General features: G+C 41.8%; 1 protein-coding gene and 3 non-coding genes across 5 annotated transcripts; 1 reads left to right on the forward strand and 3 right to left on the reverse strand.

The window, feature by feature from the left end:
- Positions 1–22,443: 22,443 nt before the first annotated feature.
- Positions 22,444–22,515, reverse strand: Trnag-ucc. The gene has a single exon. It is a non-coding gene; the product is annotated as a tRNA-Gly (tRNA).
- A 2,376-nt stretch (positions 22,516–24,891) lies between these two features.
- Positions 24,892–24,963, reverse strand: Trnag-ucc. Its single transcript has one exon. It is a non-coding gene; the product is annotated as a tRNA-Gly (tRNA).
- A 9,333-nt stretch (positions 24,964–34,296) lies between these two features.
- On the reverse strand, positions 34,297–44,294 carry LOC124154664 (mRNA decay activator protein ZFP36L2-B). 2 transcript variants are annotated; one of them, XM_046528526.1, is made up of 2 exons: positions 43,751–44,294; positions 34,297–37,107 (listed from the first exon to the last, which is right to left on the reverse strand). In XM_046528526.1, the coding sequence occupies exons 1-2, from the start codon at positions 43,808–43,810 to the stop codon at positions 35,752–35,754; spliced, it is 1,416 nt and encodes a 471-aa protein (XP_046384482.1). In that variant the 5' UTR covers positions 43,811–44,294; the 3' UTR covers positions 34,297–35,751. The 2 variants fall into 2 exon arrangements, with proteins under 2 accessions (XP_046384482.1, XP_046384481.1); XM_046528525.1 differs by lacking the exon at positions 43,751–44,294 and adding an exon at positions 40,216–40,317.
- Positions 44,295–56,571: 12,277 nt separating this feature from the next.
- Positions 56,572–56,643, forward strand: Trnap-ugg. Its single transcript has one exon. It is a non-coding gene; the product is annotated as a tRNA-Pro (tRNA).
- Positions 56,644–72,089: the final 15,446 nt, after the last annotated feature.

Raw genomic sequence — 72,089 nt, forward strand, 5'->3', positions numbered from 1 at the left:
TGCACTAAGTACTGTAACTCTGTGACATTTCACCCGAGGAAAAGATGTATAGAACCTTTGCTTTGCGTATCCCTCCTACAGCCTTGCAAGTGATCCGGCGAATCACATCGCCAAATAAGCATCAGTCCCTCCACTTTGTTTATCGAATGATTTTCGAGAATATCGCTCCAAATTGATCCCAATCGTGATATTGGCCGTCGGAAGCGCGGTCCCCCTCGTCCGTGCGGTCAAAGGAGACTGCACGAATGCAAATCCGGGGGATCACGAGGTCATTGGACAACAACACGCCTGTCCCTTCAACCCCCGCAGATTGACGATTTCGCCTGCCCATCATTGACTCTGCGCTCTTTCGGGCGATGACGCATGTTCAATATTGGCGGGGCAATTCCACGCCGATTGCCCCCCCCCCCCCCGGGTGGGGGGGGGGAAGGGGGTACCGGGGACGAGCCGTCACTCATATATCCCCGCGGCGGCAGTCACCTTGAACCCGCGCACAATGAATCTGGCCAATTGGGCCCCAATTCAAACCGTCGTCTATTCTAGTGCACATCTCGTCGTCTCCTTTCGTCAACTGCCGGCCGCGTGTGTTATCCCGTGCGAACTCGGGTGGACATTGTGACCGCGCGCGTCAAATCCTGCGACGGCCGATTTATTGTGCTGTCGTCGTCCGTCTCCTCGATGAGCAAGTGAGCGATCGATGAAGGGTAAACAATAAAGGCTCGTCTTCACCTCCCGGAAGAACCCCTCCTCAATTTCCTTCAATAACAAATAATCGCTGTCTTTTCCACTCCTAACATCCATCCCTCGGGATGTTATATTCGGCATGCCGACGCCTGGCCTCCTCGCCTCGTGTGCCAACTGATTTTCTCGGCTCGATTCTCTTCGCATTACCTCGATTTTTTCGGTTGGGTGACCCAAATGGATGAACCGAATTAGTAATGAGGAAGTCCTAAGAAGAGTAGGAGAGAAGATATGGCTTATGAAAATCTTGACAAGGAGACGGAACAACATTACAGGCCGTATCATGAGATATCTTGAGACATGATGAAGGGACAAGTAAGTGGTAATAATCGTCAAGGGACAAGTAGGTGGCAAGTACGGAAAAAGAATACCTCGAACAAAACGTATGGAATAGTTAAGAAGGATGTGAAAGAGAAGAAATGCGTGGATGAGAAAAGGTTAGCCGATATAATAATAATATTAATAATAAAAATACACATCATACCAATCATTATCTCTGCCACAGGAGTAGTGCCTCATTCAATCCATCAAGGTCTTCAAACTATTGGACTGCCGAAAAACTTGTTTATTACAATTGAAAAAGCAGCAATTCAAATACTTGTCGAATTGTCAGGAAATTTTTCAACACAGAGTAAAAAGACGAGAGTGCTTGTTGATACCCGTACCTCGCCTAAAACCAGCAAAAATGCTGTGAAAATATTTTTAATAATAATAATAAAATGCCTTTATTCGGGCGAGGTTGAGACTAAGAAGTCCCCTCTTCCACCTAACCCATCGATAGCGTCAACTCAAACATATTAAAAAATGGTAGACAAACGTTTACTACACAAAGGATACACAATATACTCTATTTGTGAAATGTAAAAAATATAAACAACTATATGTGAAAATTTTGTGTAAAAAAATTTCTGTTTGTGGGAAAAAAACATGAGGATAAGGGTGTAAGGTCCTTCAGCGAAAAAATCCACTTCAGGAAAACACCCACACAAAAAGGGGTGCGTGAAAAACATGCGAAAACCTACTGATTGTGAGTGAAAGCCAAAGTCGTGTTATTTGTAAAATACAACATAGTTAATGAGTAGAGTATGCACAAGATAAGTATACACAAATATTACACATGCAATTAGATATAAAATATAACATATAAGTATACATAAGCATTCAGCGATACATGAGGATTGAGTGGAGAGCTGCGTCGAACCAATCCTAGGATTGTTGACCGGTGATGATGATGATCCCAAGCACGGGAAGAAGCAGATTTAGAACATACATACCTCTCCATAGACTGGCCTTTTTTGGTGACTGATTACTCGCTTATATACTCCTCTCCGATAAAACTTAAGCTATCATCTTGATATTTGCCGGGTATAGAGAGCAGAACTTTTTCAACATTTATGTGCTCATACGCGGTGTGTTTAGATAATAATGGTAATTCTAGTTTTTTTTATACGTCAGCATAAAGATGTCCCTTACAAAATAGACCTTCCATTAGATATCATTCACTTGTGCTAACGCTTATTCTAATCCCCCAAACACTTCTCAAACTCGAAATTTGGGATCGGGCCGAAGAGGTAGTGACTATTCCAATAATGAGAGCTATATTATTGATTCTTGGATGGATATGCGGTGGATGATTGGGATACATGGCGCAGGGAGGGGGGTTTTGGGGGATAAACCCCCCACCCCCCCCCCCCCAGGGCTCAGAAACGTTTTTAAGTTTAATCCGTTTTACTTAATTAGATTAATATTACTTACAGGATAGTGTAAATAATAATAAAATATCCCTCCGAAAGCCGTAAAACTCACCATTATGAACTATTTATCTTGAAATGTTTCTTAAGGAGTGCCCCCGCACCTCCCCGCTTCCCCTGGCGGGTATTCCACACCCCCAGACACCCCAGTATTACTTGTGCCTAAAACCCCCCTAGCCTTAATTCCTAGCAGCGCCCCTGATTGGGATAATCGTATCCTACGACCCATCAATGTCTGCTCGGCAATTGGGAGATCGGGGTTCGGATCCCAGATGAGCTAAATATTTTTTTCATGGCGAATAACATCCTTGGTGTATATAACTTTGCACCCTCGAGCAGGCGCATTATTACTTTATTCATGCAATATTTCCTCTTTTCGGTTTTTCTGGACGTTCCGAATCCAATATTTAATTGGCCATCTAGTGTCTGGTGTCTTCTCGTCAAATATAAAAATATTCTGATCTGAGATACCATTGAGGATAAAATAAAGTATCGAGCGGAATCCTCTTAGGGCCTTTGTTGCCATGCATGCATGATGAACAAATGCCAGGGTAGCAAATAACATATGAAATACATAAATATGGAATTTTTGTTCGATATACGTAGAAGAGTTTAGTATAGAGTTGCGCCAAACTAATTTTTAGATTGTGGACAATTGATGAAGACGATGTGGCACTAATTTTAATGATCTTGAGAATATCCATGAGAAGGAATCCATTAGCTGCGTATTTCGAAGTATGGTCAACGAAGGTCTTAAACGGAGCTACATTGGCCGATATTATAACTTCCTCTAAGCAAAAAATAGTACATGCATCGCTCAAAAGTGATTGTCGTTCATTTCTCAATGCTTCTATATTTCGATGAAACATTGCCACAAGTAATACAAGAACAAATTCCGCAATTAGAACGCAGAAATGTTTTGCTTATATTCTCAATTTCTATATGTGCTTTTAATATTATGTATCCCTGTTTTCAGAAGTTTCCTTTACTTGAAAAATTCCTTAATTTGAAAAAAGGAATGACATTTCTGCATTGATAGGTTCGTCAGTCCCAGCTAAGGGAAGTATGTTCGCTATGATTATTCCTGGTATTTTCTTTATTTACAGATTTATCGTCATCGTCTCATCGGTGGTGAATTTCTTGGCGGTCGAAGAGGACTGCTAACTTTCTGGAGAGAAGCGCCATCGTGAGTAGAAGAAACATTCGAGTCCACTCTTCTGCCGTTTATGTGAGTACTATACAATTTTTTGCAGTAATATATTATTTAGGCATGTAACTTGATCATCGTTCATGACGGCTCAACGGCCACCAAGACCAACAAACGAAATTTTCCATCAGTTGCCTTTTGGACAGTGTACCAATCATCGATTATATGACTGCCTTCCTTACTTCTGGCTACTTTATGAAAACCTTACTTTTCTCAACTAATTACGATTCTAAGTCATGTCACACCGCTTTAAGCTGTTGTGAAATCGCTAGCCCTCTTTCTAAATTTTCAACTCTATAGTTACTCCAAGTGGAGCCAAGTTGTTGTGAACAAGGCCTCTCACACTTATTAACACTCTTAAACACTTGAGTTGAAGGCGGTAAGACTTGCCTAATCCACAGAAGTTATTTACCCTCACTTCTTAGCATTATCACACGACCAGCTCTTATTATCGTTATCACCAAGGTGACTTGCCTCGTATTTTTTTTACCACTATCAACATGACAGCGTTCAACGTATCCGTGAAAAGCAAAATCGAGCTTTGCCGTCATTTTTCCCAGGGAGAGCTTCGTAAGGATAGCCAATACTCAAGAACAAACATGGCTTGATAATGAAGTTCCCTCAGATAGTTGAAGTAGGAAACGAGTAGCTATATATGTTTAAGCAACTGTATGAAATTCAACATTTAATGCAAAAATATTTTACGGAGGACGAAGTTTTGGGAAATAAATACAAATTAGCCAATTATGTGTCATTGAATCATCACTTTACACTCAAGCAATATTAAATTATATGGAAATAAATATCAGTCATGAATTCATAACATGAAATTTATGGGTACTTGCAAGCGACCTTTGTCAGGGAAAAGTCTCAAAACCTCATGTTCACTGATTTCAGTAACTGGGACATTAGAGAATTAAATTCTTGATCCGTGACATTAAAAGTCCATAAACGACGCAATTTATTAGCAGCCAGCAGTTAACCTTTCCGCAACTATCCGTAAGAGCACACGGAGAGAAAAAAACGCCGAAGAAAATTCTTTGTCCTGATCCGAACCCAACCAGAAACACCCACATTTGTGCGGAGTGCTTAGGATAAAATATTCATTTATTTTATATTTTGATTAATTTTATGTTGAGCATGATTTATAAGAGCTAAAACGACTACCAGGTATATCTTTTCATATTTTTTGCGTTTCTTGATACAATTTTTTTTGAAAAATCGCCGCTTTCTATCTTCTGTTACATGAATCAAGGAATGAGGTTGACAAAGAGGAATACATTTCTGCATAAGTAGGAACTGACGTTCGAGAGCAATAGATTTCTGCCACTCTTCACGCCTTGCAGCAGATTTTTACTGCTTACAAAACTTGATAACTCACATAAAATTGACAAATGCTATTTATCTTTTAAATTAACTCATGCCTTCCAGAAGTTTTAACTCAAAATCCAAAACCAAAGTCTAATTTTTAACACAAAATTACTATTCAATAAAAGAAGGTGGAATTGAAAGGTAACATAAGATTAAAAAATAACTTCTTAATACTCACTAAAGTGAAAGGCATGAAATAGTAGCTCATTCATTATAAGTCCAGAAACAACGCGAATTATTGATAGACGGCGGTGAACGTTTCGTAGCTATCTGTAAGGACACGCTAAATGTAAAAAAAAACGCATAGGAAAACATTTACTTCGCACAAAACTTGCCAAGTATTTACAGGTGACTGTAGCACGTTATGCGGCTCACCACAAGGGCAATGCCATTGCACAAAACAACTGAACGAAATTTAATTATTTACACATTGTGCGTGTGCGGTACAATCTCTTTTCTTTTTAAATTATCACAAGTCACGTTCTGCTATACCCAAAGTTTTCGCAATGGTTTTAAGGATACTGCCGCTTCACCTTCCCTCAGGTTATCGCCTAAAATGGCCCGCTTACCAAATACATTCTGACAAGCACTTTTCGCCAAGGGGAACGATTTGTTTTCTGTCTAGGAGAGGAATTCGTTTTTCTCCCGCTCATCTGCGAGAGGTTGCTTAGGCAGTTAACCTGCCATTTTCATAAAGGCCAGACTTCGGCTAGGACATAAGCAAATGCGTCACAATAGATTAGCTGATGTATCAGGTGGAGATGTTAGCTTGCACATGAACGTTTATTACGACTTATTACTTTAGAATCGTATCATAGGGTGCTGTACGTGAAGGATAGTTAAAAAAAAACAAACACCGTAGTAAATCACCGCTAATACCAATGAAAACTTAATTTACCCAACCTTAAGAGACTAGAATGTACCTATTTTACCTATCCACCAAAAAGTCAAAACGAATGCCATTTCGGGAATACTCTCTAAATAATCCTCCAGTATTGTATTCAATTGGCTGTAGTTAACAAAAGCTTGCTTTCGATGTTATATTTAATGGAAGGCGTATTTGGATAAATTTGTATCGATTCTTATGACTATGCTTGTCATTGCGTATAAAAAATGTAAATAAAAAACAGATTTTCATTTTTTCCAAAATTTTGATAAATTAGAAGGGCGCATGTATGTTTTGTAAAAAAATAAAGAAACAGGAATCTTGCCATTCTCATTACTGGTTCATTAGCAAATTTATGCAAAAATTGGCGTGAAATTACATTGGTTGAGTGTGCAGTGAGCTATTGTGGACTTCGATTACAAAAAATAGTATTAATAATGATTGTTTGAGGCGTAACTTGGTGAAAGCGATTCATAATTAACATTAAAAAGAAAAACTTTGTGCTTTCACCTGATGATGACGTCTAACGTTGAAACCATAATCGTGAATAAATATTAATGTGAAAGCACAAAGTTCTTCTTTTTAATGTTAAGTATTAATAATGAAAAACATAGCAATTTGTATTCCAACTTTCATGATGTAATACATTTATAACGCATTAAATGTCATAAAAGAGGGCAGAACTCAATTTCACCTAAAACCACGATAAGTTTTAGCCAGTAAGTATTTGTTTTTAATCGCTCGGTCGCCGCACGGTGGATCCTGCTTGAGTTATGGAAACGCGGTCGGCAGTACCGGATTCAAGCTTTTGACTGCAGCCGAGGAAAACAAGGACTAACAAGTTGAGAACCAGCGCCTGCATTTCACGTTTCACGGCGGAGCGAGTCGGGGAAAACTGTTATGAGCGGAGACGACAGCGACTCGAAAACAGGTGAGAAGAAAAATCCGCACAGGCTCGTTTGAAAATTCCTCTCCTAAATTTGGAAACCGTTTTTGAAGGGCCGAATACGAATGGCGCAAGTCCCGATGAAAAATAGACTCCGCGTCGGAGTATACCGGATCCGCTGGCGGGACGACCCTTTGCACGACAGGTGGCTCGGGCGTTGATATCTCCTCGCAGTTTGTGCTGCGCTCTCTTGGGCCGCGATCCTGGTGTCGCTGGTGTGGCAACGGTCGCCATGGACTTTTAGCTTTCACTTTGGCCCCGAGCGACCTCGCCTTACCCCACTCCAACCTCCGTCAAACACCATTATAGCACCCTCTGCGAGACACCTATGGGGAATATTTCACTGCGTTTTCACTGTTTTTCGCGTCTCCCCAAGTCCCCCAAGTTCCAAAAACAATCACTCAGCAATGCACGCTCACCAAGAGGTCGGTTGGGATAGGTGAGGGTCGAGCTCGCACCTGACATTTGCTACATCACCAATAGGGTAGTTTCCTACATCAAAGAAAATGAAAGGCATTCATTGCGAGTCGTTACCCACCAGAATTGTATTCATAATATACACATTATTTGGTTTTAGAAATCCCAGTTCAGACGAATGGCAAAGGTCAATTTTATCCTCATTTGAAAAAGGCCAGATTGGTGCCCATGCGATGCTATTCCACGTGACGTCACGGGGATTTAGTTTCTATACGAGTAGATAAGAGTTTTACATTGTCTGAGATAACCAATGCATATATGAGGAACAGAGCTCAGGGAAACACGTCTTAATAATCACCTATTAAAACTGCCTAACGTCGGAAAGTTTTCTTCGTTTGATAGGGTATTAATAATCCTTATTTAAGCCAAGCGCTACCTGCTAGCAGGGTATTCTGCTACCTGCTAGCAGCCTGCATCGTATCAGCGCTCAAAGTCTCGCCCCAAAGTCACCTCACACGCCGACAGCGGGAACCAGAATGACGTCACACGGCGTTTTCCCAGCATTCATACTTAGCCATCGCGTTTTCGCGCGCTTGAAAATTTTCACTTTTCATTTAATCGCTAAAAATAGATATCGTCATTCGAAAATCTAAAAGCGTGAAATACGTACTCCAGGAGTAATAATCTTTCGATTTAGGCAATAAAAAAAGAATAGGAAACCACCCTATTACTCACAAGCCCGCAAATCGCCGCAATAGGTGTGTGGCGGGGGATGTGAGGACACCAGCTGTGTACAGATAAAAAGGAAATGAATTATTGCGGAGGCTTCCGCGGTTAGTTATTTGGTGATGGTTTTCGTGTTTTTATCAACGCGGTGTAAACCCGGAAAACCATCACCTAAAAAGGAAATGCTCTAACAAAGTTCCGCCTAGCATTGATTAAAGTCGTTCATTGCTCAAGGGACTAAACGAATTCCCATGCCTATCTTTTCATCAAAATATTTCTCTTTATTTATCGTTTCTGTTGGAGCCGGAAAGAAAATGGGGTCTGATATGATGTCCTCCGTGTCGCTCTAAAAGACATCTATTCTGAATTGCTGATGAAATTTAAGCCTAGCGCGCAGCCTCCATACCTCTTGCAGCTCCTAGCCTAACATTCGTTTAACATCTGCATAACTCTTTCTTTTCACCCTAAATCTTATCGAATATGATAATATACGCTAACTCACAATATCCCTGTCCAGTTAATAATTACTTAAATATTAACGGTTCATCATTTTTTACACATTAAAATAGTCACTCGATTTTTACTACCACAGGTATATATGTTTCACTTTTTTATTTGTGCTAAAATAGATAATCATATCGAGACGTAGTCGCCGCCATTGTCCATTTTCCCCTTAAGACATGCCAATTATTGGCAACTAAATCGAAAGTTGGAAAATTTCTTTATGTTATAGCGAATTTCCTTCACGAAAATTAAAACAAATAGTATTTTCACTCCTTAAGGGAGTCGACCCGAAGGTTGGTTTGGGTAGGTAAGGCTAGAGCTCACCCCAAACTAACAATTAGCTATAGGCATGGTGTCAAATCAATAACTTTTCGATGTCATCCTTAACGAGTGAAAATACTTTGTTTCAAATGTTTACAATAATAGTATCGCTAAGCACTCCATATCGGGCTTCGCATGTTTTTGAAAACCAATTAAAATGCGCCTGAAGTGGAAAAAAAAAACTTCAACCTCCAAAATGCCATAATTTTAGATTATATAAGAAATTAAACTAATGTATTTATTAAAGATATAATATACATTTCTAAAAACAAAAACATTTGTGATTAAAGATCAGGCGTCGACAACTTAAGTTATTTTTATTCGATTAGTCAAAATTCTTACGTAACTATGAACTGTATTAACTTAGTTTCATTCAATAAACAATGTCAATTCATTGAAAAAAAGGTATGTCAACATTCTCGTCTCTTCTTTTTAATTAATTTGCAACTGAATTCTTTTCTTTTTTATTTTATAATTGTAAAAAACATTGTAATAACCTTTCATGCCTTTATGTATCAAATTTATGTACTAATATATTCATTCATAGTCCTGATGAAGGCAAATAAATATACCGAAACGTTGGCAAAAATTTGCATTTCAATTATTCAAGACTTATACTCCAAGACACAAATCAACGTTAAACATAGAGGTCGAGAGAAAGAAAGAAAAAACGCAATTAAGAGCCAACAAAATCAAATTTCAATGGGACGGGCTGTTTCCTCCATGTAGAGCAGTGGAGTTTTTAGTGTCCCGCCGTAGTAGGACCTCGTGGTTGCCCAATGTTCTCGCCGAATATGCGCGACCTCGGGGAAATCTAAGCGCAGAGACCTCGACGTGCCGTGGCGAGCAAGCACGTTCAGTGTCCTTCCTTCGAAGCAAGGTGTACTTTCTTGTGGCGCCCCGTATGAAACACGTCCGTCTTCACTTTGTACAGGATGTGATTCCCTGGGAGGCATGGGGAATGCATTAGAGGACGACACAGTCCTTCCCGTGGGAGCTTGATACTTGTTTCTTCCGTGGACGCATTTTAATAGGTTTTCTTCAACATCACAGCGAATAGTGCTGCAAAATCCTATTATTATCAATGTCTACAATAGATGAAATTCGCCATGAAAATACCTTTTGCCTTAACTGGGAATCGATCCCGGTCTCTCCCGAAGGCCTGTCAGGTATACCACCAATTACACCACAAAGCCATCTTATTCCAAAGCGATTATCTGGGTTTACCGAACAAGGTGTTGGCGTCTCAACTCCACACTGTGGCACTTTGGACGGCGGTCGTGCTACGAAGCCTCTGTCGGAGAAATTACTCCACTTTGCCGTTATTCTGCTTAAATATATCTATTCTCAATTGCTCAAGCAATCTAAGCCAAGCATAAAGCCTTCAAATATCTGGTGGTTCACAGCCTCGTGCTCGTAAAACCCGAGTTACGCTTTCTGTATATATCCGTAGCATTTTTGACGATTCGCGCAGCTTTCATTTATATTTTAATGATTTAACGTATAAATCTCTCTGTGCCGGATAACATCCATGTTGCTTGGTAGTTTTTTTATTGGTAATCTATTTTCACATATCCCAATCTCAAAAATTAACCACTGTCAAGTACGAACACCAATACCCTGAATAGAGGTTGACTTCCGCAGGCGAAACTCGAACCCGCGACTTATATTAACAACGAGGACTTGCCCCGGCGGCTCCGAGGCCGGCAAAATTTTTCGAAATACACAAATACCCACGCCTAGAGTAGCTCTAAAACCACTCATGTGGGACTCGAACCCGCGGCATTGGAATGGAAGGCGAGGTTTCTACGGCTGCATAATACTCGGCGAGCCACCTCTAGGGTGTTTGGCGGCGGGTGATCAATCACCAGCATGCAGCACTCTGGAGAATTTCCACATGCACACCACACGGTCCAAAAAAATCTTACTTATACTAGCAAATTACACTTTCACATTGATGCAAAGGCAAAAATTGCCAACTGACTATGAAGGCAATCTGCCTATGAAGCTAGAACATGCAAAACATGCTGTCAGAAATACTAGGATAAATCAGAAACATACATTAAGGAATACATTAGTTAGTAGGCTACACTAAAAGCCAACTAACATATTAGTATGTCCTCTTTGTTTATTTTTATGGCCTCATCTGCCGTGGTAAGTTGGCGTTTGTATGATATGGCTGACTTCTTCGGAAAATAAACTCTGCTTGTGAATTCATGTACTTAGTGGGTTTTGTCTAGTTTTTAATCTACTATTTGACAAAGATTCCCATCCGAGTTTTTCAAAGAGGTCAGTAATGCAAACAAGACAACACTAACAACTAATAAAAGAATTGGTAACTATTGTGAAGTTACTAAATATGAAAGCAAAGCAATAGAATATGTATATGGTTTACGTTTTTCCCGGTGAATAAAGTTTAGGATTCCTTCTCGGGCCGTGCACCGGGCTTATTTATTGACTTCATTTCCCCGACTTTTCGTAGAATGACTTTCATCACATTTTAACCGCGAGTTTATCTCACCGCGTCAGATTTCTTGAATGACATGAATCTAAAACCTTGGTGCAGAGCCTAAAGGAAGTACAATATGGAATATGTGGTATCACAGTCATTAAATGTAGTTTTAACAAAAAGCAGACCTCATACTGTTCATTCCATCCATAAACTCTGATCTCTTGCAACCTCGTCCTTGCTTACGCAACAATCATCCCCTATCGCAATTGTCAGCTCTCTTCATCTCCTTCGAACAGGAGACTTTATGAACAGAAATACCTCAGCCTTTGAGCGATTACGGAATAGGGTAGTTTCCTTCATCATAGAAAGCGAAAGGCATTGGTTGCGATTCGTTACCCACCATTAGTGTATTTATAATATACAAATTATTTTGTTTTAGAAACCCCAGTTTAGACGAATGCCAATGGTCAATTTTATCCTCATTATTTAAGCCAAGCGCTACCTGCTAGTAGGGTACTCTGCTACCAGCTAGCAGCCTGCGTCGTATCAGCGTTCAAGCCTCGCCTCAAGGTCATCTCACAGGGCGGCAGCGGGAACCAGAAATACGTCACACGGACTTTTCCCATCATTCCTACTTAACCGTCGCTTTTTCGCGCGCTTGAAAATTTTCACTTTGCGTTTAATCGCGAAAAGTAGATATCGTCATTCGAAAATCTAAGAGCGTGAAATGCGTACTCCAGGAGTAATAATCTTTCGGTTTAGGCAATAAAAAAATAATAGGAAACCACCCTATTGGGCTGCAGCGTTTCCCATCCGAGCTGCTCCAAGATGTTCATGTCCCAGCAGCCACCGAAACCGGCAAATACTATTTGCACCCAAAAAAAAGTGTGGAAAAAGGGACCACGTGCGTAAAGCCTTATTAACGAGCTCCTTCCTGTACCTTTCCGTGATATACATAAATAGGTATCACGCGAGCAATCTCTCCTCCTCCTCGGCCGGACCCTTCTAGTCGGGAGCGCCACGCCCCCTTCACCGCCAACCGTGAATCGCGTGAACGGGTGCCCGAGAGTCTGGGCGCCTCGGGGCGCAATAAAAACAAGGTTTATCCCCCATCCCTCCTCCCATGCATCTTTGTAGTGATGGGTCCGTCGTGAGCGATCGAAATCTCTCGAATGATCGATACGCAGGTGAACGGAATCACTCCGACGAACGGCACAATCTTTTTGGTTCGTTCGCGACCGAAATCTTTCGACGATCAAACACGATTGAAGTCAGTATTGGTCGTTCATGACCGAGAAAATGTCTCCAGTCATTCACGACCGAATATGGTCGATCGTGAATTCAATTCTCCATCAAATGCCACGCCTCGGGCAATTTCTATTTTTAAATAAAAAAACTTGAAGTGCAATTACGTATTTCATTCATTTCAAATTTCATCTCAGTGCCTGTGGACTAGGCTTAAATTGCTTGAGAATCGAAGATTAAGCAAAGAAATCTTCCAAAGTAATACTGAGAAACCGCCATTTTCATCGTATTAGAACCCCATTTTATTTTCAGGTCCGATGGAGACGAAAAATTAAGAAATATATTTTGCCGAACTAGTAGGTATGGGAATACGTTTTACCCAGTGACGTAACTATTGGGTGATGAGGGGATAGATCCCCCCCCCCCAAAGCCTCAGAGAAGTAAAAAAAATATTAAAACTATTGTCTACTTTTGATATATAATTACTGCACCTGCTTCAAGGTGAAAATATCATTTATTAATATCATAGCAGTGAGTCATTTGAGACACTGAGATGAAGGTGATTTTTTGAGGCGTTATTTTATGGAATTTATTCATATTGAATGAAAATTAAACTATGTTTTTCCACATAAAATATTTAATAGATCACTACCATTGTTTCAACGCACTGCGTCATCTCAGGCCTGAGTTTAAATGGTAGTGGTCTAATAAATATTTTATGTGGAAAAACAGTTTTATTTTCATTCAGCACTGAGATGAGTGATATTCCAAAATATTTCCCGACCCCCCGTTGCCTCGGGGCATGGGGGTCGCCCCCCAGGCCCCTCCATCCCCCCCAAAGCAGTTCAACATAGTTACTCCACTGGTTTTACCCCCGAACAACAAGTAACAACAACAAAATAGATGTAGTAACACACGCCAATGGAGGGGTCTAAAGGGCATTATGTAGATGTGGCTGAATTATTATTAAATCAAATTCGAATAAAACGTATCACGTGTTGAAGATGAGAGAGGGGGCCGAGAGGGTCCGAGATCTCTTCACAACCCCCTCCTAAATTCATTTATTTATTTTAAACGTCCCAAAAACGGTACGGAGGCTTTTTAACTTGGGTGAAGTGGCTATCGGAATAATATGTTTTATTACAATATTCTACCGATTAAGGTAGGTTTCCATGGAGTATTCAAGAAGTGATCTGGGAGCCTCCCTTTCCTTTCAGCGCTAACTTCTTCGATTCAATGCAAGGCCTACTCCCTTTCAATCTATCTAAAAATCCTAGGAGGGTGGAGGGTGCAGTCCATAAAAACTATAGGAACGACTCGGGTAGGCGGCGGGCCCCTTTCGCCACCCTACGGTATACAGACTATATCGGTGAGTTAGATCGAGCGTTTTGGTCATTCGCGAGCGACTCATCACCAGCGCCAGCTCACGAGCGATGGTTTGGGGATGGGCGTGTGGGGAGAGAGGGGTTACCGCGGTAGTAGGGGAGGGGTTATCACGCGATCCCCCCTCCCCTTTCGCAGGGAGGCTGCAAGGAGGAGCCGTCGTCGTCTTCTTCTTTCCGAGTGAGCCCCGCACCTAACTTTCTCCGATATCCTCACTCGCTCGCCCACGGATTCTCTCCACGACAGCTTTCTACGCCGGCGAGCTCCCTCCCGCTTACGCTGCTCGAAAGTTTTGCGGCCGCGTGAGCGAGTAAGTAAGCGCTAAAGGCCGATTTAAGGAGGAAAAAGAAGCAATTAATTATCCCTTGGCAGCACTTAGCGTTAGATTCCAGTGCGCTTCCACTTCAACGGCTTCGATCATGGTACAAATACCGTGGAACCTGTCGAAATAACCAGGAGAAGTAGCGTGAAACTTCGAAGTGTGAAATGTCGTAGTCGTATTTTTCATGGTGTTTTTGCCCGTGTTTTGTTATCTATATGGTATATGAGAGGATAATGGAAGAAGTCATCCCGGGGTGAAAAAAGAGGATATTATATCGAATTGAGAGGTATAATACTCCGAAGAAAACATCGATGCGGTTAAGAAAAAACTCAACTCATTTTCAATACTTAGTAACATTACACCCTTTAAGAACGAGTTCGCGCAAAGCAAGTTTCTCTAGGAGAGGAAACATTTCAGAGGAGAAAGATAGAAGAGATGGGGTCTGTGTCTAACGAACGCTCAGCGGGAAGGGGATGCTAAAAACCGGGGTGGGAGGAAGAATTTTAAATTTTAAGCGCGAAAGTGGGAGGAAGATAATATAATTTAGATGTAGCGTGAACGGTAATAGGCCTAATTGTGAATTATGAGAGGAAACTAATGTTGGGAGGGGACAAGCTTGCTTAAGAAGATAATGTTGGTGCTGTTAGTGCTGCAGGCGGGGTGCGAAGTGAGGCGATTAGCAATTAGTTGGCGAGAGGAGTGGGGAAAGGGTTATTTCCCCGCCCCACACTCCTCCGTTGCCATGGAGAGCGGAGCAGTTTCCCGCCATCTTGCTCTGCGATCACGGCCTGCTGTGGCGCCAAGGGAGGAGGGAAGGGGCGGAGGAATCAACTTTTCCAGAAGCGCCATGCATTATCGGGATGTGGAGGGAATGGGAAAGTGGAGGGTGGGGTGAAAAGGGAAGGGAGGATGGGTGGGTTAGGTGTGGAGATGAAACAAGGAGAGAGAGAGAGAATACCCCCCTTTCCTCCCAATCCACATGAATCTGGTGGTTCGGATCGAATGGGGCGGAAATTCGACTCGCTCCATTTGACCCTCCGAGCGCATTAGAAACTCACCGTCCCCTTAGCAGCGCGCGTGTCGATTCTTCTTTTTTTCGTGTTTCGATGGCCTTGGATTATTAGACCCTCCATTGCCGGTTGTTTACGTGTGTTTCCCATTCATCGTCGCAAGTTGTTCAAATACATTCGACCTGCGGCGCAGTTCTTTTTTTATCTCAAAAACAAATTCTGTCGGCAGTAGGGCGGAAGCCATTCGACAAGAATCGACACGTTGGAAAAGTTGAGTTGTCGTGGGCATGTAAGGCTTTGGACTAAAACGCTGAGCTCGAGAACGAGAGGGTTGATCTCACTTCATCTACGTAGCACCCTGCGATCTGCCTCTGAGGTGTTTGGCAGCGAGTGACCAACAACAACATACAGCAGGATCTCCACATGCACACCGCGCGCTTATTAAAATAAATTAAAGATATATTTTGCCACTTTCGTAGCGTATCCATCGGTTTTCAAATATGTCCGCAGCAAGGCGACAACTGCAGCGCTATCCATTTATTCTCAACATCTGCAACACAGCATTTTCACACTTGAGGAAAATAAATAGAAAGTTATTATTTTAATTGATTATGTCATAACAAATAAATAATTAGGTCAGCAGTCCTAATCATGGCTTACTTTCCCGTGATATTGGGGTCTCTTTGCCGTCAGGGAGGCGATTGGCAAGTTTTTAAATTCCATTTAAAAACGCGATTAGTGACTGTCAACTTATTTTTAGGCGACTGCAATATCCTCTCTTGTAATCGTGGACTTCATGTAATGACTGAATGGCTCGAATGGAAAGCTTCTGTTTTTTTCTGTGAGTTTGCATCTCACATCAGATGGATTCCCTGCTCTAATTACACAATTAAGAATTAAAAAAACATTTCTCGTGAGAAAAAAGCGTGCTATATCTCAATTATTTTCAATAGTATTCTGGTTTTTCGAGTTACAATACTACTTATACCCTTCACTTTGCAGCAAGGGCTGTAGTGTTTGAACTATATCTCGCTACTTATTGTTGTCATTGACAGGCTATATGCAGTGTTGTCGCTTTCCGCTTATCCTAGCCAAAGTCAATAATTTTCGTCCTGTGCGAACACCTGTTTTAAAATAAAAGAGAGATGGTGAATACAATATTCTTATTTATCTGGGGAAAAGTAATCTACATTTAGCTTAATCTATCTTGTGAAATTTCTAAATAATTCATGCATCAAATTTGGAATTTTGATCGGAGTAAAAGGCTCTCGTATTCGAATATTTACTTGTATTTTCAGCAAATAAATCCACATAGAAAAGACTAACTTTTTGAAAAGGGGGAATGTTTAGTAAGGGTGACTGGTAGGAATGAGGAGATGAAGGATGGGAATGTGTGGTCGAATGAGAATGTTGGCTTGCCTGGCAGGTGGTGGCAGATGGAGGCCGTTTTCATGGGAACACCGATCCTTCTTTTGAGTTTAGTGCGGTGCGTAAGTGAAATTGAGCACTCAAGAGTGGTCAGAGTTCGGCTTTCGGATTGGAGTAGTGCTGAGGGGGAGCCAGGGACACCCTCCCCGAGGTGAGGAAAATTATGGAATGATCAATTACCATAGTAGGAGTAGGTTTAATGAATCATGAGTGAGGACATAGTCTCGGCATGCGGTGATGCTGATGCAATGTGCTTTTCTTGTTTAAAATGAGATTATTCTTTCCCATCCTCCCCACTGCAATCGATCTATCATCTCATTTTATCGCTAAGGACGAGATAAAAAATTTCAGCATTTGCCTAAATGAACTCATGCGTGCACCTAACAGTCATGCATTGGGTTGTAAACATTGGACTCCATAGTTACGTATATATATAGAGGAAAAAAATTGATGTTGCGTCGGCCGGAAATCGATCCCGGATCAACTGCTTGGAAGGCAACTATGCTGACCATTACACCATCGACGCCTTGTTGAGATCGTGGTAGACCAAATAATTTTAAGATTTCGTGCCATATTTAAATAACATGGTAAATTAATAGAACGGGAACAGATGATAACCTGTAAAATGATCACCCTAAGGAATTCATTTACTCCGTCATTCAACACGGATTTTCTTTTGTATATATGAGTCATGAGCTCTCCCCAACTTATTCATAGGAATGTGAATATCACAGATTCATGGTTTATTAAAAGTATTCTACCGATTAATGTGAGTTCACATAGGGTATTTAAAAAGTATTCTGGCATTTTCCCCTCCCTTCATGTACTTCCCTATTAAATAAGGCCCACTCCCTTTCATCCCATCTATAAATCCTATTCTTTTTCTCCCTCTCCTTCGTTTACCTAACATTCTTCCCTCTCACACTGTTTCCAGCATCCCATCACCGTACATTACTTCCCCAATTCAAACCCTCCGTCTCCGTATCTTATGCAGAAGCTGCCTCTCCTCACCCACCATCTCCAGCACTTCGTCGTTCCTCCCCCCTCCGTCCTCTTCTCCTTCTCCATCTCTTCTCCACACCCACATCTGGAATGCCTCCAGTCTTCTCTCGTCCTTCTTCCTAGATGTCCACATTTCCGCACCGCAAAGCACTATGCACCAGATCAGATTCTTCACTAGCATTTTCTTTAGAATCTTTCAAAACGATCCTCTCATATGCTCCTTGATGTTCAGCGTTCACGGTAGGGGGACAATTCCTTTACCACTCTGAGGATTTTCCTCAAGTGTGATCGCAATCTTCACAAATGAAAAATTTGGTCGGTGATGGATATCTACAGATTATGCAGAAGACTAATGATGTTGATCTTGGAAACAATCTTCAATCGATTGCAAACTGAATGCTGAAATTCACTTGCTTCTCTTTTAACAGAGACTAATTATAGTTTGTGTAACCTCGAACGCATCATCGACTCGCAAAGAGCGAAGCACGAACCAATTGATATGGAGGGCATTGAACACCAGCAATTCCTATTAAGCTAACTGTATGAGTTCTTAAACCTTACACAAATAGGACTCGCACAGCAAAAGCGTAAAATTGAAGAAAGATTGAATGAAAAGTAAACTATAGTTTTCCACGTAAAATAATAGGGTAGTTTCCTTCATCAAAGAAAACGAAAGGCATTGATTCCGATTCGTTACCCATCATTAGTGCATTCATCAAATTATATGGTTTTAGAAATTCCAGTTCAGACGAATGGCAATGGTCAATTTTAACCGCATTTGTTAAAGGCCAGATTGGCGCTCATGCGATGCCACTCCACGTGACGTCATAGGGACCTAGTTTTTATACGAGTAGATAGGAGTTTTACATCGTCTAAGATTATCAATGCATGCATGAGGCACAGAGCTCAGGGAAACATGTCTTAATAATCACCTATTAAAACTGCCTGTAGTCGAAAAGTTTCCTTCGTTTGATAGGGTATTAATAATCCTTATTTGAGCCAAGCCCTACATGCTAGCAGGGTACTCTGCTACTAGCTAGCATCCTGCATCGTATCAGCGCTCAAAGCCTCGCCCCAAGGTCACCTCACACGCCGACAGCGGGAACCAGAATGACGTCACACGGTGTTTTCCCAGCATTCATACTTAGCCGTCGCGTTTTCGCGCGCTTGAAAATTTTCACTTTTCATTTAATCGATAAAAATAGATATCGTCATTTAAAAATCTAAAAGCTTGAAAAACGTACTCCAGGAGTAATAATCTTTCGATTTAGGCAATAAAAAAATAATAGGAAACCACCCTATTATTATATCACTTCCATGGTTTATACGCTCTGTGTCATCCTCAGGCCGAGCTTCAAAACCATGGTAGTGATCTAATGATTATTTTATGTGGAATGATATAGTTTAATTTTCATTCAATATGAATAAATTCCATTGAGTAACGCCTCAAACCATCAACGAAGAAAGATTTCGTGCTTTCTCGCGAATAGACTGAGTGAAGAGTTTTCGGGATTGCCACCGGGTCAGGAACTGCGTGGAGTTTCTTTTTTCGTCCTTAAAATACGAGATTTAAAGGAAAAGGTTTATTTTCTACCTCCCAATAAAATGTTCCTCGATATTTATTTCTGTTGCATTAACTAACTACTTAGAATTAATTAGCCTTTTTCTTTGATCATGATTGTACATAATTTTCGATAGGTTTATCAACCATTTCAGGCATGATATAGTGGAAGTTTGAAACTTCACAATAAAATGTAATAGGGTGGTTTCCTATTATTTTTTTATTGCCTAAATCGAAAGATTATTACTCCTGGAGTACGTATTTCACGCTTTTAGATTTTTAAATGACGATATCTATTTTTCGCGATTAAATGAAAAGTGAAAATTTTCAAGCGCGCGAAAACGGGACGCGTAACTATGAATGTCGGGAAATCTCTCCGTGCGACGTATTTCTGGTTCCCCCTCCGCCCGGTGAGGTGACCTTGAGGCGAGGCTTAGCGCTAATACGTCGCAGGCTGCCAGCGGGTAGCCTAGTACCCTGCTGGCTGGTAGCGCTTGGCTTAAATAAGGATTATTAATACCTTATCAAACGAGGAAAACTTTCCGACCTTAGCCAGTTTTAATAAGTGATTATTAAGACATGTTTCCCTGAGCTCTGCGCCTCATGCATGCATTAGTAATCTCAGACGATGTATAACTCCTATCTTCTCGTATAGAGACTAGGTCCCTGTGACGTCACGTGGAGTGGCATCGCATGGGCGCCAATCTGGCCCTTTTCAAATGAGGATAAAAATGGACCATTGCCATTCGTCTAAACCGGCATTTATAAAACGAAATAATTTTTATATTATGAATACACTAATGGTGGGTAACGAATCGCAATTATTGCCTTTTGTTTTCTTTGATGAAGGAAACTACCCTATTGCACTTTTCCACAGTTATTTTAATGCCCACTACACGCGTCAGAGCACCATTGTCTGGTACAATGCCCAAGACCCACCAACTTGTACCAGATGAAGGATTTGTGAACCTAAAAGGACGCAAGAAGGTAATAGTGGAAATGTAGAATTATATTTTATTCGATTGACAGTTATGTTCAGTTACAGTAAAGTTCATACGATATGAATAATCTTTTTTCGTGAGAACGTTTACGTACCAAGCTATTTCTTTACTTAATATTATCTAATTCTACGCCCATTATTAATAAATTGTTGATCCGCACGCTGTTAGTATTCATGTGTGCCCGAAGTTAACGGTGCGTGCTCGCAGCAGGCGCGAAGTACTGTCGTGGGTAGAAGAATGAAAGGTTCAAGCTTGGCGAGAGCTGACCCCTGCCACGTACTTGCATGTGAATTTGAAGTGACACCAACATATGACTGTGAATAACAGGTGAGAAAAAATACTTCCTACAGGCAGGAGTAGTCGTAAATCTGCCATGTTACTTAATCCAGTGAAAGAATTTTATTGATGGATTAATAGGCTCCAAAGATTTAATTTCTGACAGAGAAAAAAATTCCATTTAAAATATGACCAGCTCGTACTAACCCTTAAAGGATGGTGAGTTGTTGAATAAATTATAAATATTCTTTCATTTCTAAATGAATTTACACTCCCTCTTGCTAAATCTATCTCTCCGTCATTTTAAAGGATCAAAAATATATCACAATTGGAATTTAAATCGAAGTAACAGAATTGGAATACTTACTTAAGTTTTTAGCATATGAATTCACATAGACTATCCCGAACTATGTTTTTAGAAGAGGGAACCACCAGTACTGGACTGGTAAAAATAACGATATGAAATCCACACGACCCTTTATGCGCTGCAATGGTGTAATAAATTCCTGCGACAAATTTTCTTTTTTCTTAGCAGCCGTGATTGTAGACAAAATATTGGTCAAATTTATCTCCCATTTTATCCTTCTCTATCGGCTAGTGTTACGGTCAATTGTGCGTTTAATATTGAATGGTTATTTATAAGATTACGTGTTAATCCGTGAAACGCCATTACGTGATCACGTAAGAGAAAAAATAAATGGTTCAACTTTATCTGATTCAGCGGTCTTAGAATGCTGAGCTTAGGATCTTGATCTCGCATACCCTTGACTTGATTTAAATGGATGCCATTCTAGTTTGGGAACCACGACACGCCTTTTAGGTGACGGGAGAACTGATATCCTAAATTAATTGATACAACGGTCCTCCTCTCGGTGATTCCTCAATGTTCGGAGGTACACTTGACCCGATGCATTAGCTCGTAAACTGTTAAGTCATAGTTACAATCTTTCCGTCCATCCAACTCCACAAGCATTCCCTCATTCCCACTCACATATCCACCTTTACATTCCTTCTCATTCGATGGACTCGACCTTCCGCTTCCCGCATGCTCTAAAATTCCATTGTGTTCCTAGGGGTGAACTCCATCCATTCCATTCCCCTATTCTAATCCGTGCAACAGGGGTCCGCATACTCTCCTCGCAACTATCGATCCTTTTCATCTCGAACAGTATCTCATCCGGGGATCGACGTCACCCATTCATCTTCGACCTCGTAATCGAATCAAAAAACCCTCGGCTCCCTTTGCCCCCCGTGTCACGGCGATCGTCATTATCAATCGATCGAGGTTCTAAATTAATGCTGGGAAAAGAGTACTTTGATCCCAAGCGAAGCTCTCATTTTTAAAAAGAAAACGGTGAGTCTGGCGTAAAAAAAGGGATAAATTCCAAAGAAGCATTCTGCGGTTTTAATACTTGAACTACACCTATATCAACGGGATACCGTGTAAGCCAACACCAGTGTGTGTGGCACGGGGCGATTCCCACCAGATCATGGGCGTACCCACCCCTAGAAGCAACTGCCACCCACCAAGAAGCGAAAATAAATTTAGTTCAAAACGAAAGGTATCAAGAAATTTTCCTTTTGTATGAACATAACATTAGTGTAAGACATGGAACTAAAATAAAAATGATTATTTTTTTCAAGCGAATAATAATAAAAACTAATAAATTACTCTCATAATTTCCTTAAAATTCTGGTTCCATTAGCCTTTTCCGTTTAAAAAAGTTACAACATGAACGACCACGGCTATTTCCCCCCGCATCCCCCCCTCCCTAGTTTTGATACTGGGTGCGACTCATCTTTATTGACTCTTTAAAAATTTCTTTCATTTAGAAGATAACTCCAGGAACTTTAAGTAACCATTCGTTAGAATATTTAACTTGCAAAAAAATGTGCGTCGGCCGGGAATCGAACCCGGATCAACTGCTTGGAAGGCAACTATGCTGACCATTACACCACCGACGCCTTGGTAATGATTCATTAGGAATGATGTGTGTTTTTTCCCAACTTACGTGTAAGAGCTTTTTGTTTGCTGAGGTTGCTTATGTTCCGTTGGGATGGCGACGCATGTGCTTTGGAGCGGTAAAACCCAATGTTTGGTTCACACTACTACAATCAATGGAATGAAAGTTACGAAGTGCGTATAATGAATCTTCCTTGACCAATATATCTATTAGTAATGATAGTAGATGCCTCTTTAGGTTTAGCCCAGATGAGAGATTATAGTTTATCAGCCAACGTTTCGCTTAAATTTCCTGTCTTCAATAGGGCTACAATTTGAAGCAATCTATTTTATCTGATTCGTTAATGGTTTAAATGGTGTATGCCTTCACATAGATTATGCAATACATACTTTAAGAGAATATTTTTTCCAAACCACGTACTTGTGTATTGCTGGGTAAATTGAGAATACCCGCAGGGCTAACATTAAAAATTCATTAATTAAATCCAAAATAAGAGCGGTATACCTAAAGCCTGGTTCATAAATTTGGACTTTACTTTTACACACTAACATACGACAGTACCTACTTCATTTTTCTTCCCTTTAGAAAGCTTTATTCGTAAGTACCTCTTTTGTAGCCAAGCAATATCATGCAAAGTATATATATTAAACCTCAAAGTGCTAATGCGTTTTTGCCCGTCCCTGCATTTCATATTTTTACTTTTATAAAGTTTTTATCGATTCAAAAAACTATTGAAATTTCATTCACTACTATTGAGTGACCTATGAATGTGAAACAAACAAACTGACGATTTTCGCAAACAATATCCACCTCCAAATAGCATTCCAAAGGATTTTGACTCCGAAAAACCGAGAATATAAAAAAATAATAAGCCAAACATAAAATGCACTTAATTAGGCACTCTTAAAGGTTAGACCCCAGTTAACCCCGTTTTTATTCCGAAATATTTAGTCGCAATCGGCCCAGGTGCTTTACTTAAAACATCCATATAAGTCATTATAATTCCGTTGGCTTTCTGTCGCCGTGTATCACGATTTAGGATCCACGTGGAAAAAAGGATTTCTTGCATTCTGTGGAGATATTCTGGTGGACTTAGGTTCTCAGTGAAGGCAGTCGAACAAAAGGAAAACTGTGAGCGAGAGCGACGGGTGGCTAGGAAAACCAAAATGAAGAAGGCTATAGGTTATATCAAAGGCAGGAGGCTATTTAAGACGTTGCATACCTTGATATATTGAACCTGATGATGCTGTAAATACGAAACCGGTAGTACCAATAAATTTAAAATTGTGGAAATTGGTTCTGCTTCTTCATTATGTTCCGTTTCCACTCCATCTCGCCTGAAACCTCAGATTGTATTAGGAAAACCAAATTTAATGCAAACGTGACCTTACGCATGGACATACTTAAGTAAATTTTAAAGCCCAAGGAGGAAAAGGAAGATTCAGGAAGCAATGCTTTTTACAACTATTAGACTGTTTGGATTAAATATGGCTGGATTGAAGATGGAAAACATTTATCCGCCATACCATTCGTAAATAGATTTATTTTTGGATTAATAGCATATATCATATATAGCAATCATAAAAACGTACCCAAACGATGACTAGCAACAAAGGGAGGAGTTGCTAAATATTTGAACTTTCTTGCGCGGTCGGAAGTAATCAATGAAGTAGTGAATTGGATGGATGAGGCAGATACTTTGTGGAGATCCATTATGAGATATGAAGTGAAACAATTTGCACTTTCCACATAAAAATTTATTAAACTACAGTCGACATGTTTCGCTGCACTGCAGCATTACTAAGACTAAACCAAGAAATTAACCATACCAATACGTATACAAAAATGCACACTCGCAAACATTTGAGAACCACCTTCCACCCCCAATTTCTCAAATGTTTGCGAGTGTGCATTTTTGTATACGTATTGGTATGGTTAATTTCTTGGTTTAGTCCTAATAATGCTGCAGTGCAGCGAAACATGTCGACTGTAGTTTAATAAATTTTTATGTGGAAAGTGCAAAGTGTTTCACTTCATATCTCACAGTGAAGAAGGTTGCATTTTTCTATACGTTTTCGTGGCTAAAAATTAACATTAGAGCATTAATGTAATATTATACAATTTATTTCAATTAGCGTACTTGAAAGACTCATAAAATTAATGTTGAAATATTTCCGTTGTGAATTATATTATTTGCAGACCTTTGGTGAAGAGCAGATATAAATTGATATAAAGATATTTATTGAATGGTTTTGATTTATATTCATTGGAGAGATTTGCCTAGAGGAAAGTAATCTATATTTCGCATATCCTATGTTTCCAATCTTATGAGGGATTAATGTATCACTGGAATATTAAAATGCCTTAGAAAAAAATCTGCGTCGGCCGGGAATCGAACCCGGATCAACTGCTTGGAAGGCAACTATGCTGACCATTACACCACCGACGCCTTGAATGTGGTGATATAGAAATGAAATTTTATTTTCTTTCTGCTGCTTACTTGCTTCACTTACGCTTTTTGCTAGCTGAGGTTGCTCATATTCAGTTCGAACGGCGACCTTGATGATCGTGTTTCGGAGCGGCACATCCTGATGTTTGGTGCGCATTCCTACAATCAGTTGAGTGCGCAGTCGTCGTGCAAACAATGAATGTTAATTGACCAATACATCTATTAGTAATGATAATACAGAGCTGTTTTTGAGTTTTAGTGGAAATTAGAATTACGGTTTAATCGGCAACGTATCGCGCAACTTTATTGGCTTTATCAGGGATGTAATACATCTACATAATACCCTGAGAGCCACCTCTAGGGTGCTTGGCAGGGGGTGATCAATCACTCAATTGGACTCCCACATGCACACCACACGGTCCAAAAAACGTCCCGTATAATAACAAACTATACTTCTATATGCTGTTAGAAATAATACTAAAATTAAGAAACACGCATTAAGTCTTGCATAGGTTAGTAGGCTACACTACAAGTCATCTAATCTATATTGAGTTCTATCGCTGCCGAAAAGATCATGTAGATCTACATAGTCTACGTGAAAAGAAGCAAGGCAGCCTAGGTGGAAGAGCTATTACGTCTAAACGAAGCAACGAAATTCAATGCAACAAAAATCATAAGAGAAACCGTTCCTTTCCAAACAAATCCTCTGCCCAGCATTTTTGTGTGCTCGATATTTTCCCAAAAATATACGTTTTTGCGCGTAAATTTACGTTGCCCAATTCCGAACGCGAGTTAATTCCTCAGTTTTATTTCAAATGAATGATGATATTATCTATCATTCATATATAGTTACGAGGTTTGGGGAAAAAACTACCAGGGTGTGTGGCAAGGGGTGATTCGACACCAGCCATGCACAGTGGCGCCGACTCCATGGGGCCTGAGGGGGCCCGAGCCCCCTCAAAGATTCGTTTGGGGGGTCGGAGCCCCCTCAATAATTCAAGAAAATAATTAAGTTCTATTATGCTTTGTGAAATCACATAAATATATTTGTTATTTTTATTTCCCATGTTTGACGATAGTTACCTTTTAAAATAAATTCAACAATGCGTGTTGAAACAAATAAGAATCAAGTGGTGTGAATCATTGAAAAGTAGCTAATTTCTCTCACTCTGTCGTCGCACTTTCCTAATATTCTTTTAAGAAAACCCATTTCACCATTAACTTGACCGATTAATTCTCGAATATGTTTATTCCACGATAGATCATTATTTAGTCTAACTCCTAGATATTTCACGGATTCAACAGTCCCTAAATGGGTACCCCGAATTATATAGCTACGTTGTAGGGAGTTATTCTTCTTCCAGAAATTCATTACGACGCATTTTTTCAAATTTAATTCTAACTGGCAAGCATCGCACCACGCTTGGATAGCAGCAAGGTCATTCGTTAGTTCAACTATATCTTTGCTTACGCACTCAGGACAACCCCTAGGGTATCAGACATGAGGTTAGACCAGAAATTAAGGACACGAAGATGCTGGTGCGAAATGAACTGGCCGTCGACGCACTACTACTAGACCAACATGCTACCATGCGAATAAAACTACAAGCTAGTGATAGGAAAAGGGAAAGTTAGCGTATTATATAATTCATTTATGAGTTATTACATGCCAAAACTTAATGCAAAAGTTTTCTATTCCACAGCTTAACTATCTCAAGTACTAAGGTCCCTTATTTTGCGCGGAAAAAATTATTATTGTTAAAAAAATTGTTACAAGTCGACCATGTGGTCGAATGATAACATACAGTACAAAAATATATCCAGTCCAAAATACAAAAAAGCCCACAGTTGAATCTTTTCCAGCCTGGTCATATAAATGCGAATAATAATTGGGAAGGGCTCCTATGCTTAATCGGGGAAACCATTTCATTCTTCTATGCACTCGAAAGAAGAAAGGAAGATTTGAGCGTATTTGACGGTTGCAGCGGAGGCTTATTTTGAATTTATGATCCTTATTCGCCAAATAACAAATATTGGGGGAAATTTTAGATGTGGGTGCGCCAAACAACAGGGGCGCAGCAAGGAATTAAGGCTGGGGGGGTTTAGGTGCAACTAATACCGGGGTGTGTGGGGGTATGGAATACCCACTAGGATAAGCGGTAGGAGCGAGATTAATAAATCGCGGGCTTTAAAGATAAATGGTTCAAAATGGTGAGTTTTACGGCTTTCTGAGGGATATCCTATTAATCCTTACACTATTCCATTATTAATATCAAGCCAATCAAGTAAAATGGTAAGGCAAAAATACAAGGTAAAATTTAAAAAATTCTCTGAGCTCTGGGGGGGTCTTATCCCCCAAAACCCCCCCTCGCTGCGCCACTGCCAAACAACCTACAGGTAGCGCGCTGGGTTATCATCTACATCGACATAATGCCCTTCACCTGGACACCTGTACAGTGATTGCCAGGAGGTGATCAATCACCTGCATTCAATAGGACATGCACACCACACGGCCATAAAAATGTTGCTCGTACCAACAAACTATTCTTCCAAATTCATACAAAGGCAAAACTTTTCAACTTTTTAAAAGGGACCGCGTGGTGCGCATGTGGGAATCCAATTGCATGCTGGTGAAATTTGTAATTCTATTATTTCAACGAATAGTAGTGAGAAAAGTCACCAGTATAACTTGTTTGGGCTAATTTAAGGCTTTAAATCAGTGAATAAATAGTTGGTTGCATCATAACGAGCAATGTTATTGTAAGTTGTACCAGAGAGGAGAACGTTGTACGTAATGAATATAAGAATGGTAGTGACTTCCAGTTTTTGATAATTGTATTTGCCTATTTCCCACCATATTTTATGGTCTATGCTAGTATATTGTTTATGGATTTACCAATATTATTGAAATAGGTAGTAGCTTGTGTGCTGGCAGCGGAACCGATTCGCGATCTCAAATGTGGATTGTGTGCAGACTGTTTTGTTGTGAATTCGTACCGTACGAATAGGACTACCTTCTCCACTGATACGGCGTTGCCAAATTCAACAACACAGCTCGTAAGCTTTTGATCATTATCCTCCAGTATTACAAGTTTCATTTACATCTCGATTTGCCGCCGACCAAATCCAATAATTTGTCATAACATATTCCAAGAGGGTCTCGGCATCAATTTTCGGTGTCCTAAAAAAGGTTGGTTTCCTATTACCCCCTGCCACACGCCTTTTAGGAGGCTTGTGGGGTACTATGTAGATGTAGATTGATGACCCCCTGACAAACACCCTAGAGGCGGATCGCATGATATTATGTATATGTAATTATTCTTCCACATTCATACAAAGGCAATACTTTTAACTTTTTATGAGGGCAATCCGCAGCAAAGTTAGAACTATGTAGGGATGTAATTATGTAGAATTATGTACAGTTACTAATGAGTAGACGTAGACGTTTAATAGCTTTCCACCTACAATATTGGCGCGCAAGGATCACCACGTGTATACTTCCCAAACGAAGAAGGGACGCGTCTCCGAGCAACGGAGGAGGAGGAGGGGGTCTGTTCCCCCTCCCCCCGTACATGAGTGGCGTCGCCTGAGAGAGAGTAGAAAGCCGTGTGGGGCGATCGCCTTGGAGGAGGAGAGCATGCCGGGAAGAGGGAGGTGGGAGGGTGGAGGGAACCCGTCCGGTTTTAGAGCCAAGTTCATTTCCAACGAGCAGCCAAGAAAGAGGGGGGGGAAGGTTCAGGAGTGTTGTATTCCCCTCCCCCCTCCCAACACGCCCCTTTGAGGAAAAGAAAGAGAAAAAAACGGGGGGGGGGGGGGGAGAGAAGGGAGGGGTGGCCTTGCTCACCCCTTCCCCCCACAACTCAAGAAAGAAGGTGGAACCAGTTCTTCTTGCGAAGGAAAAAGACGCTTCGCTTCCCCTCGGGACGTGTCTAGCTTGCTTGCAGACTTCTCCTTCGCCTCTCCCCCCGAATAAACATCTCCTCCAGCGCCCAACCCAACCCAACCTTACGCACCACGCGGTAACGAAACTCCTCAACAGCAAAACCCTTTGGAGTCCACCGTGGAGGCCTGGCCGAAGGGAAAAATCGCGTTTGGTCACACGAACGGACCACAGCGTGATATTCCACAAACCTTAGGCCAATCGTAGAAAAAATAAGGGCGATTTCCAATAAACGGGAAAATTAATGTTAAACCTTGGAACTAGTGGTGTCGTATTCATGGGCGTACCCAGCGGAGGGGGCCACTGCTGCCCCCCCCCCCTAGAAGCAAAAATCGCAAGTCTTTAAGCAAAACCAGTACTTAAATGAAAAGAAAGTATTCAACAAATTTTCTTTAAACCCACGAAAAATGATACGTATTTGTATAAGATATGTAACTGAAATAGGGGATCGGGTTGGTGTGGTGGCTAGTGTTGGCTTCCCACCCGGCGGGCTCGGGCTCAAATCCCGGCAGTGGCAGAGAATTTTCAGAGATTTCCCTGCTTGAATGTTGTGAGGAGGACATTTCAAGCGCAACACTCCGTCCGTCGGATGGGACGTTAAGCCGTGGTCCCCTTGGCGCCTTTCATTAAGAGCAGGCTAATGCCGACGCCAGGTTACTCTCCACCCTTCCCTCATGGCGCAAATGACCGCAGCTGTCGGTCGCCTCCTCCAAATACCATACGTAACTAAGATAAAACTATTTTTTAATGGAAATAGTCTCATAAACTAATGTCACCAATTGGTTTGCCCTCCCTAGACCATAGCTTGCCCCCCCACACGAGTTATCATCCTGGGTACGCCCTTGGTCGTATTCAATAAGTTTTCAATTGCTTTGTTAGTTCTCTGCGTGATTCTTGGAATAAGACGTAATATGGAAATTAAACTATATAGATTAGATATATGAAAGAAATCGAAGCGGCTAAGAACTCAAATCTAAGTACCATATTTACGGCATTTTGAGGATATATATCGGCAGTAGTATGATAAATTCCGCCGCGGTTATACTTTTTTCCATTAACCGAAGTAGTCAAGCTCATTTTACAGAATTTTATATGTGTAATATTTTTATGACCGGGCGGTGTACATCTTTGGATCCTCTTTAATGCTGGTCACCACCCCCGTCAAACACCCTTAGGTGATCTCAGGGTATTACATCTACATCTACAAATTACCCTGCGAGCCACCTCTAGGGTGTTTGGCAGGGGGTGATCAATCACCAGCATGCAGCATGCATTTGGACTCCCACATGCACACCACACCGTCCAAGAAACGTCCCGTATAATAACAAACTATACTACTATATGCTGTTAGAAATAGAATATAGATATATATTACGTGGATTTAGCATAATAGCTGCCGTAAAAGTCTCTGAGAAGAGGATAGGAGGGCTCTTGTGAATGGAAATAATATTTATGCATTATAGATCATGCTTTTCCCGACAAGCCGTACTGTATGCATTCCACCGTTTCAGTATATAAGATTAGTAATTTCAGTTTCTGAAGCGGTGTTTCACTATCTTCACCTAGCCTCTGCTACACAGCAAGCCGAAAACTATAACGAAACCTATAAGCCTATAACGAAAATGCACTTCTTCCCGGGGCAGGTAGGCAGACGTTCAAACAGGAGGCGTTGGAACGGAATCGTTGATGGCGAAGGGAAAGTTTCCGTGGTCGCAGCTTCCACAGTGAATCGCCCCTGCGCCGACCTTGAGAGTCGCCACATTCACTAGACAACGCGCTCACGACCACGCGGAATACTATTATAGTCTAATGTTGACCACTATTTGCACCCACTCCGCATATCCCAAGGGGAAGTGCACATTAATGCAGGGATCGAGTCGGAATGTGTGGCTAACTGAGTCGCATGTGAATCCTCAGGTCAGCGGTGGTCCGCCTCCCATGATCTTTCATCCGCCCCTCAGCGTGGTAGCTCCAGCGATGGGTTTTTAGCGAATAAAAAATTGATCGCTCGACCAGCCGATTTCCGAATCCCCACATGCACACCTCTTAGTCATGATAATATTACGCAATAGCGTAACTATTGGGTGTGGGGGTGAGTGGGATAGATCCCCCCCCCCAAAAAGCCTCAGTGAATTTGTAAGTGAAGCGTAAAAAATTATTTTAAACTATTGTCTAATTATTACATATAATTACTGCATTTACTCAAAGGGAAATTTTAAGTGCCAAAATTATGTCAAATGTATTAAATGCATGTGTATGTAATAAATTTTACATCATTTTGGCACTAAAAATTTAACTTTAAGCAGATGCAGTTATTAGGTACCAAAACAGGACAATGGTTTTAGATAATTTTTTTCCTCTGAGGCTTTGGGGAGGGGGTCTATCCCCTCATCCCATCCCATAATTAACCCACAAACTGGATAAGTGTACGCGACTGCTCCGAAACTAGCTCCTGGATGCATGAAAATGATGGATCTCACTATCAGAAACACTCCATTTATTTCACTTAACATTCCCACCCGAGCTTTTCACAAAAAACCACCGACTAAAAAAACCTATACTCCGTTTTTCTCTATCCCAGTGATCACTTTTTGCAGACTGCCTGCCTTGTTCAACTCCATTTCGTCTACGCACCCATCACTGGTTCTATCAAAACCCTTCGGAACGTTAAAGACTCAGTTTCGAAAAGCCTCCTCCCACTGAGCCCTATATTTTATATTCGTAAAAGCTGCACATTTTAAGCTTTGAAACCCGCAAGATCGTATGTTCCTTTCTTGAATAATGAAACTTCCATTGCAAACATAATGGATATAATTCTCTTGGAGATAAAATTCGCAACCTCAGTATCTGAACATAAAGGATACCATGATGCGCGCGTGATCGCGATTATATTGCGTGAACCTCGGAGTAGCAACAACAGATCATTTTCGGACATCCCGAGAAAATAAACTAATTTCACTCCCTTGAGGTCGCTCACTGCAATCCTACAGTCTGTGAACACTTAAGAGGAAGCGATACATGCGAGGCCACACCACCAGAAAGATCCTTTCACCTGCAATAGCTCGGAAATACATAGGTACCCATACAGAAAACCGCAGCAACAGTCCACATGGATAGCGGAGAGGCACCTGTTACTCCAGGAAACGTTAAGAAAATGCACTTGGTCCACAATCATCAGGAATACGCGTAGTTTCGAAATACATCGCGTCCACTCAGCTACAGTCACACCTTCACGAACCTTCAAGCTGCACAGTTTTCGTAATCGTGCGTGCAATCTATTTATCATCAGAGCAAGGGCCATATTGCAGCGGCTTAGAAAAATTAGCGTTGATTGGAAACATATAGTACCTAACATCGGATAAATTACGCAAGAAAGGCAATGCTGTGCACGTCCATGCTGGTAAATTAATTGTTACTGGCGATTTTCAACTAATCTCTCCATATCTCAAAGTTTTTCCCCACCGAACCCCTTCCATGTATAACTTCCTGGCCTCAAAATATTACTTCCCTGGCCTTTCGCTTGTTGAATTTCATCCTATTTGCTAAGTGCATATTGATATACGCAGCATATTATTTAAATTACTGGTCAATCAATGTTAAGGCGTTTGTGCAGATTTAGGTGATAAGCAATAAAAAAATTTCTCGACCAGGTCCAATCTATTAAGCAGAGAGAATGAGTAACCAGAAGATAATGCTAATTGTAAGCAGTGACGTAACTATTGGGGGGGCATGAGGGGAATAGCCTCCCCCCCCCCCATAGCCTCGGAAAAAAATTAATTTAGAAATATTGCCTAGTTTTGATATATAATAATTGCATCTCCTTAAGCTTAAATTTTAAGTATTGGCGTAAAATGCATTTCCAGGCATGTCATTTTTCATAAAACTTTCTCGGACCACGATTGCTTGGGGGGGGGGGGGGGGGTGGGAGGGGGAGTCGCCCCTAGGCCCGTCATCCCCCCCCCCCCCCCCCCAAGCATATCCCTAGTTACGCTACTGATTGTAAATATATTGAAATCGGCAGCGAATTTGAACTAAATGCGGGAAAATGTCCGTATGCATGTAACGCGTAATTTACCAGTAAGTAAGATTGGGCGTGAAACAACTCCCCATAGGTATTCCGCGGTATAAGGGTGGTCGTTATGAATGGGTTCACGCCAACCACGATTTCTCACATTGCATTTAGAAATGCAGGTGCATTGAGTTGTGAAATTACGTTGGTAAAGCAGACAGGAAAAGCCAGCCTCCCAGCTCTACGACACCAACACCGGGAAGTGAACACGCTTACCCTTTACACCGCCATTGCATTGCTTTGGTATGCACCGTAGTGTATGATTCACCCCGATAGTCTCGCAATCGGCGCATTTAAGGGTCGCAACTGGTTACAAATTGTCATTCTCCGAATTTGTGGCCGTATTTCAAAATTATTTTCCTGGAGTCGTCTCTCATCTACATCCTTGTCCGATAAGTACCCTTCATGAAGAGACGTACCACTCCACGCGCAGCGTAAAAGTCTAAAAACGATTTTAAGATACCTCCCGAACTAAGAACCTATCCACTAAGGAAGTCGTATGGCTCATTACCACAGCATTGGCCACCAACTATGACCTTTAAAGCCTTCCACCTGAAGGTAATGACCGTCAGCATAACAGGTAATAACTATGCGACACCAAGTACACGACTCGCACCCTTAACGCCAAGACAATACACCAGGGAAACACCGAACACCACGGCGGTGGCAGGAAACCAGCAACCTACAGCCCTAACCAAGCATTGCGATTGAATGGAAAGGTTGACTATTCTATTGGTATTAGTATACCAAGCTGGACAATCAGGGGGGGCTTGTGACAACCAATTTTGAAATTCTCTGCCTATATCACGAAATTATTAAAAATTACCCTGATCCATCACCAAATAGTTGTGGTAATAGTTACTGGTGAAGCAACATCCTTTGACGGTTTACTAAAGAATGCAAAAGCTAAATAACATGGAAGGTTAAGGGAGATTACTATTCGGCTATCAGCCCAAGAGTAATGGATCTGCCACATACACCTATCTCACTCGATTTAGAGACACTAAGATCTAAAAAAACACAGGTGCAGCTTGAGAAGCTTTTGCACCAGTAATTATTTAGTGAAGCTTTCAGGCAATCAGGATTACTCGTGAAAACTGGTCGCAAATGAATGTCCATACCTTACCTTCCAGGCATATGATATTGCCCCTCCAAAGGCTTTCCACTTGAGGAAAACCATCAAGGAAAATTTCGCCATCTTAACATTCCAAGTAGGTTCTCTAATGGCAGCATATACACGAAGGCAGAAAAACACTTGCCGTTCACATGCACAAAAAATATTTCGGGGTTGATGAGGGTATTGTTGAGAAGAAAAACAAGCAGATTGAAAACACTAGAAAATTATATTTATCCTTTTCGAGTCCTGCAAATAGGTGGAATACAACTTACTCAGTACAGAGGGGTACTCTTCATTGTTCTCTTCAGAAACTAACAACTGTAAATGCACTTATAATACATCACATATTGGAACGTTAGTGTTCTATAAAGCAGTCATAATTATTATAATTTACTATATCAATACAAAAAACTTATTAAGATTGTACCCAACTGAATTGTTAAGGTTTCTTTCATTAAAAAAATTGAGTGACATCATTGGGTCCGCGAGAGTTATCACTTAGGCACCCATCAATACGATTTAGGGAGCAAAATATAACGAATGAAAGATATATTATGAACAGATATGCATGCTGTTTCATAGAACTTGTGTTTCATATATAACTGATAAATACATTTTCTGAATATAAATAATAAGTTACATAAATACAGAGCATTCATTTTGCCCTTAATTAAACGCTTTCAGTCCAGATGGCTATGGCCTCCCTAACCATTCACAACACACCAGAAAAAAAATCAGCAGGATAGAATAATAAATTAAATATAAACCACAAACTGCTGTTAAATCGCGGTGGCAGTAGTGATCGTACTTTCTCGGAGTTCAATAGGTTACACAACTTGCACGCCATTAAATACACAATTGGACATACAACCACATACATGACACCTCGCTTGCATAAAAGCTAGCGAACTCTTGAATTTCAAATGATATGGCTAGAGGACGACCACGGGAAATAAGATATATACTTTTAAAAAATGAAAAAGAAGGAAAATAGCGGCTTAAACTTTCCAAAATAAAGTCTGCCAATTAGATAGATATTTATTATATATATTATATATATAAAGTCCAAAGAAAAACATGGGGAGACTCAAAGACTCGTTTAGTCACATAAATCAGGACAATAATAATTATGCCATTAAATAATGAAACCTGAAATTGACTAATTGGAATACAAACATTTGTATAAAAATGCTTCTTTCCCAAATAATATAAAAATGGAGGGTGATGATATTGATAGATAGGCTACGTGCTAAATACTCTTTTGATAACTTGGGGAGTCGTTACTTTTTTAGCGTTGCATAACTTAAAAACCTCCTTTTGAGCGCGACTATCAAAAAACAAAAAGATTTGCATCAATACGATGAAATATGATAAGAACTAATGTACAGCTTAAAAAATGAAAAAAAAAGTTTTCCACAAGACATAATCCTCCCCACATTCTCCTCATCCTCGCCCGAACATTTTTCTTTGTCGATGAAAAACAATAGATTATAAAGGTAGAAACAATGGAAGCCCTGCCCATCTCATACTATACACCCACACGCATCCGTCTTCACAGTAAAAATAAAAAAACTAAGTCAGCCACACAGTCACCCCCGGTCACTCGCTCAACTTCCTTTACAAACCCAAGCGCAAACGACAGAACGCAACGCGGGCGCAAGTTCAGGCGTCCGCGCCCACGATCTTCCTGCTCAGGCTGTTGAACACAGGCAGGCGGCCGAGCTCCTTGGGCGAGCCGGAAGGCGAAGAGGGCGACTGGAGCGGGGAAGCCGGGTCGCTCAGGCACAGGGCCTCCAGGGAGCCCACCGGGGACTCCATCACGTGAGTTGGCTGCTGCGCCAGGGGCAGCACCAGGGCCTCCTTGACGCCGTCCAGGTCGCCCAGGCTGAGGTTTCGCCTGCCGAGGGCGGCCGGGTTCAGGGGCGGCAGGGCCAGGGGCGGAGGAGAGGTGGATGAGGCGACGGGGTCCTGCTTCCTGAGCATGCGGCCCAGCGCGGCGGGCCGCACGAGCGAGGTGAAGTCCTGGCCGAAGGAGAAGGCCGTGTTCGCGGACGAAGACGAGGACGAGGAGGAGGAAGATGAGGAGGAGGGCGGGGAGGAGAAGGCGCCGTGTCCGGGGAAGAGGTCCGGCTCGGAGAAGAAAGAGCCGAGGGAGGTGGGCGACGCGCTGAGGCTGGATGGAGGCGACGGGGAGTCCGCGGTGGAGCCCAGCATCTGCTTGGGATACGCGTGGTGGTAGAAGTGGTGGTGCTGGGGCTTGGGAGGGGTCAGGGGGGGCAGGGCCGGCTTGGGCGCCCCCGTCCCGCCGCTGGTCTGCGCCGCCAGGGCAGCGGCCGCCGCGGCTCTCGCCTCCTCCGCGTTGTGGATGAAGTGACACCTGGGTCCGTACGGGCAGAAGCCGATAGTGTGGTAGGTGCGGCACAGCTCTGTCTTGTACTTGGGGTGTCTGACCAGAGTCCGCAGTTCCTGTGCCCCGTGAGCGAACTGGCACTTCTCGCCGTACTTGCACGAGCCGCTCTCCTCGAAGGGCCGGCACAGCTCCGTCTTGTAGCGGCTCGTGTTGATGTTGGACTTGGCGGCGGCGGCCGCTGCTGCTGCCGCTACCGCAGCCGCGGCGGCTGCAACGGCGGCGTTGTTTGACCGTTCCACGGGCTCGCTCTGACTCCTGTCGAGACGCCTGTGGGGGGACAGCTGTTGTTGCTGGTGCTGCTGTTGTTGGCTGATCGTATCGAGGCCCAGGAACACGCTAGGGTCCATCTTGCGGTTGCCGTTGTTGTTGGCTGCGCTGTTGTTGTTTATGTTATTGCTCGAGTAGATTCCCATTGAGTTGGTGGTCATGCATCCGTTGCCGGCCGGGTTTGAGTTGCGCCGGCTGAGGGGCTGCAGCACTGCGAGGCCTGAACCCAGCACTGGCGAACCAACGGCGCGGCTGTCGGATGTGGATGAGGTCGTGGACACGGAGTTCCACCTGGCGGCCGCCGGCTTCTGCAATCCTCCGCTGCCATTGTTGTTGTTACTCTACGGAAGACACAAAAGAGACGAATCGTAAATATCACAAATTAAATTCAGCGACGTCAGTTACATACGAAAAGGCTAAATGATGTGTGACCAGATGCGAGACCGTATAAAGAAAGCCAAAGATTAGCAGGCACAACGGCTTCATGCAAAATGCTACGCCAATGCTGGACTAAACTATTAAACCAGGAGGTTTTAGGGAACTCGAGGCAAACAGAGATAATTTTAAAAACAACAGCATCATCAAACCACAACATTAACAAATTAGTCAACAACCCTGAATTAACCGCAGAAGCGAATTTAAGAAGAATATCATGCGAGCTGTAAATAAGCAAGCGAAAGTACAATCTTGTAAGCTACGCCCTCGCTATAGGAAATAGGGAGGAACAATCGTGGAAGATCGGTGATAACTGCAAATGAATAACAAGATGGCACAACGCCGCTCTCAGGAAGTCTAAACAAGCAGTAACAACATGAGAAAATAGAATGTGGTCGACAATGAAGCAAACAAGAAAACTTAAGTGACAGATCGCCGGAAAACTGCAGCAAATTACACAATGCACAACGCCCGCCTCGTTGAAATGAACATACACACGTCGTAAGAAATAACTTAATGTGGACAAACATATCAAGAATTTATGTATTGACGGGGCAAGCATCACTTGCTTACTTCAAACGGATCACAAGTTTTAAAAACGCATTACGCTGGGCTCCGAATAAGCTAAGCAACAACACATGGTTTGTACTACACGGCAAAACGAATTATGAGACAAATTATCAGACCGCATTAATGTCACAACAGTCTCCGAAGCTTGTCCTCAACGATGCATCACGTGAGTGAGAAATTACTGCACGATGAATGTCACGTCCGGCTACGGCACAGCCTTGCAATCGTACTATTACGGCACAAACCGAAGAACATACAGGCATTAACCGATACTCAACAGGAGAGATACTCGGAAAGATGGCTCAAATAGGGAAAACGACAGGAATACGGCGCGGGAATAATGCCCATTAAAATAGAAGCTTGTAAATAACTTGCGATATGGGAAGGGTGGTCATGCAAATGAGAGCGAGCGGGGCGGAGGAGAGGGTTCTGTAAATGAACCGGAACACGAGAGAGAAGGATGTGAAAGGTTATAGAGAAAGCAGCCTCATCTCAAAGACGCCCACAACATAAGCGGCGTCGTCTACTCAACGCAACAGGGACACCGACGAACAACTACACCGTCAACAGGTGGCGAGGGGGTGTGCTCTTGCATTTAATACACAAGGCCACCCATAAAACCTCAACGACTTCACAGTGCACACAAAATTCGTTTGGTAGTTCGGAGCGACTTTGATAACAAATATTCTTAAAACAACACAAAATTCCGTTCTTCACCCTCCACAGTAATTTAGTTTCACCATTTATTTTCTCCACTATAATACCAAGTGCTTGACGTTTATACCAATTAAACGGACGCGCAGGGTAATTAATTCACACAAAATCGGGCGAAGCAACGAGAAATACACGGTTCACTGGTATTCCAGTTCACAATTTCGACGAAGAACGCCCTTCAATAACGAATGGCAACCAAACTATAACCAGGTGACATTAAATTAAGGGTTTTGGTTTCACCCTTGCATCACTGAACATCCAAAAAGACACCTGAGAAACAATATTTTTTACTCAGCAAACACACATGGAACGACCAAATTCAAGCGCACAAAATGAACTCCAAACCCACTTGAACCTACCAGCTTTAAATTTAAGCACATCTTACCCTTTGATATAAATTACAACGAGCAAGGAAAGATAAGACAAATCTTTACTAAATGGCGAAACCCGAAAAAACCTTAATTAACTTCTGGTTCTAACTATAGTTAAATTACTGTTGTGGCTTGCCTTCCAGACTGACTTCATTTAGAACAAAAAACCCTACAGCATCAACCACGGGTAGCATAGGGTACGTGATTTATTGATGAACTCTTCTGAGTGAACTTCATTTGCATGCCTATCTGAGCTACATCTAATTGGTTACATAAGCGAGGGTAACTGTGAGTGACCTGCAAATAGACCAATTGTATCTTTTGGGCAAAGGGACCCAGATGCATAACGAGGTGGACTATCGGCAAAAGGAAGAATAGTAAAGACAACCAACATAAAAATAGACAGATTTACATACTTCATAATACATCTCTCACATTAATAATCTATCGACGTTGTTTATTCATCATCAATTGATGTTGTATACGTACTCCTGCGCCCTGACCACCGTAGACGCTTGACCGCGCGCAAAGCGAATGTTATAGTCGCAGCATTGCCAGACAGGGCATAATAACGTACAACGTGAATCGTACAAAGGAAAAAATTACCATCGGCAATGTGACCTTAGGCGAGGAAATGCATTGTGATGGGGAAACAAAAGCATGATTTCTTGCGCGCGCCGGCAGGAATACCAACTCCCGTGAAAGGAAATGAAAACTGGTGGAAATAAATACTCTCGGCTCGCGGTTGGCGACAACGCTTCAAGTTCCTCGGCCGATTGAAATCGCTTTACGACCAGAGGATATCGCGGAATGGGGCAAATATCACCATGGTGAAATTGTGAAACGCCGATAAATAATGGATAAGACGATACCCGACTCGAGAATGGCTGCTTACATCAAAATCCCGTCACGGCCTTAACATTCGGAGAAAAGCATCTCGGTGATGCGATAAATCACTAATTCCTCTCTCGTCCTCACGAGGAAGTTCTCGATTCGATGCCAAGACACGGCATTCCCAATCATTAACAATCGCCTCGGCGAACAAACAAAAACGAAACGAGAATCGCAACGTAGAAATGAAGCAATTACCACGTGCTAAGCTGGAGGGCCACCGGTAAACATACCGAACAACTTCTACATGTTGTGCTCTCACGGTAACATCTTCGGCATAAATAGAACCCCGCTGAAATGTAGTTATTAAACATCAACCCCGACGAAACAGATTAACTAAAATATTACCGTGGAGCCACGAATTTACGACTCAATCGATCAACTATTCGAGTGATTAGAGACACATGAAAATGTGCAACTTTCACACGTGACAATACACGCGTGCACGAGTAGGAAATGACCAAGTACCCAAGGCAAGACGTGATGAAATGACTCCTTGCGTCCACAACCTCGCCAGCAAGACATGACGGTAGTGCGGCTAAGCATCTATGAGCAGGCAATCTTTGCCATATAGCGGAGGCCGGTCGAAAGTCGAAAAAATACACTAATGGAAAAGGCAAAAAAAATCGACAGAAAAAAGAAGGAACGTCGCTCTAGAGAGTGGCGATAAGCGAAGAACCACAAGGCCTCCCCCCTCCTCGCATCCACCTCCCCTCCCCCCATCCCACTCTCCCCAAGCGCGGGCCTCCACACGGCTGCCAACCACACAATGTTGCACCCTTACACCACCCACTTGTTGATTCCCCTATTCCAAACCGCTTTGAAAGGAGATGGAAGGTTTGGGAAATGAGAGTGCTGAAGAATTTGTTTGCTGGAACAATCTACTCGAGCGAATAATGCGACAAAACAATTACTAATGAAGAGGGATTGGCGATGAAATACGGCTCAATGGACTTCTTACATGGATTAAGGGTTTAGTATGCAATTCATGTGTGTACGACGGGTTCGTAGAAATAAGTACGATATTTAACAATTCGTATAATTACAAGTTGGTGGTCAATGTTGATCTAAGCATACGGAAAAGAAGTGTCGAAATTAAGCCACGGGGCAAGATTACATCCGATATTGTGAACATTTCCGTCCTGGATGGATTACAATGACAAATAAGACATTCAACTGCATCACTTATTAATGGGATCAACTACCGTGGCGGGAGCCTCAAACCTTAAAATTCCAAAAGGAACGCTAAAGCTAACTTCTTCAGTATACATGATTGGGTGATGCGTAAACTCACCAACCAACCTGCATTTTGAACTTGAAACATGGCTCGACGGTCTTACACAATCTTAAACAAAAAAGCTCCTTGAGCATCTGGTAGCATTCAATAATACTACGATTACTAGCGTCAGGAGAACGACGGATCGGAAAGGCGAAAAACTGAGTGCAACTAATTGTAAATGAACAAGACGAAGAAATCTTACAAACACCATCATCAGTGAATGAAGCCAAGCCGGATAGAAAACGATACATCTGATCATAAGTAACATAGCATGTTTTAGAGGGCCTACAGCTTGATGCAAGAAATAAAACCCCAAAAGACGGAACCGATTACACGGCACCTATAACACGCACATAGAAATACATCAGAATATGAATGATGTAGCGACTGTGTACAGCCCTGAGGATCATTTTCACGTTCCAATCATGGAAAAAGGCACGATACCAACATATAACCGCCTAATGAGAAATTAGCTGCAGAAATATCATACAGTCGGTGAAGGGAAATATAGTACAAGTTAGTTATACCCTTAGAGGGAACGTGATAGAGATAGTGACTGATTTGTACAGCAGCAGAGTCAAACAACATCGCTTTTGGATGAATTGACTAAAAAATGGAGCGTTTAGAAACGAAATGGACTCAAACAAGATTGACATTATCTGCGAACGGACTCACGTGAAGACTTGACGCGTAGGAAAATTCCACGCTCGGCATATCAACGAACATAACACGAATGCACGCAATGGATGCAGCCACCCAGGTAAGAAAAACACAAGAGCGCGTCGCGGCGCATGAGTGGCAAGGCAATAGAACTCTAGGCCCCCCGCATGGGCAGGAGGGGTCCATTCATGATTTTTAAGGGCGCCCAAAGCGAACAATGGGCCCTCAGCCGTGCGGATTCCCAGTCAATGCCCCCCCGCAGGCCCCAATGTTACACGACGACCCTTTGCGCGATTCTGCCGGCACAACTGAAGGGGTGGAGGAGTTCAGAATGAAGAACCGAGATGATGTGCTTGTGTGTTTAAGGCATATAGACCGGCACGATGGTAGAGGAGCCAGGTACAAAGAAAAACACAGCTGGAGGGAAGGCTAAACATTAGGGAAAAGAAACAACCAGTAAGATCGATGCATCAGTGTGTCCATTCATTCGGATATCATGAATACTACATAACGACACCATTGATAGGAAACCTTTGAGTAATGGCGTGTATGGATAGGTACGAAGGAGATGAAATTCCTTATTTACTTTCGATAGCGATAAATATTATAAAATACTAAGAATTACAACAAACCATTCACATAATAATATTATAAAAGCCACTAATGGGGAATAACTCAACAAATTATAATGATCAACCCAATGATTTCGGTTGGACAAAACCTTGCCTTCTACGAATGTCATAAAGAATAAAAAACAATACAGCAGTAACCTAATGTTGATTTTGTACCTCACATGATTTCATGCATGCCGCCAAGCCATACCATATGCCATGTGGAATATCCATGCACCTTGAGGTTTATCATTAAATTACGAATCAGGCAGGCTACTTTTTCTGAAGTACTTGTAATTACGCGTAGAAGCTACATATTAACGAGCTTAAACACCAAATAGACGACACGCCGCCAATGGGAACAAGAGATAACATGCTCACAAAGTATTAACTTCACTAACGGCTGCAAGCTTAGCTTTTCACAAAATGAAACAACTTTCTGTGTACCGCAGAGCAACTGGTCTACGATAAGAGGAAGAAGCAGCCAACTCCGCGGTGGTGTTGGGCCGAAAGAGCCGCGCCGGGCGCGAGCGGCGCCCCGAGGGACTTCATCATTTGGGAACTCTGCTTCAACTCTCACATACGCACACCACTATCCGTTGCCGCGGCACACAATCCTACTTTCGCGGGGAAGAGGCGCCGTCGCCGGCAACACCTTGGGCGGAGGGAAAGCTGGCACGGCCCCCGCGGACCCGACACACGGGGCCCGAAAAAAACACGATGAGGAAAAGACTACGCCGGAAGAGAACACGGAGTTGCCGTACATTTACGAAAAACATAACTGAACCACAAAGGAAGCCCAAAATGGGAGAATAATGCGGAAATAGTAACTGGAAATGTGAAAAACACCCGAAAAGAATTAAACTATTGACTACAAACAAATCGGTAACCGAGTAGCAACCGCGTCGCTAGGGTGATAACAAACAAACTGAAGCCTATAACAAAACAAGTTAGAAATGCGAAAGGGAGTCGAGAAAGAAGTACGGCGCCGTATGGCTGAGGAGAGCGTGCGAAACCGTCGTCGCGCGCCAAAAATTTCTCCTTCGGCAGCGAACGACCCCCTCCTGCCGGCGTTCGAAAGCCACGGGAAAAAAAATTACGCGCGGCAGATCTCCCCACGATGCGACCCGAAAATATTCGCGCGAAGCCCAAGCAAAGCCTCGCCTCCACCTCCTCGCGGTGTTTTCCCCGCAGGGCGGGAAAATTAGCAAAATACCCAAGCCACCCACGCACGAAAACAAGGATTCGGGCTCGTCCGATCACACGGGGCCTCGCGCCTCTACGAGCCCCCGGCGACCCTCAGCGGCCCTCGGTCGGACGAGGAGGCTCTCCGACGAGAGAGTTGAGGCCAGTCTCGAAATTGGAAAGGAAGGGGCTCTCGGGCGGAGGCTATATTTAAAAGCAGGTAAGGAATTGGGGGAATATTCACGAAGGGAAAACCGAGTGTGCTTACCTTGTAGAGCAAATCCCCAAATTCATAGAGCGGCGACGCAGACATCACTGCCGTCGACATCTTGCTGCACACTCGCGTATTAAAACTATCCACTGCCGTTAAGGTAACAACCTCTAGCCGAACCTTAGTATGTGTGGAAGACGAGAGAAGAAAACACTCGAAAAACTCTCTTGCTCCCCCACTCCAAGTGGACGGGCGTCGTACAACAAAAATATATTCGAGCAGAAGATCCCTCTTTTCTTTCCGTGCTTCGGCATGCAAAGGGTTGTTCTCTCCTCTCAAGTCCCGCTCTAGTCCTTAAGGCGGGAGGGAGACGGGGTAAAGGGGCTGAAATCACAGAACGATGAGGGAACAATCGGAAGTCTTCTTCTGCGAGGAGCAGGATGATGTCAGCAACGGATCACACCCGGTGCCCAACTGGCCGAACACGACCGATCACCATCAACTTTTCTACCCTACTGCGACTAAGCAGCCGCGCTGACGAACCTTGACTGGCTGGTCGGGGAGATTCTGAAGGGGGGATAGAGGATTTGAGGGGAAGGCGAGGCGTTGGGGAAGTTTGGAAGTCGAGCGGGGAAGGAGAGATAGGCGTCGGTTTATGAGGGAATGGTGGGGAAGTGCAAAGGGATGGCTTCCTGCGCGCCTAAGCGTCGGGGAATGGAGTGGGATGGGGAGGGGAGGGGAACTGTGGAGGGGAGCGGACTCCTGCCGCGACGATGTCTTTCCCCCTCGGCCAATGAGAGGGCGCCGCGCTCGATGACGTCAATCTGCGTCCTCCCGCCTGTTTCTCAGATCCCGAACGCGCTGAAGAGGGAAGATAGAGTCGACGGGGAACCTCGTGACACAGTTCCTAATGCGCGAAGACGACTCGCTTTGGGTTTATAACTCTTGATTTCGTTGTGGAGAGCTCTCCTCTCCGCGCTGTCCTGCTGAATGTTCATCATGTACTTAATTGCCGCTTCTTAAAAGGGGTCGTGATAGGCTCCGTTGCAGGATGAATTGCGCTCAGTTAGCAGGTTGATCTGCGGCAGTGGAGTAGCTAGGGAGGTCCAGGGGGTCCGGGCTCTTCCTCCCCGCTCCCCCGAAATATAAAAACACATTTACTTTGTTTGATAAACCATATCAAAATACTAAAAAGTCATGAATTTACACAAGATTTCCTTGAAAATGAAGTTTTTTCCATTATGAAAATTGTTAAAAGTAGTTTAAAAAAACCTACTTAGTACCCTGTTTTTAAAGCATTTTCGCCCCTGGTTTTGGACTCCCTTCCGAACAAAATTCCTGGCTGCCCCACTGATCTGCGGAGCAAAGAATAGCGATTCTTTGGTATAATTCTCAATACGTGAATGCAACTTACTGAATTTCCTGCAAAATTATTTTCGAAGCAGCGCTGAATTAATTGGCGATTGCTTTTTTTAAATCGCCATCGAAATAGGAGGTATCGGAGATGTCAATGAACAGAAAAAAATTAATTTTTTAGCCAAAAGACGAGCGTTGTTTTTACGAAACACTCATGCTGCCAACTTAATAGTTTGAAATTCAATTGAAAAATTAGAACATTCAATTTAACTATAATTTATTAACGTGCTTTATTAAATTATTTTAATGTACATGTCAAATTTTGTGTTTTGATGGAAGTAAAAAATGGAAATAGTGTTGCAGTTTACCCACACTGAATCTTTAACAAAATTTATCGACCAATCTACATTTATATGCCGACACATGAAATGGTCGCACCGAAGGCGCGTCGGTATACTGCATTTCAAACTCTGTCTTTATACTCTTGACATCTTTTATTTCCAAATAAAAAGCGGCACGTATTATATAGTTTAAGGTGGTATGTGTGAGAAATATATTCACCCAATAATCATGTTATTTCAATCCCTTTGCACTATGCATGTAGTTTTAGGAGTCGCTTCAAAGACCTGTACCATGGTGTGGTTGGTCTACCTCTTTGCTATCATTCATTATAGTGTCGCTATCCTGCACTTTAAAGGCTTATCGAAGGTTGACGTGTGGAAGTAAGTTCGTTAGGCTACATTGGCGTTTTTTGGATTTTTTTCGCTGGGCTTCCTCGTATAAATTTTGTCTCTTGTACGAATTATTATAAAGCAAGCGTCGTCATGAATATAAAATATTTTTTAGAGTTCACTATCTACGATTTGCTTTAGAGTGTCAATGAATTTAAATATGCTGCAAAGTAAAATTTAACACAACCACCTGAATTTCATTTCACGACCCACGTTTTTGGGAAAGGTATCCTCTTACTTTTAATTGTCCAATATATTAGCATTTCACGGGATCCAATATCCTGAAAAAAATGTCTATATTTTATTATTAGAATAAAAGTTAACTCTTCACGAGGGATTGTTTGGGATGTACTTCTGCGCCCCATGAAGACTTAGGACACTCAGCGCTGGGTAGCCTTTGTTCGGCAGCGGAAGTGGATCGACCCGAAACTGAATAAATTAACTTAGTAAATCTACAAAATCCCTGACGAAATTACAAGCAAAGACTTTTAAAATTATTCTCTGGTTTACAGTTAGGGTGATTCTCTGTTTCCTTATTAATCAAGACTGTAATGAAGGCTGGAGGCTATTGGAATGCTGTGCAATAACAGAAGTATGGCGATGAAATGGATCGGCAGGGTAAATGACGAGGAAGCCCTAAAAAGAGTAGGAAGGAAGCATCATGAAAAGATTGATCAGACGACAAAACAACCAAATCGGCCATATTTTAAGACATGATGGCCTGATGAAGACAATCGCTGAGGCACAAGTAGATGACAAGAACGGAACTGAGAAACCTCGAATATTCTTATTTAATATTAATTATTGCTCTTTTTAAATTATGATGTGGCATATTATTTATTTGAAAACTCAAGCAACACATTGATTGTCAATGCGACAGAAAAACTTTATGGAAATATTTCCCACTATAACCTAACTTAAAACTATAACCCAATCGTAACCTTCAACATCTCTTATCGACGCCGGTCGCTTTTTCAAGGGAAGTCAGAGCTTTCGTTCGGTTCATTATTTCTTAACAGTTTTTTAACATGGATATTTTTCCCTCCAAAGTTCACGGCGAGCAGAGCGAGTGAGCGTGTAGGCTGGTCGCCTCCGTCCCCAGTGCCAGCGGAGTTCCCTTCCTCTTCCTTGGTATCTTTCTTCCCAGCCTTGGTGGTCTCCGACGCGGCCTTCGCCGGAACTCTTGTTCATATTTCTCTGCTCACTTCCTTCCGCAAAGCAATCGACAAAGGGGAAAGTCATTCGGGCCCTCGGGCACCGACTCCTCGAGGTTCTTCCTGGACGACGCCGATATATTTTCGCGAGAGCATCCATCCACTCTTCTGACCATTTCCTGGTTTGGGATTCCGTCGGATAGACCGAGGACCAAAGAAGGGCGGGTCAGGCGGGCCCATAGCATTTCGCAACATTTCGCGTGTTTACGTTCCTCAAGAGCGGAAAGCCGAACTCGATAGGTGTACGTGTAAATGTTTTGCTGCAACGAAAAGTCATGAAAATATTTGCCATTCATTCGTGCCGCGCAGAAACCACGTACATAATATTGGGAAAGTATTTCTTTGATTCCATTCTTGATCACATTGTAAATCACGAGCAAGTAATGAGATTAATCGCGGCACTTCATCACACGACTGGCTGCAAGTTTTTTTGGTTTATGTTTTTCTTGTTTCTTTTTTTATTTGCACGTCTTTTTTTCCTTTATCGTAAGTTTTTCTTTATACATTTGCATTACTTCTTTCTTTGTGTGCTGGCACTGCATTATTTTTTATTTAGCATTTTATCATTTTTTTAGTAGTGTTGTACGTTTTTTTCTTCGATGTCAACCATTTCTTTTATTCTATCCTTGCGTGGACGGCTGAATGGGAAGGTATTTTTAAAGCATTCCATCAAAAGAAAGACCTGCTTTCAGCGTCAAATTTAGGCATAGAATTAAGGACAAAATTTATCACAACTTAGTTAGAGTTAGAGTACGGTGCTCTACGTAAGTTGGGTATTGACAGTGGCGCCGACTCCATAGGGCGTGAGGGGGCCCGAGCCCCCTCAAAAATTCGTTATGGGTGTGAGGAAAAAATATGTCAGGCTTGTCGATTTTCCCCGGAGTGTCCGGATATCGAGATTCGAGTCATCAGGGTTCTACTGCTGATTATATGACTCTTCTAAAATGCTTAAAAAATTTAAAACTCACTACTTATAAAATTTACCCGGGGCAAGATCCTTGGTTTGCCCCCCCATATATTTTTTGTAAGTCGGCATCCCTGGATATTGACAATGACAGAAACGGATTAATCAAGTGAGAGAGACCTCAGAAGAGTGTGACCGAAGAGAATTCTCTTGAAAACCTTGGCAAGAAGACGAAACCACCTTAACAACAATTTCTTGAGACATGATGGCCTGATTAAGACAATCGTCAAGGGCAACGTAGATGGCAAGAAAGGACAATAAGATCTCGAATTAAATACATGGTACGGATAATAAAGACTGTGTAATTGAAGAAATACGTATGTTCGAAAACATTAGCTTTCGGGAGAGAGCAACGTAAAACCAATATTGCGTGTTATGTAGCACGATGTGGTGGAACTTATTAATATTAGTCAAATAAGGCATCGCAATATTTCCACAGGACTAAATCGAACACGAATCGTTTAGTTGTGATAGCAATATTTTCAAGTGCATCATGAGCAGTCAAATTCTTGTTTAAATATATCCTACTGGTAGCAGTAACAGCGAAATGCGTAGTAGTACCGAAATAAATTCAAAGGAAATATTGCAAGATCTTATTTAACTAATCTCAGGTCTATTCACCTGTGGTGAGCGATCTCACATGTCTCAACTTAATTCCTGAAATACCTAAGTTAAAAAAAAATATCTTATTTGATTTCTCTCTCGTGTTCTACCTCATAGATCCCATAATTCCTTTCACTACCACGGCGACACGATCGCACCGGTTTCCTTTCCTTACTCTTTCGAGATTATTTGTGCGGGAGCTTGATTGATTGATGGCCACTCCTCTGAATCAATGTTATTCCTTGCGTCACGCGTGAGCTTTCGCACGGGAACAGCATAGAGCGTTGACGGTCACGTGGACGTGTTCTCCGCGCGTGATTTTAACTTCCGCGTGAACTATTGCTCGAGTGCGTCATCGGAAAAGTGAGCGACTAATCGATTCGCGGGCTCTGAGTCTCTTCTGTTTTTTTTCTTGTTTACCATACAACTATGGCGATTATTATTTCCATCAGCACCGAAATGACCTCCTGGAAAGGATTTATTTTATTTCATTTTAAGTGAAGTTGTACATATATAGCAAGAATGTCTTTATAGCAATAAAAATGAAACGATGAAGCTAATAAAATTTCAAATCAAGGAGTAACAAAACGAAAAAGCACATCGATACAGTGGCCGCATCCGGAGTGTTCAGCATGTTATTTGGTTAATTTGCATTAAGTGATGTGTCGTCATATCAGTAAAATTTTAAATTGAAAAAAGGGGTCATTATCAAAGCGGACATATATTTAATAGAGCGGAAAGACGGTAGAAAAGGAGACGCTTAATTATTGATAGCGTGGGTATTGACATGAGGAGTAGGGAGTCGGAACGGGTGTTGCAGGAATATACTGATGAGGGAAAGAATATATTAAGACTGTAAAAGAGAGAATTGAGGGCATTGTAAATGAATTTTATGTCTAATTGAAATCGGAGACTTGGGAGTGATAGAGAGGATAAAACTGCGTTTCGTAGAAGCCTCGCGGAAATGGGTTTCAGTGTTTTACATTTTTTTCTAAACTAGTCATAACACTGTCTATGGTGACAAGATTGGTGGGAGCAGGCACATATCATATTGTGGATCAATTGGTGGTTACTGGAAGAACGGCTAATGTGAAGTATGATTGAGTGCCTTCATACAGGTGATATCAGTGTATTGGTAGAGTATGCATGAGACTGACATAGATTTTGATTTGATCGCACGATCGAGGTCGGAGAAATGATTTTGCGGTCGGATTTGCACAAGAACTTACAATAAAGGATTATTTGCAAAAGTATGAATCTTATTATATATCATTGTCAGCATCCCAATGTACGATTTGTATATTCTGGTAATGCTCAAAGCAAAAATTCACGCATTGCCTCTGAAATGATGAACCAGATATTGCATAAAAATTGTTAGATGCCGAAATGCTTTAATTTAATTTATTCATTTGAAGTAACAGCTGTACATGTGTAGAATAATCTTGATTATCACGGTGCAGTATTCAATGAAATGCTAAGTTAAATCAAAAGGGAAAAATGTGCTGTGTCATGTGTGTGTTTGAGATATTCACCATATCGAGCGGCGGATCATGCATGAAAAATCACATCATTTTATAATACCTTTTATGACCTGCTAAGGTACAGTCCTTTACTTTGAATTATAAATATTAGTTTACGATATTTCTGGCGTACTTGTCGAGCCTTCAGCGGCGTGCAATAAACGCATAATATTTTTTCGCTTACTTTTCAACCACACTTATGTTGAAATCCTCCACACCTTTTACGCATGAATCTGCGGAATTCGTTTAAATAATGCGAGAATGAACTTCCAACCGTGCCAGCACACAGCACAAGACAACAAGAGCGTTTATGTAAGTCATGCAATTCCGAGATTCGCTGACTGCGGACTTCCATTCACTCCCGATGCTGATTCTATTCAGCCTTTGCACACATTTCGCTCCATATCTCGTTTCCACTGACCTACGGACTTATTTCTCGCACCGACCGCGAGGGCTCGCCCCACAGTCCGTCCCATGCATGAAAAGAATTCCTCTTGCGTCGTCCGTAGTAAGGGATATCTTTCGGGATCTCGTCGACGCTATAGTATTCACTTTGTTTACTTCGCAATTCTGCGATCACATTCACGTTTCTTAAGCCTCCATCGCGCGTTCATTTTGTCCGTCCCTTCAGAGTGATACACTGGACAAACGCTAGGATGAAGAAGAAGAGTTCGTTAATCCTATTTTGTATATTTAGCTATTTTTTCTGTTGCCGGCCATAGCTTAAAATCAGCCAATCGCTAATTTTTGCGTGAATTTGTCCCAGGCCGGCGCAAATTTTTTCCAATAACGTTGCCATTGACTGTACGCTAACGTTAAGTGCTCCCCACTGTAAAGTCATCGCTAGGCAAGTTCATTCACGACGGAATTACCTGTAGAGATAACTGTGCAATAGGATATTTGGATAAAATTGTAAAATACTCAAAAATTGCAAAAATTCTATCTGAGCATGATAAAAAAACATTTATGAATGTGATGTTCATATACGGCAACAAAATTAACTGTCGAAATACCTTCTACATACGCCCAAAATTAACATGTGACGGAGTCACTGCCAGGTCAACCTCCTCCGTGGGTCGAAGTATATTTTGAAAACTTTTAATAAGGCCCTGAATAATGTTTTAATTACTGATCCCATAAAATTCGATCATTCAGCTTATGAGCATTTACCAGATTAAAATATTTCCAGCCTAACTTTTAATTTGATAAAGAAAGTTGACATTTTCATGGATATGCCCTGCTATTTTTTTTTTTTTAATTTACTGAATTTTACGAATGGCTGGAAAGGCAGTCAATCGTCGCTAGATGGTGCTCATTGCGACGATGGATGGATGGATGGTGCTATAAGAGAGACGTGGCACAGAGAGGGAAAGTGCGTGTTTCTCGTCGCTTTCGCCCGAGGGATGCGCTCAGGAATCCACGCTTTTTAACACTCCTCTCCGCTCGCCGTCCGTTGCGTAAAAAGCGTGCGTGCCTTCAACGTCGTTCGCCTTTCCCCCCTACGGACGTGCGTCCACGACACTGAGTTCCGGTTTGCTCGCCTCCGAAGAAGAGATTCAGGGATTGGTCCATCAGAAGGACATTTGGTATTGGCATTTATTTATCTTCAATCATCAGCATCGCCCCGAAAAAAACGCATTTAAGGGATTTACAACGGAGGAATGTAACGAATAACAACATTGGACGATCACAAACACGTACGCCGGCCTCGGTGGCGGCTGGGTAAAGTCCTCGCCAGCCAAATAAGAGGTCGCGGGTTTGAGTCCCGCCTGGGCAGGTTTCCGCTTTGTGGTTTTTCGAGTCCCAACTGGGTAGGTTACCTCTATTCGGGCCTAGGTTGTTCGTAATTGTTATCCTGTTGAAAAATCCGATGTAAAATACTAATATGTGCAGTTATTTGCCGTTTGGGATTGATAAATAAAAATAACTCGGATAGGGGAAATAAACCAAGGCGGGACTCGAACCCGCGACCCCGGTTTGGCAGGCGAGGACTATGCCCCACAGAAACCGAGGAATTAAAAATGAATGGATTAATTTTGGAGGGGACAAATGAAGGAGTGATTCGCGTAATGCGCCATGCAAACCTGCATTGACAAGTAAAATGATTGAAAAATAAAAAATAGTAATGTTAGAGCGTAGGTTTCCGCGGCGATGGTTTGATCTCTGCATTTCTCCAGGGTTTTCTTCCGCGTCGGATTGTTGGTTGACAACAGTTTCGCTGGCTATCCTGCCAGCGCAACTCCAGAGTTTCAACGCAACGCCAGAGTTTCAACTCTCTGCCATCGCCGAACATGCATGGTCGGAACCCGGCCATGACATTAAATTTGACGAGAAGAAACTATTAGTTAAGGAGTGCCGATATTTCCCTAGACAAATCAGGGAAGCAATAGAAATTCAAAAAACACCTTTGAATTTCAATAGAGAAGATGGATACTTCCTTCACAGCGCCTGGAAAAGAGTGATCAAAGAGAGAGCCAACCAGAGAGAAGCACCCAGTCAGACAGCCAATCACAGTGCAGCTCCCATCCAGCCTACAGTATATAAGCGAGGCAGAAACCAACAGCCGACACCTTCGACCTGAAGACGCTGGCAGGATAGCCAGCGAAACTGTTGTCAACCAACAATCCGACGCGGAAGAAAACCCTGGAGAAATGCAGAGATCAAAAAATAGTAAGTTGTGCGGGAGAAACGTCACATTTGGCACCTGACCACGAATGGGATTGCCACGCTACGTCAGAATGCACGCAAAAGTCCTCCCCTCCCCCCGTGGCTCATCTATCCACCCCACTCCACCTGTCCTACCCTCCCCTCCACCTCCCTCCCCTCCCCCTCCCATCTCCGCGGCACAAGAATGCCGGCGGAGTAACACAGTGGAGTAGTGGAGGAGGATCTCACTCGGCTCCCATCTAGTGGATATACTCCACTCCACTGATCGGCGCAACAGGCGTCGTTTGGTTCGGTGGCTCTTTCGCTCATTTAAGAATGGGATTGAGCTGGGAGGGGGTGGGGGAAATCAGAGTGGTGGGGTTGAGTGCGCACGTTTGAAAGTGAGTGTCTCCCTTCTTTCAAGTTCACGTCCCATTGGTGGAGGGGGAGGGGCAGGAAGGGAGCAAGAAGAACTTCATCTTCGGCAGGAGAGTCGTGGATGCAATCGCTTATTCTCACTCCACGGCGGGGTTGATTTCAGTGGGAATTGTGATAAGTTGTTACGACAAAAAGTGCAGCGTTTCAAGTATGTTAAACGAGTTTGGATGGGAATCTTTACAGGAGCGTAGATCAAAGCATAGGCTTAACTTACTTAGGAAATTCGAAGAAGATATTTTCTCAGACGATGTGAATCATATCCTTCGTTTACCATCGTACTATGGTAGACTTGAGAATGAGAATAAAATAAAATCAATAGACTGCAAAACAGAGAGATTTAAAATGTCATTCTTCCCTCGTACTATTAAGGATAGCAACGTTGTCTCAATTGATAGGATAAATGGCGTCGCTCGCTAGTATCACTCATTGCATGTCTTGGACGGGGGGGGGGGGGGGTTATACCCAAAACCCCCCCCCACGCTGCGCCAGTGCTTGAAGTTCCTTCAACTCAAAACTCAAGTCTGAGTCTCTGAAAATTCTCTTTCATAGCCGAGAATTGAACCCAGGCCCTCGGGGAAAGGAACCAACGCTATAGCCACCGCACCAATCCGATTTCGAGGGACTTCAATCTTGGCCACATGTGCAGGAGCCAATCATTTCCTATACATTGCATTTTTTTAGCTCGAAAAGCGCCCTGACGCGGCATCGCCCCTCATTTGTCTCGGGTCGGCGGTCGAGGGCTCTTTGTCTCTCCCTCTCTCGAGACATTTGAACAATTCCGCTCGCTCCACGAACAATCTTCATTTGCATATTCATCGGCCCATCCCTTCCACGAACATCGCCCCACGAAAAAAACGACTCGAGAGACCGAAGCTAATACTGCCATCTCCATCCTACACCATGCATTGAAAACTACCATTATAAACCACAGGTTTATATGGAGTTAGATAATTCATTTAATATTAGCAGACACGAAAATAACAAAATTAAACGGTACACCTTTTTAAGTGCTGCTTAAGGGACAGCTGCGAAAATAAGGCATGAGTTAGCTAGCACCAAATATTCACCATAAGCTATTCACTAGCACCAAATATTCAAGAAAATATGATTGAAATGACATTTTCCTTTAGGGTACTTTTTGGTCGTTCCTGGAATGCGTTGTCCATCCAGTGCGCATTGCGTCACTCAGGCTTCCATCCTCCGATGTCTTGGTCGGCGTGGCCGCAGTGGGAAGGGGGGAGGAGCCGCCTCGCCTGCTTTCGATTTCGGAATTCCTCGGACTCTTTCGCTTTCGCCTGATCCAAATGAGTGGAGCTGCCGCTGCCGGGCACGGCGGTGGTCTTTGAGTGCAATTGCTACTGCAGAACACTCTGCAAACAAGATTTATTCCCCGTTGTATTAATATCTCTATAACTGGCGCGGGCGTACAGAAGGCATTACATTTTGGTGTTTAACACTCCCCGCCATGCATCTATTTACATCTACATAATACCCCGCAAGCCGCCTAAAAGACGTGTGGCAAGGGGTATTAGGACACCAGCCGTTTACAGCTAAAAAAATGAGGTGCTCTAACGAAGTTGGGACTAGCGTTTATTAAAGTCCTTTATGGTTCGAGGGAAAAACAAATTCCCATATCTATCCGTTCGGCAAAACATCTCCCTTAATGTATCGCTTCTGTCGGACCTGGAAACATAGTGTGGCTCTAATATTATGTTCTCTGCTTCGCTCTTAATCCATTTAGGCGGCTTAGTGCGTGGTAGTTAGTTGAGGTAGATGAATATCTTTCCGGTTTTGCTTTGCGCGATGGGCTGCACATTTGCCGACATTTCAGAGAGTGGTTTGCTTTCTCTTATCAAGGTTTGTTTTCATAATCTGACGCGGGAGGTTTAGAAATTCGTGAACGCTTATTTGTCTGCAGTAATAAGCAAATATATCCAAGGACAAGGAGGAAGATAGGAATAGTTTTCCTGGCCGAACCGGATTTTCAACCGGGTGACTTGGCCCACAATAACAGACGTTCACGTCTTGAAAATGATGCACTTAGCAGGAGGCCAAAGATCGAAACGCTGTCGCTTAGCGTCATCCTGTTGGAAACTCGTGAAAAAATCGTTTAAATATCAAGATGAATGGCGAGTCTGACTGACTTGTTTAGAACTTTTGGTTGAACTGATGGTTATAGTAACAGCAGATGTTGACTTATCATAATTCAACGATATTTCGATAAACTACTCGATCGATTGTCTTTTCTTAATGCCAGAAGTTGCACTTGAAGAACTCTGAGGAAATTAAAATTTATCTGCCTCCGCAGTCAGCTCGGATGAGAAAGTTTTACAGTATAATAAAGACAAAAAGCTGATCAACACGGTAGAGGATCAGATATGCTCTTGAAACTGAATCAAGATTGATACGGAATGGCTAATCTAAAACAAACAATTTGCCATTCATATTCATTCCTTTCAATTTCCCGCGATAGGTGGAAAGTAGCCTATACGACGTAAAGGTGTCTCAAGTTTCGCAGCCTGAGTGTCGGCTAGATTCTTTAGATCCCGGCAATTGAGGTGTCTACGCACTGCCTCAACTCCTAGGCGAAGCAGGTGAACGTGACTGATTGAGTGAGCCCTCCATCGCTGCCTGCATGCTTTCGCTCTATCTCGCCCTGCCCCTCTCCTCTCAAAATGCTGGAGCAGCGTGGCTGGCCACGAACGCCACGAATGAGAGCGCGTGCCATCTAGCGAGCAAATAATCAACTTTTTAGTCAAGTCGGTCGTTGTGGCTGAATCACGCGGGGATTTTAAAGATGGATCTTTGAGTGTCTCACTAAATGGGCGGGTCATTTCCACGTCATTTAATGTCGTACGATTATCCCAGCTGGGTCAGTTCGATATAAAATAAACTCAGTAGCGTAAATAAGTTTCTCCTCCTCCCGGAAATACATTTTTTCAACTTTACGGAGAGCATTTAGCTTCGAGAGAAACCGGAGTGAGCATTAAGCCTACTCTTCACGAAAGGCGCCAAGGGGACCATGGCTTAACGTCCTATCCGACGGACGGAGTGCTTTATTTTACACGTAATACTATAAGTTATCCAGAGAGCACTCGAGGTAGGATCGTGCACCATCTGTCACCGCCTGTATTCGATCCTGGGCCCACGGGGTGTGAAACCGACAATGCAGCGACTACATCTACCTGATCTCTCCCTGCATTCTATTTATAAAAAATTTATTTATTTATTTCTGGCTGAATACTGTATCTATGGTAATGGAATGTGATAATATAGTCAAAGGTATGATATACTTGCTATGTACTTGCTTCGGCGGCAAACATAGGTACTAAAATGTGATCAATGCAAGGCCCATGTGCAAGGACGACTCTCAAACTCATTATGGGTAGCTCAACTATGTGTAAAAGGCCTGTTGGTCTAGGGGTATGATTCTCGCTTTGGGTGCGAGAGGTCTCGGGTTCAAATCCCGGACAGGCCCTTTTTTTTGCCGACGGCCGCACCACGCTGACTACACCTCCAATCGCCGAAATTATGCTACGTTGGGCCCGGATCCCTATCCACATGTACTTAATTGATTTTGATTAGACCCTCGTTTGTCATGATATACTCTTAATGAGTAATTACGCTGTTATTATTATGATTTATACTCAGTAATTTAATGCCCGCTCATACATTCTGTTATATAGAAGATACATTTACTGGGAGACACCGAATTCAACCTATTACGTCAGTTTAAATCGTATTGATGATTTGTGTTGCGTTCCGAATTGCATATGAGGTCAGGGGTGCCGACTTATAAAACATATTGGTGGGGGCATACTGGTGTCTTGCCCCGGGAAATTTTATAAATTGTGAGTTTTTAAGTTTTTTTTTAATCATTTTAGAAGAACCATATGATCAACATTAGAACCCTGAAAACTCGGCTCTCGATAACTCAGCACCCCGGGAAAAATCGACAAGTCTGATACATCTTTTCCTCCCCACATAACGAATTTTTGAGGGGGCTCGGGCCCCCTCAGGCCCCACGGAGTCGGCGCCACTGTGTGAGGTGGATCAACGTGTATCACGCTGTACCTTGTTGAGCTCTTTTACACGCCATCTATCCATATAAACGAGTTACTATTGAAAAAACTCAAATGAATTCAATACACAAATACTCTCATATAGAAAACCAAAAACTCCCGACGGTTAGTAATCATAATGCAAATCTGTACATGGCTAGAACAATGGAAAAACAAAAATATGCTACGAGTCGACCAAGCGATTGACGCCATTAATTTCTTAATCGAGATACCGTGGCTATCCTTCATAGTACGTAGGAAAGAAAGAAATTTTAAATCTCTCTGTATTGCAGTCTTTTTCCACAATTTTCTTCTTGTGATCTCCTCTACCAGAGTGAGACCAAACATCAGAGTGTAATATGATACCCAAATGCACTCCGCACGGATTAAAAAAATTACACATTGAAAAAATACGTGTATAATCATGCAAATCCAAAACTTGCCAGCGATTATTAATTTATATTGTATATCTAAGCAAAGTCAGGTAAATGGAAAACGATTAACATGAAATGAGACGTCCTAACGCAATTAAACTAATCAAGATACAGTCGTCGTAATCCAAATACAATCTGTATCGTTATCAGCTGATAGTTCGAGGAAAGGATGAAATTTTAAATCTCTATTTTGCAGTATATTTTATTTATTTTTTTCTCTTGATTCCCTCCACTATAGAACGATGGTAAACGATGAATATTTTTGACATCGTCAGAGAAAAAATATCCTCAAAATTTACTAAATAAATTTATCCTATATTTTGCACCACGCTCCTGCAAAGATTCCCATTCTTACTCGCCCAATATATTAAAAGCCCTGCACTAAAGAGAGAGGTCTCACTTGGGTCTATGTAAGCTACTCCATTGGTTGAATACTGCGTATCAAACCCTTGTAAGGATAAAAAAAGTGTGTGCAAAGAAGCGTGCTCGATATGTAAGTGAAAGGGAGAGGGAATTTCTCGATAGGCGGGGCGTGGGTTTCCGTTGAAATCGAAACCCGAATATCGGCATTTAATAATTGATACTTTCTCCTGCGTATAATGCTAGGGGAAAGCAAATATCGAGTTTTCTCTTCCTCAGAATTCTTTCCGTTCAATTTCATCCGTAATAAACTTATACCTGGAGCATTTCATGAAGGAAACATTAGAGTTTTATTGCTAATTTATGGAGTTACTTTGCCAGCATTCCATTTCGGCACCATCCTTGACAGCTGCTGTGGTGGCGTCTTTTCACTAACTTTCACGTGTAATTTATTTTATATATATTTACGAGTCCGTGAATCCAATAATAAGATCAAGCCCTCAGACATAATTAGGTTGATATTTAGTATAAAATTTGGTTTTTAATGGGCATTTCTTGTTAGGAATGACAGAAAGCGTTTTAGCCTTTACAAAAGTCCTAGTTATATTTAACTGTTCTGCAGTGAGTGATTGACCATCAAATATTTTCTATAAATTATTTCTGTCTATTTACTTAGAACCTTTTCATGTTATTCCTACGACAAAATGAGTAGACGTCATTTTTATAAACATTTAAAATACTCATATTATTTTTATGTAATTTTTCGACGTTTGATAAAAATTTCCCTTCTATGCAATATCATTTTATTGAAATTTTTCGAGTTACGTTATAAGTGGGAACAACAGGAAGAGAATTGCGTTTGCAAAGGAGGCGTTCATGAACGGGGAGGAGCTTACGATAAGATCGATATGAAAGATTTTATGGAAAAAGCTAGTGACGAGTCTGTTTCTGGAGTTTAGCGCTTTACGGTGCAGAAACGTGGAAATGGATGGATAGAGGAGGATAAACCACGAAGTGGTGGAATTGGTGGGTGAGGAGGGGTAGCTTCCAGATGAGATACAGAGGAGACAGAAAATATGGATGGAGCGAGTACTTAATGGGAAGGGGATGTTTAAAACTGTGCTGGGGAGTAGAAGTTGGAGTAAACGATGGAGAGGAAGGAAGAGAATTGGATTATATATATAAGGAAAGGCATTGGGCCATATTGTGAATTTATGAGAGAAGCCCACAACGGGGGGGGGGGGGGGGCGAGGGGGGAAAATACCAGAATACCGCTTAAATACTCCATAGCAACCTGATTTCGTCATTAGAATACTTTCATAATTAGTGGTCACGAGACAAAATCCGCCTCTTCGCAGATTATACAGAGAAGTTTACGACCATAGCGATAGATTAGCGTTAGAAAAGGACCTCGTTGCCATAAATGACAGGTGCAGTACTTAAGAGTTAGAATTAAATCTTGAAAAGTGTATGGTGATGAATTTTTGGGTAAAGGATATATCTTCAAGGAGGAGCTGTACCACTAACGGGATTCTACTATCAAATACCGAATCCGTTAAATACTTGGGGGTCACCATCGCCAGGGATCTTTCGTGGAGTGAACACATACGTGAAGTATACGGGAAAGCTAAACGTATACTGGGATTTGTAAAAAGAATTCTCGGTAAATGCCCAACTTACTTAGGAAGCTCAAAGAAGATATTTTCTCAGACGACGTGACTCACATCCTTCGTTTACCATCTTACTATAGTAGACGTGATCATGAGAATAAAATAACAGAAATAGACTGCAAAACAGAGAGATTTAAAATGTCATTCTTCCCTCGTACTATCAAGGATGGCAACGTTGTCTCAATTGATAGGGTTAATGGCGTCGCCCGCTAGGATGACTGATTGCATGTTTTTTCATAGTTATAACCTTGCATGTATTTGATGTAGGAATTACTAACCATTAGCAAGTTTTTTTTAACGAATAAACATGTATATTTTGCTAGTGTGCGTAATATTTCTATGACCGAGCGGTGTGCATGTCCGCGATTATCAGCGATGTCATCGATGACCTCTGCCATGCAGCATGCTCTTGCTTGCATGCTGCATGGCTGCGATAGAACTCATAAATAGATTGCATAACTTGTAGTGTAGCCTACTAACCTATGTAAAACTTAATGCCTGTTTCTTAATTTTATATTTATTTCTAACAGCATATGGTAGTATAGTTTGTAGTATGCGTGACGTTTTTTGGACAGTGTGGTGTGCATGCGGGAGTCCAATTGCATGATGCAGGTTGGTGATTTGTCGCCCCCTGCCAAACACCCTAGAGGTGAAGAAAGATCGGATGCTTTCCCGGCGTATGCTGGTAGTGAAGGCTATTCGAGTTCTCCACCGGGTAATCTCCTCCATGGCTGCCAAGATCTGGCGAGCCACCTCTAGGGTATTATGTAGATGTAGATAATAATTCCTGGGGAAGACTTTGTTCATGGTTTCTGCGTTTGACGATCCTTCTCGGCGCGATTGCTTCCGGAAACATTTATTATCAATAACTTCCTCAGCGTAACAGGCATTTTAAAGACGTAACAAATCTTTCGATAGGAAAATAATTGTTACGACGGAGACGCAGTCCTTGAGATACGTGGAGGCCATAGATTTATATTCCTCAGGGCTTCATATACAAGGACTGATAGAAGCTATTCATAAATGTTATTCTCTTATCGCGGAGGATTAATTGTTCGGAGTATTTGATGCGTTGTCGATGAAGCCATTTTGAAGAATTGAAGGACGTATGATAGAGGAGCGATTGATCACGGAAAGGGACAAATATGACCTTGCAATGAATTCGAATCAATACAATTCCCTCTGGAGAACATTCTCCTCTACTAAAGTGAGCGCCAAATAAGGGACAAGTCATCATTTTTTACCTTCTACCATCTTCCAATTTATATTGTCAAAGACGAACGCCCTCATAGCAGCACACGCGAGATGAATCTTGCTATATTCGAGGCGTGGGAGGGGGAGAAGCGAGCGGGGAGGGGACGGAAGCGGCCTGTCGCTCTTGTATCCGCGACGCTACGTGGGCGTTGGAATATTTTCTTCGCGGACGCGACCTCAAATTAGGCATTTTGTCGCCAAACGGTGGCGGATACGTCAAAATCCGAAATTTTTGCCCTAAAAGGGCAGTAACTCGGCAAAATCTATAAGGACTGACCATAAAATATTATATTTTTCGAATTTTGACCCTCCCCCCCCCCCCTAAATCGCATTTGATCGACGGTCAGGGGTTCACCTAGAGGTCTCAAAATTTTCAGGCCTTATTTTTGATCGGTCCCACAACTTTTTTTCATTGGGCCAGATGGATTTGAAAAAAATCGTTTTTTCCGATCCGCCCTAATGGACAATGATAGCAGGTTAGAAATCAAGAGCGCAGGCTTTCGAAAAGTAGCGCTACAAAATAACGATGAGAGTCTAATGGAAGGATCGAGTAAGTATTGAAAAATTCATAAGAGGAGTAGAAGAGAAGCCTCATGTAAACCTTAATACGAAGACGGAACAACCGTATAGGCCATATTTTGAGACACGATGACCTGATGAAGACAATCGCCAAAGGAGAAATAGAATGCAAGAACGGAAAAGGATGACTCAGAATAAAATGCATGAAGCATTTAAAGGATGGGTAGAAAGAGAAGAAATATGTAGCAGTGCAATGCTTAGCTGAGAGAAGTATTGAGTGGAGAGCTGCGTCAAACCAATATGAAGTATTGTTCACCAGTGATGATGATTTATTTTTTTTCAAGCGAATGGAATAGTTATTAATCGCGTCCTCATAATGATGGGTTATGTTTCTTCATATTGGTTGCTCGATCGATTCCAACCTTTAAGCTTTCTTCGCTTTGCTTCTCCTCCTTACCGGTCGCTGAAGCTTTCTCCGCAGCCCCGATAAGATCGTTAAAATCTAGGAAAGAAAGCCCGTGGGAAGAACTCTCTTCCTTCATTTTCCTTCAAAATTCCGCAATTTGGTACTAACATTATTGATGATAAACTTATCTTAAAAAAAAAATCTTTATCGTTTTCTCGGGGGCATGTGGCAGCCGAGTATGTAGCCCATCTGGCTGCCAATTTAGGGGTCCCAAGTTTGAATCCCGGTGAACCCTTCGGACTCATACATTCTCTGAGTGCTATGTGGCCCAGGGAAAGGAGTTATGCTTGCTACCCTGTCTTGATGTTCTATGTAAAAATCCTATTCTTTCCCTTCCTCTCCCTCGTTTACCTAACATACTTCCCTCCAACACTGTTTTCAACATCCCCACCCCACTAAGTACTCGCTCCATCCATACCTTCTGTCGCCTCCGTATTTCATCTAGCAGCTGCCTGTCCCCAGCCACCATGTCCAGCACTTTGTCGTTTCTTTTCCTCTCCGTCCATTTCACCCTCTCCGTTCTTTTCCACCCCCACATCTCGAATGCCTTCTTCAGTCTTTTCTCGTCCTCCTTCCTAAGTGCCCACATTTCCGCGCCGTGTATCACTACACCCCAATCAGACTCTTCACTAAGCTTTTCTCATAACTGTTGTATAACCATCCTGTCATGAGGACATTCCTGTTCAAGAACGCCTCCTTTGCTAACGCAATTCTCTTCCTAATTCTCTTCTTGCACTATAACTGCGCCGCAAAAAAATGACTTAAAAATTGTTTTTCACCAGAGGGCTATTTTCATCAAAGGTCGCCTTTAATTATAATAGTATATTTTAATTGCTTTTATAATTGATGTCAGCTAATTTTGTCGTAGGAAATACCATAAAAGACTCTTAGTAAAAAGACTGAAAGATTGCATTGAAAATTACTTGATGACCCGCAGAGCATTGAAGTCTCTTGTGCTCCTTAAAGTAAAACTTTTCAATTATTTCAAACAAGATTGAAATTCATGAATCGTCAAAGAATTTCGGGAAACCTTCACGAGATGGTGGTGGTTTACTTTGCCATTATAGCAACTTTTCCTCCCGATATATATCGCCCGAATTGCAAAGAAATACGTAAAAGAGGTCTCTCATGTAGGCCAGCCAGTTTGAATAGTGTATCACGCGAGATACGAGCAATAAAGGGTTACGAGCATATGTGCAAACTCATTTTTTTATGTGAACATTTATCTTTCTTTGTTCCGTTTTTATGGAAAATAATCTATAATTTTTTCTTCTAACAGGGACTGGCATTCGGACCAAATACCATGGGTACATTCATTTGGAATATTGTCGGGATCAAGAGATGGTGAGTAAATTAAAGTGAAATTCTAATTATTGGACTAAAGACATAATATATATCAATGTGTGATATAATTAAGTAGATATATTTGTGTCTTTGTCGATTTTGAGGCTTAGGTTGTACAGAGGTATGGATAATATATTTTGTTTACCTAAAGTTGGAAAATTACCGGCCATTTTTTCAACACCATTTGATGCTACACAAAATTTTGGCGAAATGTAAGACCTGCAATCAGTGGCGAATCCAGGATAGGGACAAGGGGGGGGAGGTTAAAAATTCCAGCAATAAATGGTGTGGTGCGGAAAAAATTACCATTCCATCTAGTGTGAATTGGATACCCAAGGGCCCATATTGTCTATAGCCCCCCCATAGATCCGCCTCTGCCTACAATTGAATTTGTCTGGATAACCTAATACCTATAAATCAAAATGAGAAATAAGATGATAAAATAGTGGAAATCGGGAACCCTTTTTTTAATACTGCGGCAATTTACAACCACGACCGATAAGGTATCTTTCATACGCGGTTTTGTAACCTTTTATGAAAATGCAAGTTTCTTAGTGCATTTCTATGTTAAGATTTTTTTAAAATCAAAAGGAAAATAATAATGTAAAAAACTGGTCTGGTATGAGTAAACGGAATTCGGAGAAAAATATATCGGATATATCTACGGAGTCGAGCGAAGAAGAAAATTGAAAAATAGATAGAGAGGAGAAGAGGTCAAGGACGACTGGGAGGTCAGTGAGTTGATGGAATACGGTAGAACAGGGACCGCCGATATATAGAGAAAAGAGAGGATCTGTAAAAGCTACAGGCGTCACGTTGTACTTGAGGAATTCCTCTGTCGTCGGGATAAAATTTAATCTCACACCTTCCAGGAAGGTGCGAACTATTCCATGCCGATACCAGACGCGAACGATAGCAGCATCCTTCCCAAATGACGCTCGCGAAGCGAAGGTCGCAAGAATGAGTGCGATGACGCGAAATGAAGCACTGCGTATATGTGGTTCCGGACATCCTGAACCAGCTCACGGTGCTAAAAAAAAAGCCGTTTTCGATCCCTATGCTCGGGTTCAGTTGACGGAACAGTTTTTTCCACAAAAACTGTTTATATTGATCGAAATAATAATAATTATAAATTCTTAAAAACCCAAATGGGCAAATAAACAATATTTATGCATGTATTTGGAATTTAGGTGCCATACCAGGCCAAAGGCCTGTTTTTAGGATACCAACAGGAGTTTTACATGAATTACTCATGTGATGTCAGGATATTTCAATATGAATAAGAATGATTTAGCAGAATAACTCACAAATCTTCTTCAACATGCATGCAACCTGACTCTGGCAACAATAGAAAAAAATCATAGACATCAATATCAAATCATCATAACAATAGAAGCACATTTTCAATGTTTATGCGAGACAATGTTTTTCGCAGATGAACGTGTATTTCTACTGGATCGGGTTTTTCTTTAAGGGACTCTTTTTCTCCCTATCTAATAATTCTGATCCAAGTTTTACGAAAAATGTATAAGTAATTTTCTCTGGGTTTTTCTAGATATTAGGTCCGTGATCCAATCGTCCCTGACCAGAAAGAAGGTATTTTACTGGAAAAAAAATTTAAAGAGGTTTTTACCCAATTTATACAAATAACTAACGTTTACATGCAAACTCAATGTGATGCAACCGTTGAAATTGTAGTATCCCATTTCATGGATGCGTTCCAAAATAAAGATTTTTGCAAGAACACTTCCTGAAGTGGTTACTTTGCTTTAGCTGATTGTTGATATGCACTTGGAAATTAGAATTAATTCTTATCAAATGAGTACTGTTGATTTTTAGGGAAAAGAAAGACTTTCCTAACGAAAGTTAGTCAATGAATGGAGCACACCTAATTAATGCACACAGAGTCAGTTAACTATTTAGGAGTGACCCTTACCAAGGACTTATCCTAAAGAAAGCACATTCAAGAAATTTTGAGGGTATTCAAATGGTTAATCAGAATTCATTAAAAGATTTATTGCAAAAAATACGATGAAAGTGTAAAAGAACGATGCTATTATTCTCTCTAATACCTCAGCATACCGTGTGTTGCAATCCTATTACATGCTGGTGATTGATCACCCCTTGCCAAACACCCTAGAGGTAGCTTGCAGGGTGGTATGTAGATGTAGATTTTGTATAAGTCGACGGAGAATTGGGACTTGCATGAAAAAGGAATGGTTTCGGATACAGGTAGAATGCAGAGGTGAGCAGCAAGAGTAGTTTTAAATTGCCACGATATAGGTAGCAGTGTAAATAAATAAATGAAGAATTTAGAATTAGGAAGTCTAGCCGATCGAAAATAAATATTAAGATAAAATATTTTGCGGAAATTTCAAGTAGAACACAATTTTTCCTGAATCCGTGATGAGTTATTACAATAAGTACGACGTTGTTTCGAAGAGTTTTTATCAGATGGCTTGAAAAATATCCTTCGTTTACCGTAGTACTGTGACAGGCGTGGAAAAGAGATGAAAATAAAGGAAATAATGTGCAAATCGGAGAGATTAAAAACGCAATTCATTCCTCAAACTAACTGGGATAGCAACAGTGTCTTGATTAATAAAATGAATGGCGTCACGTCTTAGGACCATGTTTTTATGTTTCCTTTGGTCTAACCTCGGATGGATTTACCACAGCAATTATTAATCGTTTGAAAGTTTTGCATTTGTATTATTTGTGCACGAATGTTTTGTTATTGTGTGTTACTTTTACGACCGTGCGGTGTACATTTTGGGACCCTGTGGCATGCCGGTGTTTGCCAAAAACCCTTGAGTTAGCTCGCAGGGTAGGGCAGGGTACCGGTAAAGCTAATCGTAAAATGGGTTTTGTTAAAAGAATATTAGGAAAGTGCGACGACAAAGTGAGAGAAATTAGCTACTTTTCCCTCGTTAGACCACATTTGGAATACGCTGCCAGTGTTTGGGACCCTCATGACAAAGGCTTAATAACAGAGTTAGAACGCGTGCAAAGAAGAGCTGCCAGGTATGTGAAAGGTCGTTACGATAGTCTTGTTAGTGTAACTGACCTCTTAGATAAACTCGGATGGGAATCTCTGTCGGACCGTGGATTGAAAAAAAGACTAAACCTTTTAGATAAATTCAAGAGCAGTGTCTTTTCTAACGAAGTTTACCATATCTTACGGACACCAACATACTACGGACGATGAGATCATATAAATAAAATAAGAGAGATAGATTGTAGAACAGACAGGTACAGAATGTCATTTTTTCCACGATCAATTAGAGATTATAACGGCAGCGATAGAACTCATAAATAGATTGCATGACTTGTAGTGTAGCCAACTAACCTATGTAAAACTTAACGCATGTTTCATAATTTTATTATTATTTCTAACAGCATATGGTAGTATAATTTGTTAGTATACGAGACTTTTTTTGTACCCTGTGGTGTGCATGTGGGAGTCCAATTGAGTGATTGATCACCCCCTGCCAAACACCCTAGAGGTGGCCTGCAGGGTATTATGTAGATGTAGATACATAATGGGTATTTCGTCAAGATGGGTCAGTGGTCACGCATTTGTTTCGATCTCACCTCGTCATGCAGCAGGTGAACGAAAAAAGCTGTCTGCACGTTAACGTTCCCCGTGACTCACGCGTCATCTTCTGGGTTGGGGGGGGGGGGGGTGGGAGGAGGCGTTGAGGTGACGCATGCGCTGGTATTAATGACGTCCTATCGTTTCTGGGTCCGACGCGTGACGCGTTCGGGGAAGAGTCGGTGCGACGGTTTTTTGGAAACATCCGGTGACCGATTCCGACTTGGGCACCAGCGGATTTAGAGGAAACGCTTCGGAAAACAGCAACACGTGCAGACATTTCTATCCCTGATTGCTTGAGGAAATAAACTCATCTTAACTCTCATGATAATGACACGAGCTTTGCTAATGGTTATACATACGTGACCATACTCATGCGATATCAACATGACAATTCCACATTCTCAAGAAAGACATTTGTTATGCGAAAATTCCACAAAGGAAAATATTATTCATCTCGACAGGGATACGAACGAGAATTCCCCAATTTCCGGTCGAGTGCAATAGCCAGTTAAGGCACTGAGGCGTTATTCTCCTGCGTTAGCTTCACTGGCTGAAGCACTCGACAGGTAATCGGGAGATCTGATCTACATCTACATAATACCCTGCGAGCCACCTCTAGGGAGTTTGGCAGGGGGTGACAAATCACCAACATCCAGCATGCAAGAGGACCGCCACATGCACACCGCACAGTCATAGAAATATTACGCATAATAGCAAAATATACATGCTTATTCATAAAAACAATTCCTAATGGTTAGTAATTCCTGGAGTAAATACATGTAAGGTTAGAACTAAGGGAAAAAAATGCATTGAGTCATCCTAGCGTGTGACGGCATTAATCCTATCAATTGAGACAACGTTGCTATCCTTAATAGTAAGAGGAATGAATGACATTTTAAATCTATCTGTTTTGCAGTCTATTTCTTCTCATTGTTACGTCTACCATAGTACGACGGTAAACGAAGGATATGATTCACGTCGTCTGAGAAAATATCTTCTTCGAATTTACTAACAAGGGGAGACCACGTACATTGCTCCGCCTTTTTCGATGCCGTATTTTTTATGGCCTTCGGAATGGTGAACACATCTCTGAACTCAATGGGCCTTAGTTTGCCTGTAATTAATTATTTTCATGCGATATTTTTCACAAGCCAGGGTTTGGGGCCTCGTCATGGCAGTTTATTTTGTTGTCTTCATTGTGATCAGTTGATAGTGTGTCAATAAGACATGCATTTCCATTTATCAGCGGTATAGAGCCTGTGAATAGTCTATTCGACAAAAGCAAATCAGAATTATTCCCGAATCGCAATATTACTACTTCCGAAGTTTTAATCGTGGCTGTGGTTAATTGCCGTAGTTTAAGAAATAAGATTCCCGAATTCCACCATTTAATTCATAGTACGAAGTGTAACGTCATTTTTGGAACAGAAAGTTGGCTAACAGATGATGATTCAGACAATGAGATCTTCCCAAAATCGTTCACTGTTTATCGGAAAGATAGAATTAATCGAGTTGGGGGCGGAGTTTTTATAGCTGTAAAGAATTCAATCGTCAGCCAAGCGATAACCGTAACTGAGACTAGCGTTGAATCTGTGTGGTGTTTAATTAAATGTCCAAAATTCAAAACTATTCTTTTATGTTCGTATTACAGACCACCTAACTCAGATATAACGTCAATGTTGGATTTTCAAAATCAAATAAACAGCGTAGCATCCAAGTATCCTGAAAGAAACTTGATTGTGGGTGGAGATTTCAACGTACCTTCTATAGATTGGGAGACTTATAGCTTCATTCCTGGTGGGAGGGATAAAGTGATCTGCGAGGCTTTATTACACACTTTCACATCTAATTCATTGTTTCAAATAGCATCCGCACCAAACAGAGGAGAAAATATTCTTGATTTATTAGCGACAAATATACCACATCAGGTAATAAACGTTCATCTACATCTACATCTACAAATTACCCTGCGAGCCACCTCTAGGGTGTTTGGCAGGGGGTGATCAATCACCAGCATGCAGCATGCATTTGGACTCCCACATGCACACCACACCGTCCAAGAAACGTCCCGTATAATAACAAACTATACTACTATATGCTGTTAGAAATAGAATATAGAATAGAAATTCAGAAACATGCAGTAAGTTTTACATAGGTTAGTAGGCTACACTACAAGTCATGCAATCTATTTACGCGTTCTATTGCTGCCGTTATAATCTCTTATTGATCGTGGAAAAAATGACATTCGGAATCTGTCTGTTCTGCAATCTATCTCTCTTATTTTATTTATATGATCTGATCTTCCGTAGTACGTTGGCGTCCGCAAGATATGGTTAACTTCGTCAGAAAAGACACTGCTCTTGAATTTATCTAAAAGGTTTAGTCTATTTTTCAATCTACGGTCCGACAGAGATTCCCATCCGAGTTTATGTAAGAGGTCAGTTACACTAACAAGACTATCGTAACGACCTTTCACATACCTGGCAGCTCTTCTTTGCACGCGTTCTAACTCTGTTATTAAGCCTTTTTCATGAGGGTCCCAAACACTGGCAGCGTATTCCAAATGTGGTCTAACGAGGGAAAAGTAGCTAATTTCTCTCACTTTGTCGTCGCACTTTCCTAATATTCTTTTAACAAAACCCATTTTACGATTAGCTTGACCGGTTATTTCTCGAATATGTTTATTCCACGATAGATCATTATTGAGTCTAACCCCTAGATATTTCACAGATTCAACTGCCTTTAACTGCGTGCCCCGAATGACATAGTTACGCTGTAGGGAGTTATTCTTCTTCCAGAAATTCATTACGACGCATTTTTCCAAATTTAATTCTAACTGCCAAGCATCGCACCAAGCTTGGATAGCAGCAAGGTCATTCGTTAGTTCATCTATATCTTTGCTGGAACGAATTTCTCTGTAAACTACAGCGTCGTCTGCAAATAATCGTAACTTACTCTGCACTACTTCGCCAATGTCGTTTATATAAAGAAGGAATAGGAGTGGGCCAATGACACTACCCTGAGGAACGCCAGAAGTCACTCTAACCTCATTGGAGACTGCACCGTCTAATACTACTCTTTGGACGCGGTCGCTCAAAAATTCTCTAATCCAGGAAATGACATCTTCGTCTAGACCATAAGATTTCAGTTTTAATATTAACTTTCCGTGGGGTACTTTATCAAATGCCTTTTTGAAATCAAGAAAAATCGCGTCTACTGGAATGTTGTCTTCCCCGGAGACTAAAATATCGTGGGCGAAAAGCGCTAACTGAGTTTCGCACGATCTGCTTTTCCTGAATCCATGTTGATTTCCCATTAATAAGTTTTGCGCGTCTAGGTGTTTCATTACCGAGCTGACTACGATGTGTTCAAGGACTTTGCAAGAGATGGACGTTAAAGATATCGGCCTGTAATTAGATGGCTGTTCCTTGTCTCCCCTTTTAAATATAGGCGTTACATTAGCGATTTTCCAGTCATTAGGTACTTCGTGTTGCTTGATGGATTTACTGAATATTAACTGCAAGTAGGGGGCAAGTTCTGAGGCTAGTTCTTTATATACGCGAGAAGGGATTTCGTCTGGACCAGGTGATTTATTTGGACTAAGCGATTTCAATATATTTTCTATTCCGAGCGTACTAATGTCAATAGCTGGCATCTTATGTAGACAGGGATTGTCATCGGTCTCGGGTGAGTTTTCGGAAGGCTCCGTGAACACGCTCTTAAAGTAGGAAAGTAAACGTTGGCACTGTCGAAGGAATAAGTGACCATAGGGTAGTAACTGCAAAGTTTTCTCTAAATACCGCTGTAAACTTTAAAAAAGAGCGTATAGTTTTCATTTTTAAAAGAGCTAATTTTGATGGGTTTAAGAGTCATATGAAAAATGCTTTCCCCGAGTTTCAAGAATCAGTATTAAAGTTAAATGTAGAGAATACTTGGAAAGCTTTTCTTTCGCTCGTAACTTCGGGAATAAATAGTTACATCCCTAGTAAAATAGTAAAAGAAGGCAGCGAACCGAGATGGTACGACGCGGAAGTGAGAAAATCATTGAGGCGACAGAGAGCGTGTCATGCTAAAATGAAAAAAAGTCAGCACGGATTTATCCGCTAATGAACGCGAGCTAATAATTAAAAAATATAGGATGACTAAAGCCGCCATGAAGGAAGCGTTCAGGAATGCGTTCACGAATTTTAAAAGAAAAACACTAGTAGAGCAGTTACAGGATTACCCAAAAGCATTTTGGTCATATGTTAGGGAAGTTCAAGGTAAACGATCTACCGTATGTTCGCTGAGAAACGACAATGGAGATGTGTTGACAAGCAGTTACGATAAAGCCAATTTATTAAATTCCTACTTTAAGAGCGTGTTCACGGAGCCTTCCGAAAACTCACCCGAGACCGATGACAATCCCTGTCTACATAAGATGCCAGCTATTGACATTAGTACGCTCGAAATAGAAAATATATTGAAATCGCTTAGTCCAAATAAATCACCTGGTCCAGACGAAATCCCTTCTCGCGTATATAAAGAACTAGCCTCAGAACTTGCCCCCTACTTGCAGTTAATATTCAGTAAATCCATCAAGCAACACGAAGTACCTAATGACTGGAAAATCGCTAATGTAACGCCTATATTTAAAAGTGGAGACAAGGAACAGCCATCTAATTACAGGCCGATATCTTTAACGTCCATCTCTTGCAAAGTCCTTGAACACATCGTAGTCAGCTCGGTAGTGAAACACCTAGACGCGCAAAACTTATTAATGGGAAATCAACATGGATTCAGGAAAAGCAGATCGTGCGAAACTCAGTTAGCGCTTTTCGTCCACGATATTTTAGCCTCCGGGGAAGACAACATTCCAGTAGACGCGATTTTTCTTGATTTCAAAAAGGCATTTGATAAAGTACCCCACGGAAAGTTAATAATAAAACTGAAATCTTATGGTCTAGACGAAGATGTCATTTCCTGGATTAGAGAATTTTTGAGCGACCGCGTCCAAAGAGTAGTATTAGACGGTGCAGTCTCCAATGAGGTTAGAGTGACTTCTGGCGTTCCTAAGGGTAGTGTCATTGGCCCACTTCTATTCCTTCTTTATATAAACGACATTGGCGAAGTAGTATACAGTAAGTTACGATTATTTGCAGACGACGCTGTAGTTTACAGAAATATTCGTTCCAGCAAAGATATAGATGAACTAACGAATGACCTTGCTGCTATCCAA

This window comes from Ischnura elegans, chromosome 2 (genome assembly GCF_921293095.1).
Source record: "Ischnura elegans chromosome 2, ioIscEleg1.1, whole genome shotgun sequence".
Taxonomy (NCBI): domain Eukaryota; kingdom Metazoa; phylum Arthropoda; class Insecta; order Odonata; family Coenagrionidae; genus Ischnura; species Ischnura elegans.

What these genes read in the sequence shown, in the direction of transcription:
- LOC124154664 (XM_046528525.1), bottom strand. Translation starts at nt 40,293, where the DNA reads ATGCTTAGCCGCACTACCGTCATGTCTTGCTGGCGAGGTTGTGGACGC. An exon ending in TTCATCACGTCTTGCCTTGG is followed by an intron (nt 37,108 to 40,215) that starts GTACTTGGTCAT and finishes TGTCTTCCGTAG; the next exon opens with AGTAACAACAACAATGGCAG.